General features: G+C 40.7%; 2 protein-coding genes across 2 annotated transcripts; one reads left to right on the forward strand and one right to left on the reverse strand.

The window, feature by feature from the left end:
• Positions 1–2,548: 2,548 nt before the first annotated feature.
• Positions 2,549–13,219, reverse strand: LOC114664377 (G-protein coupled receptor 39-like). Its single transcript, XM_028818460.2, has 2 exons — positions 11,681–13,219; positions 2,549–3,295 (listed from the first exon to the last, which is right to left on the reverse strand). Exons 1-2 carry the CDS (start codon positions 12,495–12,497, stop codon positions 2,934–2,936), a joined length of 1,179 nt encoding a protein of 392 aa, XP_028674293.1. The 5' UTR covers positions 12,498–13,219; the 3' UTR covers positions 2,549–2,933.
• Positions 13,220–30,900: 17,681 nt separating this feature from the next.
• On the forward strand, positions 30,901–51,139 carry mrpl45 (mitochondrial ribosomal protein L45). Its single transcript, XM_028819385.2, has 8 exons — positions 30,901–31,017; positions 33,033–33,234; positions 35,605–35,722; positions 35,922–36,020; positions 36,823–36,871; positions 37,879–38,028; positions 46,374–46,547; positions 50,410–51,139. The coding sequence occupies exons 1-8, from the start codon at positions 30,943–30,945 to the stop codon at positions 50,506–50,508; spliced, it is 966 nt and encodes a 321-aa protein (XP_028675218.1). The 5' UTR covers positions 30,901–30,942; the 3' UTR covers positions 50,509–51,139.
• The last annotated feature ends 4,746 nt before the right edge of the window (positions 51,140–55,885 follow it).

The following is a 55,885-nucleotide window of genomic DNA, read 5'->3' on the forward strand; positions in this document are numbered from 1 at the left end:
CTCTAGCGTTTGCAAAGCACACGTCAGCACCTCTTTGCTCGATCAGCTGCGGTCTTACTGCTGCTGCCACGTGATCTGCATGCGCTGCTCTTTCTTCTTTGCTTAGTCGTGGACGTGACATCTAGAAAGTATTTATAAGAGCTGAGAGCACAGGACGTGTGTCTGATAAAAGCCTTTACACGACTGAGAGGTTCGATGTCTGTGATCTTATTTGAAAATGGTTGTAAGTAGGGCGTGACTTGAAAGAATCTCATGTTAAAAGTCCCTGCGAGACTGTCGGGGGACAACAACAATCTCATCTTTTAATTCTCGCGGGACTTTAAAGTGTCTTTCCGAGAACATCACGTCTTCTCTCTCTATCTCCAAGATTTTTTTTTGTAATAGAGAGAAATATTCAGCCCTCGAAGGGTTAAGTCATTTTCCTGAAAGGTAACCCTGCTTTTACTCAGTTATGGCGTTTGGGTACTTAATAGAACACTGCTGGCTAGTAAACCCATGTAAGTGCAATTCAAGTTCAATCAGTATTATCTACAAGTAGCTTTAAAAATAACGTCCTTGGCTTGCCTAAGACCTTTGACAATATTTACAGTACCAATATATTTAATGTGCTTTCTTACCTCTCTATCTGTGCATTATCTTTCCTTATCGTATTGTATGAAGGCGACAATGAAAGGATTTTCAGGAAAACTCGAAAGCAGTAACACTGACGTCAAAGGAATACCTTTTTTGTACTCTGTAATCTGTGGATTAGTGAAAGCAGAAAATAAAACATGTTATTCCTCTCATCCTTTTCACACAAGCAATTTTCTTAATACTTTGCAAACAGGTTGTAATAGGAAATTAAAGACTGCATACAAATACCAGTGAAATGTGCTCAGATTTTCTTTTTTTGGTTAAGGGGGTTGCTGCTGCTTTTTTGAACTAGCTGCAGATGATTTATGTCTGTAGGGCTGAAATGACATTCCTAGATTTAAAGAACAATCTCACACTGTGTTTGTCACATTGGGGTGAATCTCTTCTTGGTTGCTGTACAGTTCCGTAAAAACTGTAACAGTAATGATGTTTAGAGACAAGAAAAGGCATTAAAAAATACTTTTTTAGGTCAATGACCTGCACATATTGCCACATGGAGATAATACCAGCATTTGCCATTAAAAAAGCCTAATTGGATCAAGAACTGAGCAGCTCATTCACTGTATAAAACAGAAGCTAAAGGGCACAGCGGAATCAGGATGTTTATCTGCTCAGGGTCATGGAGCCAAGGGTCTTAACCGAGAACTACGAGGCATTGCCTGACGTTTGTCATACTGTATATTTCAACTCTAGTTTGCAAAGAAGGCAGTTATCAGTACTCCTCAATAATATCCTGGGCTTCATAGAATGTTGAAAACCATGATCATTATTTGATACATATATATAGAAAAGTATATTAAGTGTATCTTTTTAAAATTGATGATTTACATATACTCAAAGAGAATCATAAAGTATGTATGAGAACAAGCATTACATGTCTTAATGCACATTAGTATAGCAAGGTGTCACACACCTGCGAATAGGAGACAACTAAAGGGCCTGAATAATTGTAATTCCACGTCTGACCAGAGGGCGGCGAGGTGCACTAATTGTCTCTCTCCATCCCTTACAGACCATTCTTGGGAAATCCCGCCTGGTTCCGGCACTATCGATGATGTCACTTCCGGTGCGGGCCCTGATGACATCACTTCCTCCACTGGCCTTTAAAGCCGCCATCTTAAGTCAACAAGTTCAGCTCAATTGTGGACTCTGATCTGTTAAGATCTGTTTATTATTTTCAAAACCATTTGCAGCCAGGATACCGTATACGGTATGCTGGTTGCTTCAAACCTTTATGATGTCTCAGAGTCATCCTTATCACAAAGGGTTAAAATATAAAAAGGCTTGCGCCTGTGTTTTTTATTATTTCCTAACAAGCTGGAAAACTACCACTATTTCATGAGTCGAGGTCAAGTGTGAAGAGAGGGGCTAATAAGCACCCCCACCTTCTGCAGGTGGTGAGGACAAAAGATATTGGTGGCAGGAACTGGATGGGTTCAAGGAGGGGAGAAGGCCTGCCAGGTGGCCATACTGGATAAGGTAAAGTGTTGTGCTCATTAGGCTAGGAAATATCGGAAGAACTAATTAGAGCTAGGACTAAGGACTAAGTCAGGTAGGAGTGTCAAATATACAGAGTGAGGTAATCTTTTTGATAACAACTGTAATAAAAATAAGTTTTGCCCACCACTGTGGGCTCAAGTCATGATTCTGTTGCCTATCCTGAGACTCCAAGTGCCTTCTTTGGGGCTGAGGATGCCCATACTACCTAATCTGCTTCGACAAATACCACAAAGATGGATGCTTTATCATACTGTACCTTCCACTCTTATGGTTATCAGTCATCATAATGCTTAAGTGAAATCAGACATAATCACACATTAAGGGGCTAAAAGGAGAACTGAGAGGATCATTTTTGATCTGACAGAATCTGTGAGATTAGCGGTGAGGCTGTTGAATTTCAGTTTGACATAAATCAATCGTTGCCATGTTGAAATTAGATTTGACAGGACTGACCACCAGAATGTTAAAATTAAACCAGACAAACTCACCAACTCAGGTGCCAAAGTGGGATCTGATGGGATCAGCTGAACAAGGCGCAAAAATGAGATCTAACTGGCTCCGACCTCCAGTTTGCATTCTGAAACACAACAGAATCAAAAGACAGGAGAAGATCAAATGCCACAACAACAAAATTAGATGTGAGAGGACTTGTTGGGACCCTGGAGGTAGAAAGGGACATTTACATAGACTGAAGTGAGGAGAGAGAAAAACACACAATGAGCAAAAGCAAAAGTACAGATTTATGTGAACCGTGTTTATTTGACTGAAAAAATACAAGATATTTCTCTGTCAAATGCTGTTCATTGTGAACCTTCACTATAGATGCTTTGACAATCTGGTTTTGCCGGTGCAGAGAAAGGACGATGCCTTGTTTTAAGAACCAGACTGCACTGAGAGCTTCTTCGGCTTGTATCAGTGGTCTCCCTGCAGGTGCTCCGCCATAACCACTGGGATAAGACTGCTCGGAACTGACTGGAGGTGACATTGTAGAGGAGAGGATTGATGCTGGAGCTGAGGTAGTAGAAGCCATTGCTGATTGGCTGAAGAGTGATATACAACAAGTAGTATTGCTCCGTCCACTGCTCTTTCCATCGGAGTGCTGTCATGAGGCGGCGGCACTGGAAGGGCAGCCAGCAGACTGCCAGCACTAAGACAATGCAACCTGCACAAGACAGAGAAGGGGAGAGAGTGCTTACAGAGAGTCTGCCAGCGGCTCTGTGTCTGCCGCATCTTCCGAGAGCCCAATTGCAACATAATTGTCACGTTTATTCCAACCCCCTCATTTGTACAGTTTAAATGAATGGTTCAGGAATAATCGCAGCTCAGTAACATGTAGTTTTCAGATTCTCTAATTCAAATGGTCATGGAGACGGCTGTCATTATTAACTGCTTTGAGCCGAACAAAGAGAGGCATATAAAAACTGCAGTGTTGGAATGAGGGTCCTTAACTGTGTCAGAAAGTGTAACACTACATTCTACCAGCTTATCTTGAGCACAGTCGGCCCCACAAATCTGAAAATATTCAAAACACACATGCCGTAAGACTATTCTGTTTAGAAATGCTGACTGCTCTATGATACTGAAGTCACCCAGGTGACAGAGCTGTCAATAGAAGACACTGTAGCTTATCGAATTATCCTTCAGTGCAATGCATGTTATGTTTTAACCTGGCTTAAGTGTATTTTCCTTTTTTTATGTCTTTATGTCTTTTATTTTTAAGATTGTTTCATGTGTTTACGTAGTTTTTGTTAAAGAATACGTTTGCTATTTTTGAAGTCAAGGTTACTTCTTTACAAACATGGTATGTATGCATTTGCCACACAAAATTGGTTTCTAAAGATAAATTAAAAAACATTACACAGTCGGTCCTGGCATTTTATAACATAACCTATGGGGCACGGAGTGGCCTGAAAAATAAAGGAAAATAAATAAAAGCCTATTGACGCCATTTTGTTTCCTGTAGGACTTGGTCAGTTTGTGAGTCCTGTCCTTAGGATGTGATTCCTGTTTGCAATGGGTGTGGCCTTAGGGGTCATGATTTGTGATGTCATTTGTACGACGTGTTAAAAAGGTCAGCTCTGGCAGCCACCTCATGTCCGAGGTTTGCAGATTGAAGCTACCTTTTCTAAGTGTCTTTTTATTTAGATGTTTCTCTGGTTACTGATATTTCACTCTGAAATTTTAACTATGATTTTTGTTTCATGCTTTAGTTCACAATGACAGCATCTTTATTATTTTCCTGGTTTTTTGACTAAGCTTAATCTTCTGGTGCAACTCCTTTCTAAACTGCTAACCCACTACCTCCAGCAGAGCAGTACTGGGGTCAGGATGTCTTTGTGTGACACCTTTTCTGGGCAGGTTAGTGAGGGCCCAAGCTTGTTTTATTTGTTTTTAAAAGCCACACACTATTTCCCTCTTTTGTGTGCTACTCATCATACCAGAAAAAAAAAACATTCAGTACCATACCATACTGTCTTCTAAACCTGCTAAACCTTGAACAGGGTCACGGGGAGTTGGAGCCAATCTCAGCAAGCACTGGGTGCAGGGGCAGGAAGAACCGCTGGACAGTCAAATAACGGGGCGAACACACACACAACAGGGCCAATTTAGGATACGCCAGTCCACCTAAGCTGCAAGTCTTTTGGACTGTGGGAGGAAACCAAAGTGCTTCAAAGAAACCCAACAAGACATGCAGGGAGAATCTGGGATGTGAACCCTGACTGCAAGGCTGAAGCTCTGCCATTGTGCAATGCCAGGTATTTTGTTCAAAACATATTCTTAAAAAGTGATATAAATTAAACCTAAATACACCCCATTCATCCATCCATTTTCCAACCCGCTGAATCCGAACACAGGGTCACAGGGGTCTGCTGGAGCCAATCCCAGCCAACACAGGGCAGGAACCAATCCCGGGCAGGGTGCCAACCCACCGCAGGACACACACAAACACACCCACACACACACCAAGCACACACTAGGGCCAATTTAGAATCACCAATCCACCTAACCTGCATGTCTTTGGACTGTGGGAGGAAACCCACGCAGACACAGGGAGAACATGCAAACTCCATGCAGGGAGGACCAGGGAAGCGAACCCAGGTCCCCAGGTCTCCCAACTGCGAGGCAGCAGCGCTACCCACTGCGCCACCGTGCCGCCCACCCCATTCATAAAAAAGATTATTACTGGTTTGGGTATTACCCAATATTTTGCATCATACTGGAGAAGGAACAGATGTTAGTTTTAATCTTATAATCTCATTTAATTAACATAAGCTTATTTTGAAAATGATCAAAATGTTTGAAAAACTGCATTACAATTTAGGGCAGCACATGGTGATGTCCTCTCCATGTTGGCATGGGTTACTGCCTCATGGCCGGCTGTGCCAGGAAAGGCTCTGTGTGACCCTTAAATTCGATTAATGGGTTTGGTTATGCATAGACAAAAAAATTCCTGAAATATATTAATAGGTAATATAAGTGGTCATTTTAGAGGCTTTGGATACAGTATATTTTTTGTGTTTTCGTGGGGTTCCGAAAATGAACAAATTGTGAGAATTGCCCACTGTAGAACGTTATGTAGAGTTGTCTGTGTGAAAAGCATGGATTTTCCAAATTGATGCCTTTAACTTGAAGTGATTGCCCTTCAGCCTTAGTAATTCACATAGCAAAATCCAAACGAATAGGAAATTCTAGGGTTTTGAAATCAAAGGGTAAATTATTCGGAATCACCGGAATTCTTGGTATGAAAACATCTTGACGTCATACGCAATGTTTGAGATGACCTTGAAATAGACTTTTTTGAACAGGAAATTGTAGACATTTGAAATCAAAGGGTAAATCATTCGGAATCAGTGGAATTCTTTTTATGTGTCACCTACAGTCATATCCTTAAAACCCACCCCATTTGGACAACTGTGTCTTTCAGGAAGTGTTCACCCATCAATACATAATTATGCGGTACGCCGCGGGTTGGCTAGTTTACATTAATTTATCAGGCATCTATCCGTGCATCTTTAAGCCACTTATCCTTACCTAAGTTGCTGTAATACTCTTAAGTGGTTTATAGCCCAGACTTGAGGCAGGTGATTGATAGTAATTTAAGCATCCTGCCTCAGACTCTGGATTGTATTCTCTTCAATGGTCTTAGATAAATGGATCAAGAAGAACTTGGATATGCAAAGCTACATGGGTGCAGGACAGCATACATCCATGCTCCCTTTACTGCAAATAAAGTCCCCAGTTTGTTGGACTGCTTTTCAATTACCATGTGCTAGTATTATTTTTAATGCCACTTCTGGGCTGATTTTGACAATATACAGAATCCACAGGGTGGCATGGTGGCGCAGTGGTATCGCTGCTGCCTTGCAGTAAGGAGACCCGGGTTCACTACCTGGGTCCTCCCTGCGTGGAGTTTGCATGTTCTCCCCGTGTCTGCGTGGGTTTCCTCCCACGGTCCAAAGACATGCAGGTTAGGTACATTGGCGATCCTAAATTGTCCCTAGTGTGTGATTGGTGTGTGTGTGTGTCCTGCGGTGGGCTGGCGCCATGCCCGGGATTTGTTCCTGCCTTGCGCCCTGGGATTGGCTCCAGCAGACCCCTGTGACCCTGTGTTGGGATATAGCGGGTTGGATAATGACTGACTGACTGACAAAATCCACTGATATCTAACTGTAAATGGTTCAAACTGTGCATAACTTTAATGTGTGTTATATTTCCAGCTTTTATAATGCATGTTAAGCACACTGACTAGTAACTGAACCTATGCATGCCAACCTCTTTCTAAACATCAGTGTCACGTTTCTTGTTGTTCACTCCTCACATGAAACAACCTGTAGACTCACTGCACCTCCTGTGGGAATTCAATGGATCTGCAGTGTTATGAGCAAAGAGACACAGGTGGGTTATTAAATATCTATTCATCCAGAACTAAGCTCAGACAACCAAACTTAGGATAACAAGGGAACAGGGTCAATTTACAATTATTTAACATAACAAGGGAGGAAAACCAGCACATCTGAAGAAAACTCCACAGGCACATTCAGGGAACATGCAAGCACCTCAGCCACCCACAACTGTAAAGCAGCAGCATTAGTCCATTGTTAGGCCAGTGGGAGCTGGGCGGTCTTTTGGTCTTGAAACCCCCACAAATTTCATTTTTTATTCACAGTTTATTTCTTTTCTGTCCTCCCCAACCATGTGACCATAGCATCTGACTTATCTTTAGAGACCTAAAATCAAATCTATATACAGTATACGGAGTCTACTTTATCTAAGACGATATCTGTGTTATGTAAGTGCATAATGATTTATTCTTCCTTACTAATTTTGGTATACCATTTATTCATTCCTTATCTTATCTATTTCTAATTTATTTTTCTTTTCTTATTTTTGTCTTTGATATTTTGCAAAACACTTATTCTTTGTATGAAAATGTGCAATAGAAATAAATGTTGTTGTTATTTCATCCCCCCGTTTATTTACACATACACACACACAATTTATTTCAAATGTGCTATTTTAGATAAAACCAATTTCCATAATCATGATCAAGACTGATCATTAATTAATATATCTTTTTAGCATATTGAAATAGATTTCCACCAGTAATGGCAGACTGCCCGATAACGTGCAGTGAATCCACTTGACCTGATCATTCCTAGTTTTCCTCCTCTTTCTCTGTACGTTTAGCATTCATTTGCTCAGAGGTTGATGCGCTTGCTGCTTCCTGAGCAGCTCTTTTCTCCACCCTAGCGGCCCGCTTCTTCTCTTCTTTCGTCAGCATCTTTTTGCGTTAAAACTCATTACGTCAGTATGTGTGTTGTGTTTTCTTTAATTTTATCAGTTAAGCTGGCACTTAAGTCTTCAATCTGCCTCAAGAATGATTTATGATATGAAAAGGTAGGGGAAGTGATGGCGAAGGTGGTAGGGATGAGAACAGCGCCCGGAGTTCTACAATAAAATAAAATAAAAAGAGGAATAACCTTGCAGGTCAATCATCACCTTAACAGTGGATAGTAGACGTCACGTAGTATATGTGTACCGAATTTCAGGTCAATAGGTCAAACGGTTTGTGAGCCACAGGTGATTCTGGACAAACTAGCATATTAATTCTGTTAGACCTCAGTGCAGCATTTGACACAGTCAGACATGACATCCTACTGTCCAGAATGGAGAACATGCTGGGTATCTCTGGCACTGCCCTCCAGTGGTTCAAGTCCTATCTGAGTGATAGGCAAGAGTTTGTTAGTCTTGGCAACAGCAGATCCAACTCCGTGCCAGTCACACAAGGAGTCCCTCAGGGCTCTGTCCTTGGTCCTCTGCTTTTCTGTATTTATATGCTTCCCCTTGGCCATATTATCCGTAGTTATGGATTGGGTTATCATTTTTATGCAGATGATACCCAGCTCTACTTCAATGTTAAAAGTGGAACTTCATCAGAGCTTTCTCAGCTCACAACCTGCCTTAGTGAAATTAAAACCTGGATGGAGCAGAACTCTTTAAAATTAAATTGCAATAAAACTGAACTCCTGCAAATTGGGACTAAAATGCAACTTAATAAAATGAGCTCCTTCCCAGTCCATCTTGGCAGTGATCTCATCAGACCTGCCTCTACTGTAAAAAATCTTGGTGTCATTTTTGATTCCTCCCTCACTTATTCCACCCACATAAATCACATTAAGAAACTTTCTTACTTTCACCTCCATAACATATCCCGTGTTCGCTCCTTCCTCTCCTTCTCTAATGCTGAGAAACTTGTCCATGCTTTTATCACATCCCGCATCGATTATTGTAATTCCCTACTGGCAGGTGCCCCTTCTAATCTTATATCACAGCTCCAGCTTATTCAAAACTCAGCTGCAAGAGTCCTTACTCGAACCAGCAGCAGCGAGCACATCACACCCATCCTGCTCCGTCTTCACTGGCTCCCTGTGTCCTACAGAATCGAATATAAAATCCTACTAATAACCTACAAAGCTTTAAATAACCTCGCACCAAACTACATCAGTGACCTCCTCCATCACTATGTGCCTGCCCGCCCACTAAGGTCCTCTGATTCTGGTAATCTTGTTGTGCCCCTCACTAATCTACACTCCATGGGTGACAGGGCCTTCAGCTGTATAGCGCCCAGACTCTGGAATGACCTACCAAAATTAATCAGGTCAGCTGGCTCCATGAATTCCTTTAAAAAACAACTCAAAACTCATCTGTTCAGGAAGGCTTTTAGCTCTACTTGACTTTATTACCTTTCTCTCAGTTTACATCTCTGTCAAGATGCCAATGTAACCTGTATGTGTGTGCTAGACCATCAATTATGTTGTCTGTTTTTTTTCAGAATTTACTGTCTTAATCTTCTTTATTTATTTATCTGGTTTGTACAATGCTATATACTGTATATTCTGCCGTTCTTTATTATATTCTGTAAGTGCCTTGAGCATGGGAAAGGCGCTATATAAATAAAATGTATTATTATTATTATTATTATTATTATTTAAAATCCTGGACAGACAAACGGACAGCCGCGGTAGCGTATTATATATAAAGGTTTGGACAGCTTGAGCTGGTGGGCAGTATTTGAAATCTTTTTTTTTTTTTTGCCATTCTGAAACAAAAATGGCTGGACTGGTCCCTGATACAGAGTGAATCTATATACTGTATATAAAAGCCAAATACCACTGACTCCCTTATCATGAAATCTCCTGAACCGTGAGGACTTGGGACTTGAAATTTGGAATGTAGGTTACCCTTGGCCCATAGGGGCTCGTTAAGAAATGGTTTTAAAAATTTCGTGGTCCAAGTGCGAAAATTCTTGTAGTTTTTTAGACGCATTTGTATATCTGTTTGCTTTTCACGAGAGAACTACTTAACGGATTTAGATCGTTTTTTTCTATAATTTGTTTGAACATTCTGTTGATTTTGCAACTTTCTCGTCATGCTAAGTATCATAGTTCACTTGCAGTACCAATTTATTAGCGCTAATCCAAGAGAGACTCATTGGGCTGCTGAGAGGGGGGCGGGGCGTAACATTAACTCCACTTAGCAAGCAAACGAGAGAACTACTTAACAGATTTAGTTCTTTTTTTTTCTTCTATAATTTGCTTGAACATTCCAGTTGATTTTGCGACTTCTCTCATTGTAACATGGACAGGATGGTTGGTGTTGAAGACTTTAAACCGGAAAAGAAGGAGCGAGAGGGAAACATCGTGTGGTGGAGCAAAGGGAAGCGATGAGGTAGCGCCAAGAAATACACCTGCTGGAAAAAGTTTTTTTTTGCTCACTCAGCGACACAAAGGAGACGCGTCTCTGAAGACAGAATTTTTTTTGGTTTCGCTGACAATTGTTTGGAACTGGTAGGACTGAAATTTTTTGTAATTGGCTCGGCGGCCGTATATTCCGGGAGGCTTTCACTTTGTCCAAGAACAGTAAATACAGTAAACCTATTTGGCAAACCGGTTTCTCTTAGGCGGCACGGTGGTAACGCTGCTGCCTCACAGTAAGGAGACCCGGGTTCGCTTCCCAGGTCCTCCCTGCGTGGAGTTTGCATGTTCTCCCTGTGTCTGCATGGGTTTCCTCCCACAGTCCAAAGACATGCAGGTTAGATGGATTGGCGATCCTAAATTGTCCCTAGTGTGTGCTTGGTGTGTGGGTGTGTGTGTGTGTCCTGCGGTGGGTTGGCGCCCTGCCCGGGACTGGTTCCTGCCTTGTGCCCTGTGTTGGTTGGGATTGGCTCCAGCAGACCCCCGTGACCCTGTAGTTAGGATTCAGCGGGTTGGAAAGTGGATGGATGGATGGTTTCTCTTAAACAAGAGCATTTCGGCCCTAAGCTGGGACAGGTGGTTTTGATGCTATGTTATGCACTAGTTTGTTTGTTTTCTGTCTATATGTAAAATATATATGTGTATATTTTTTCCCTCTTCTTTATTTGTGGTATTGCTTATAGTTTAATGCTGAGCTGGGACAAGTGGTGAGGGGTCAAATAAAAGGACGAGCGTTGGTCACGTTGCCCTGAAAGATTTTCGATATCAAACTGCTTTGCTCCCCTGGTTTTCTGATTGTGCGGCCACCCGGGATTTAGTTGTTCTCCCGGGGCAGCGGTACACTGTTTCACTAATACGCGGGCAAAGACGCAGGGGATGGCTAGTTAAACATAAAAGAAAAAAAATGTCCACCAAACTATACCAGATAATACAAAGGCAGTAGCGCCAAGAACTGCATAGGACACTGAAGGTTCACACACTTAAATGTTTTTATATGTTTAAATATTAAGACCCTCCGATTTTTCTTTAGTGCCGGTGCTCCAGTATAATACAGGCAAGCGCCTGCTTATAAAACACAATGACAGCAGAATGTCAGCCTGTTCAGCTGTGAGCAGCACTATCTACCATCAAATGCATTGTGTAAAGCATCAGCTAAAGTCTGTGTCAAGGAGAGTGTACTGGAAAATATTCAGTGAATTGTAGGAGTTAGGAGCAGGAGTTTAGTGAATGTTTAGGAGTTCCAGTCTGATTAGTTTTGATCCATTTGATGGAAATAGGAAAACATTACATACCCAGCATCATGGCGTTCTGTCTTCTTGCCCCAAGTCCCTCTGTATCCTTTATTTTGGACAACTGATGGATAGAACCATTGTGGCACTTGACAGTTACCGAACTAGAACAGCCTTGCAGAGCTTGGATGATCTGCCAGCAAGTGAAAGCTACACATAATAGGACCATGACGTAAAGAACAAATGAGGTACAGACAAGGGCCTGGAATGTGTTCTTCTGAGCGGAGATGTTGGTGCAAACGAGTACAGGTGGTCGAGAGTCCTCTTCAGTACCTCTGAAAGGGCTAATTCCATCTTCAAGGCCAACGGAGATTAGGGTTGGAATCCCAGAAAGCAGTGACAGTAACCATACTCCGAGAACCAGCTTTTTGGTGCGTGACCGGGACATGATTTTTGCCCTTAGAGGGTGGCAAGTGACTAAGTAGCGCTCTAAGCTAAAAGCGAGGATGTTAAAGATAGTGGCAAAGCTGCAGGTCTCCCACAGATAGTAGAAACCCTTACATCCCAGGCTACCTAAACGCCAAGGAAAAGGATACCAGATTACACTGTACAGCTCAGTAGGTATGCCAACCACCAGGATAAGAAGATCCGATAAAGCCAGGCTTAGCATGTGGTAACCAACACTCTTCTTAATACATGTCCTCTGCTTCAAAATCCACACTACCCTCACTGCAACCAGATTCCCCACCACCCCAAAGAGGAAAAGTGCAATATAAACTGAAGTGATTGCTACTCTGGCTCTGAAGCTCAGTCCAGCCGATTCGTAGATCACCTCGGTCATGGTCCACGAAGATGTGTCAGGTTTGACAATGTCTGTCATGTGGCTGTGAGACTCAAACCAAAATAAAGAGCAAAAGTGGTAGTAGCTTGCTGCTCTCAGGTTCCAGTCTTGTCGTGTTAAATATTCTTCATCTTACAGGTGTGCTGTCATCTTCATGTGCGCTTTCTTCTTATGTCCACCTTAAAAAATAAGTAAAAAAAAAAAAATAAATCAAATGGTCTTAACCCAGGCACACAAAAGACAAGAAGTCTCTGCAGGGGTCCGTTCACTTTAGTCCAGTGTTCAACTTCAGCTGAATGCTTTATTCAGATATACCGCTGAATAATCTCTGCTTCGTTCTTGACACTCTCTAGGCACGGCCAGAATTCCCATTGTCAGAGTCCTTCCTCTAAAGTTTGCTCTGCTGAAGAGTTCTAGGAAAAAAGGACAGCCCACCCTGGCTGCACTCCACGAGATCTGCCCTGCTCCAAGACAGAGAGAAACATTAGTTGGCGCCTCTTAACAGCCTGGGCCTTTCAGTCTCAACAGTTTTAATGGGCTGCACCATCAGGGGGGCAGCAGTACTTGACACTTTTAACAGGAGGGGGGGGGGGGCGAGGATAGCAAATGGCAAAGGACGACTTAATGAGTCATTAACATGCATCAGGAGGGTGTCTGTCTCCCTTGTTGCCAGGCATTTCACAAAAGAACTGTTTTTGTGACACAGAATTACTACAAATAAAATAAGATCACGGCTAAGCTGTTAAATCTGGAGCCAGCAAATTCTCTGAAACAAATGTCAACAGTCCAACAATGCAGTGGAACAGTAAGCACCAATTTTCTACCTATAAAACTCAAAGTACTGCACAAGTAAGACTCCTTGGGATAGCATTTACTCAGAAAAGCGCCATATAAAACAAAAACGAATGTCGTGTGCCCAATGAAATGCCCATCACTTAATGGAATGTACCATAAATATTCACATTATGCTGTGTTCAAAGTAGAGTTCAACACTTCTTCGTTTATTTTCAGTTTCACTTGTACTATTTTCAAGTTTAAAGTCATGCAGTCTTGGACTTTATATACAGTATGCTAAACACAAACGAGAGATCAGCACTTTGTGACATTTATCCTCCATTTTTGCTTATACTGTCTCCAGCGAACTATTCATCAGCACCTTCACTTTCATCTTAATAACAGCATGCTGATCGCCTCCTTTGCTTCACTGCTAATGCTCATTGCTGGTGCACTTAAGTCAGTGCTATTCACTTACAGTACTTGGCTGTATTGCCAGTCTTCTCTGATGGTGTGCCCATAACCCATTTAACTTCACCGCCAACACTCTATGAAGCTGTGCCCAAGGAGGACTCATCACCTAATTATTTTACTGATGTCGTTCCTCAAGGCTTCACAACTTTTTTCCTTTCTCCTATGCACAGTATTTCTAGCAGAATGGAAGTAGCATACATGAAAATAAAGTTCATCCTCTTTTAGTTACTGCTCCTCACTTCTCTTTGTAATATAACTAGCTGTCCCTGGCGGCTCTGCCCACGTAGTGGTGAAACAGGACAAACTTTAAAAACCAATTTAAAAAAATGGAATTCTGGCCAAGCGGAGGGTAGGTAAGCTGTAACATCAAACGTTGCCACTGTATCTGATCGAGTTCAAGTCTGATGGGAGAGCGTCCCCCGCGTGGAGAGAAGAGCACGTGGCCGTGATGTCTTTGGGAATCAGCAGCGACCCTCTAAAACACACGTAACTCTGATCTTTCTCTCAAAAACATCAAACGTTACTCCTTAACAGTCTGTAAATCAGGGGTCTCCAACACGTCGCTCCCGAGCAACCGGTAGCTCGCAACCCCTTTCCAAGTAGCTTGACAAAGGGTTAATGAATCCTACACAAATTTGAAAACTTGTTTAGTCAAATTAGGGGTGGGTGATCTTTCCAAAAAATCACATCACGATCCTTTTAACACAAAATCACGATCCACAATCTGAATTGCAATCTCTCTTTTCAATGTGGCATACACTTAAGAGAAAATCCGGACTCAAACTCATCAAGACCTAAGTAACACTTTATTTTAAATAACAAACAAAGTTGAATTCAATTGTTCTCTCGTTCGCTAGCTAAGCGAAGTTAAGGTAAACGCCAGGAAGCTGGTGAGTGAGTGAGGAAGAAGCCCCCCCCCCCCCCCCCTCGGCCCGCTGCATGTTTCTTGGATTTGCGCAAATAAATCACTTCTGCAGGCGAACTATGATACTTGGTGTGATGAGAGAAGTCGCAAAATCAACCGGAATGTTCAAGCAAATTATAGAAAAAAACCCGATCTAAATCCGTTAAGCAGTTCTCTCTTAAAAAGCGAACAGACAAACAGACATACAGACAGATGTTGGATTTTATATATATACTGGATATAGATATAGATGACAATATTTACAATTTCTAACAATGGTATTCATCCTGGGTACCAAGGTGGCACAGTAGCTATTGTGGCTGCTTCATGGTTCCAACATCCTGAGTTTTATCCCGTGCTCAGCAGTCATCTTGTGAAGTTTGCACATTCTCTGTGTGTGTGTGTGCATACCAGGTAAGTCTGTAGTCTGTCTCTGGGTATTTTGGTTTTATTCCACTATTTAAAAAACACATGTAAGTTAACTGATGATTCTAAACTGGCTGAGTGTGTGTGAGTGCGCTTTGTGTCGGGTCGGTGCCCTGTGTGGAGTCAGTCCCTGCCTTGTGCGTGATGCTGCCAGAATAGGCGCTGAACTTGAATAGGATTACGCTCGTTTGACAATATTATGGTTTGTCATTTTAGGCATTTCATCCCTGCCAGACGTTCTCTCATTACCTTAAAAGTCTGATTATCTAAATCCCCTAAAATATAATGGAGATAGCACTTAATGTAATTCCTAGTGCATTTTAAGTATAATCATACAGACCTGCCTGATGCAGCAAATGTACTAACAGTAAGAAATACAACGTATTAAACTGATACAGTCACTTCACTGTAACTAACTGTTCCACAAGTTAAACAAATGCTCTGTCAGAACTTACAATAAGATGGAAACAACAAAAGTAAAATCTTCATTGCCTATTGTCCAATTTGAAAGAGCACAAACAATCACAGTGGTATATTCTCACAGCTGAAGGTCATAGTGTGTGTACCTCCAGCTGCAAACACACAGCATTAGCATGAAATGCCACATTTTGGGGGTCCCCTATCACACTAGGCCAACAACCTGCTAAAGTAAAGAAACATTTGCCAAATTAGGACATAACTGTTGGGGTGGTGATATTGTGAAGCACTCGGCACAATATATAATATATAGCAACATATAAGAATTACATTAAAATTCAAGTCATAGACCCTCTGTACAATCTTCCTAACTTTGTAACAAAACATCCCCTTCAGTCCAAAATATGGTGTAGGCAAAAGACTACATACTGGCATTTGGATTAATTGCTGCTTTTCATGTTGTTTTTATTATTTGTTACTTTTAAGGAAAATAGCCTAAGAGAATTAGGAGTACCAAAACGCAATCTGATTTGGCATAATATTGCACTGAACCTCAACCCAAATTATAAAAATTAAATCAAACATGGTGTGGCAGACGCCCAGCCGGGAAACCTGGAGGATGAGAACACCGGGAGATAGGCAATACATCCCCTGGGACATGAGAGGCGCGCCCTGATTCTCTTCTGGCAGCACTTCCTGGTTTGGCAGAAGTACTGCAGTCCATGGCTCCGGAATCATCCAAGCGCCCTCTCGTGTCCCGGGGGTAGTATTGCCTCTCTCCTGGTCTTCTCATCCTCCAGGCATCCCGGCAGGGCAAGAGCCCCAGCTGTCTGCCACTATGGAGACCCAGCACTTTTCAATTGCTTTATCGATTTAATTCTTCCTGTATTAATTCTTTGGACTGAATTCTGTCATGCTGTATTCTAGTCTAGATCAGTGTTTCCCAGCCTCGGTCCTGGGGACCCCCTGTGACAACACCTGACAGCACTGATCTCTTTTAATTAGCTGCTATTATTTTTCTTTTATTCTCAATTCAGAAAAGCACAGCAACATGATTTTTACATTTATAAGACATTTAGAAATATTTCTGCTTTTTCTGTAGATTTAAATGCTTAACTCTCTTTTGTTGATTTCATTCTATTTTGCTCTTTCTCTGTGTAGTTTTTCCCTTTCGTTGTATCTCATTAATGACAATTAAAAACGAGCAGAGCAGACACGCTGGCAAACAACACGAAATAATCAAAGGCTGCAAGTACTTCAGCATCAGACTCACTAATTAGTAAATAACTAAACAATTAGAACACCTAGAAAAGTAGAATGAAAATCAAGATGAAAATATTGTTAAAAAGAAAAAAATACATTATTCCCACATAACTGCTTTGTACATTTTAATATATATTTATATATATATATTCTTATATAATACGCTACCGTAGCTGTTCATTTGTCTGTCCAGGATTTCAAATCACCTGTAGCTCGCAAACAATTTGACCTATTGACCTGAAATTTGATACACATATACTACATGACGTCTACTATCCACTTTCAGGGGGTGATGATTGACCTCCAAGATCAAAGGTCAACCCAGGAAGGTCAGGTTCAAAAATCAAATAACCTGTAGCCTGAAATTTGGTACACATATACTACACTGAAACTCTGCACTACAGCTTTATATTAAAAGCGAAGAGTTTTGGAATTATTCCTCTTTTTATTTTCATTTTATTTTATTGTAGAATCAACTCTAGGCAGTGGGAAGCAGGACAGCCGTGCATCCACACCACCTTCGCCATCACTTCCCCTACCTCTTAATATCTTAAATCATTCTTGAGGAAAATTAAGGAAAACATACTAAGCAATTGCAACACAAACATTGACTTAATCAGTTTTAACCTGTAAAGATGCAGACGAAAGAAGAGAAGAAGCGGGCCACTAGGGTGGAGAAGAGAAGAGCTGCTCAGGAAGCAGCAAGCGCATCTACCTCTGAGCAAGCGAGTGCTAAACATACAGAGAAAGAGGATGAAAACTAGGAATGATCAAGTCAAGTGGATTCACTACACGTTATCGTGCAGTGTGCCGTTACTGGTCTATATACTGTATATATATTTATATATATTTTTTCTTTTTTACCAAACTTAGTTTTCTAATTTCTATATTGTTCTCAAAACACAGAACTTGGGAAATAACACATCACTTAATTAGCTGAGGAGTGCAATTAAAAAACAGAAGCTGGTGGGAACAAAAACCTGCAGCCACAGGGGTTCCCCAGGGCTGAGGTTGGGAAACACTGATCTAGAGACTATTATAGTCTGTATTATAGTCTAGAGAGCTATGCCTGACTCACTGAAACCTGTGGTAAGTATTTATTCTTTACAGGCATATATAGTTATCTACTGAATATGACTTTTGTTCCCACTCATGGTTCTACAGTATGCATGGTCTGCTAATTTTAAGTATCTAAAAGCTTCCACTTTGCTGCTTTAATTACTAGATTATATATTTCTTTTCTGACACTTTTCTTTTGTTTCTCCATTTGGAGTACAGGCAGGTGAAGTAACTTGCTCATGATCAGCCACCGTTAATGATGGGATTTGAACCCTTAACCTCTGAGATTAAAGTCCCAAGCTTTAGCCACTATGCCACACTGTCTGCCTATTGCCAAATATTTTATTTTATACACAGAAAAGCTCATTCCTTGCCTTAATTATATCAGTTCTTGAATGGCTGTAAATGATCTTCCAGAGAGACCTCTTGCACATCTAAAGCAGCTTGAGTTTTCCTTAATGAATACGGCATTCTGCCAAATGACATCATTAACCATTACTGTTGTTGCTGTTCCACTTAAATCTCCTTTTCAGATGTGCAAGTAATCTATCATGCCCTCATCACCTGTCACCTAACTTATTAAAACTTATTAAAACAGTGATGGTTATCCATGTAGTATTCATATATTTCCCAATGTGAAGTCCAATCCACTAACCCAGTTTAGGGTAGAGAGCCAGTGCTCTTTCTGGTAGCACCGAGTGCAACATAGAAACCAACCTTGGTCTGGTGCCAGTTCATGTCATGAAAAATGTGCTATGCCATTGTGCACCAGCTGTAACATCTGCACTGTTGCAGTTGCTGCTTTTCTAAGAAGGTGGCTCGTTGTTTAACAGTATGCACTTTTTTTTAGCCAATGCGCTGCCCATGTCTTTCTTTCAATCTCACTAAACAACTCTTGAGCGCGAGCAAACAACCAAATGTTTGGCATTATAAACAGATCTGTTGTAACATTGAAACCAAAACAGTGCATCATAGTGGCCTTAGAAATGACTGACTTTATTAAGTGTTTTCATTAGTCTTCCTGTCATGCATATTAAGTAAATATCCCATAGCTGGCAGGGTCAGGCTATTTGCTGTTTTTTTTTGTATAATAAGTTAATTTCACTAGAATGTTATGGTATCTGGATAATGTATGATGCTTGTGCATATAATTGCTCACTTCCTTGAATTTTAAGTAAATACTCACTGACATGGGTGATTTATTTTATTTTACCCTTTTTAATTCTAGCTGAACTTTGCTCTTTGTAATCTCAAAATTGTCTAGCATTTCCTCATTCTCTTATCTATTAGCATGTTACTGGCACTTGCCAAAGCGAAAATGTCAGAAAAATATGAATTTCAAGTATCTGCTATTTCCTTTTCTGTATATTTCAATTCACCCTTGTTGGTATTAAAGAAACTTCACATTGTTGTGGACAGTTCTGTTACTGCTAAAATAGTGAAAGAAATGAATTGTTGTATTCTGCATTATCATTATCAGTGTTTTTTAAACTACTAGGGGGCTTTGCTCCCTGCTCGCTTTGCTTTCCCACCCCCAATCTCCCCCAAAGGGACACACTACGCGCCAGCCATTTCGCATCTCTGCCACTCGTGTTGTGAAGGGGGGGCTGAACGCAGGCTAAGCAGATGCGGTCTGATCAGCTGCTGTCTTGCTGCTGCTGCTGCCGAGCTGCGTGTTCTGCTTGTCGCGCTGCACGTCAATCAGTTAAAAGCCTGTGCAGCAGCTGTTCTTTTGTCTCACTGCCTTGTCTCGCAGGATGTTAAAGTGTCTCCGAGAAAATCACATATCGTCTCCTTCCAAGATTTTTTTTTTATAATAGAGAGACAAGGAGTGTTCAATTATAAACAGGAATTTTCATGCTCTGTTCTTATAAAGAGTGCAAGGTAAATGTGACTCATTGGACAAACACAAGCATATATGAACTTGTCGTTAGTAGTGCTAGCTGCTCTCCCATCAGTTGTAATCAACATGTCGGAGCAGGAGGTACACAGTAGTGTTGTGCAGTGCATTGTTATTCAATTTATTCAAGACTTAAAAAACAGTTTGGGGATCAGTGTCTCTCACTCTGTCTCTCAGTCTAGATCAGGGGTGTCGAACTCCGGGCCTGGAGGGCCGCAGTGGCTACAGGTTTTCATTCTAGCCCTTTTCCTAATCACTGACCAGTTTTCACTGCTAATTAACTCCTTTGCCCTTCATTTTAATAGCCCTGTTTTTAAGGATTCAGCCCTCTGAATTGATTTGTTTCTTCATAAAATGGCAGCCAAACAGAAATGAAATGTGAAACGAACCAACAGATGAGCAGCTAAACTGGGATTTCAAACTCCAACCAATTTCACTCCAAACAGTCTCTTAATGAGAAGCTGATGCTTGCTGTTAATTAAGCCCATTATTTAATTCAATGGCTTGTTGCTGCTCTCATTTCCAAATTTGTTGATTTTTCTGTTTTTTCTAAGAACACCGTCAAAATGTTTTGGTGACCTGAGAGATCAACCTTACTGAGACCTTCACCTTTCTTTATTTTCAGATATTGTGTGATGGGCACAGGTGAGCTGGTCATATGGTGGCTAGTTTGATGTCTCATTATTCTTTGGCTACTAATTAAGGAAAAAGAGACAATTAAGGGGTCTGAGTCAAGTTAATTAAAACTAAAGCAAAAGAAGTTAATTAGCAGTAAAAACAGCTCACTAATGAAGAAGATGGCTAGAATGAAAACATGCAGCCACTGCGGCCCTCGAGGACCAGAGTCTGACACCTGTGGTCTAGAGTGTATGATTGGTGCAAGTCATTCAGAGAGGGACGATCATCTCTTCGGTCCACTGTAAGGAATTTTTAGGAGGGAAGAAATTCAAGCCGAATGAGGAGGTTATTGACGCTGTGCAAGAATGGGTCAACATGCAGTCAAAAGACTTCTAGTCTTCGGGGATTAAGAGGCTTCCTGAGCGCTGAAACAAGTGGATTGCAGTGGCAGGAGACTATATAGAAAACTAGTGAGTAAGTCGTTTCATTGTATTCAATAAACAAAGCATAGCTCATAAATTCCTGTTTATATTTGAACGGCCCTCGTACATTTTGTCCTTTGCGTGTGTTTATAAGCTCCACAATTAAGGCTTGAGTTGTTTTTCTTTTTCTTTGTTGCTTACCAATTCTAGCTTAACATATTGTGAATTGACAGCAAACTTGTGGCATCTCTCTACGTCTGCAATAATATCAAAGAAGTCAATCGTATTCAAAATTGGTACATCAACTGTAAAGCACAGTGTGAAGGTAAAACAAAGGCACAGGAAAGGAAGACCAAGAACCTGGCTACTCCACTGGGCCTAATGTTCATAGGCCTTGAGATCTTCTCTACCAACTCTTGTCTACCATACTTACTGCTCCAGTCTTCAGCCGCTCTTTCATTACTGTGGCTTTTTCCTTCCACCATCACAATAATCTTCCCCCAAACTGTTAAGATTAAGCCAAGGATCTCTCATGTGGGTTTTCTTTTTATTTGATCTTTTTGTTGCTTGTCAAGAATTATTGTGTACATCCTCTGAATTTCCATCCATCCATCCATTTTCCAACCCGCTGAATCCGAACACAAGGTCACGGGGGTCTGCTGGAGCCAATCCCAGCCAACACAGGGCACAAGGAAGGAAACAATCCTGGGCAGGGTGCCAACCCACCGCAGGACACACACAAACACACCCACACACCAAGCACACACTAGGGCCAATTTAGAATCGCCAATCCACCTAACCTGCATGTCTTTGGACTGTGGGAGGAAACCGGAGCGCCCGGAGGAAACCCACGCAGACACGGGGAGACCATGCAAACTCCACGCAGGGAGGACCCGGGAATCGAACCCAGGTCCCCAGATCTCCCAACTGCGAGGCAGCAGCGCTACCCACTGCGCCACCATGCCGCCCTTTCCTCTGGATTTTATTTTCCTTTTTATGCTATATGTATTTAAGAATATTTTATTTATTAATTACCTAATATACTGTATATTTTACTTTTATTATTATTTATCATGTTTTCTGGCAGGGCCACCTGATGCTGCAGCTGGGGTTACCACCTCCCTTGGCGCTTTTGTATTTCAGCATTGAGGTTGCTCTGGCAAAAATCCCATCACCTCCTCCATGCGGCACCAGCTGGGCAACAAGAACCCTCAGGGACTTGGCTAATGGTGGGGGTCTCTGACATCAGATGGAGCAACGCATCTGTTGCAGTATTCGCATCACCCTGCAACATCAAATCAAAACTCAACTTGACATGCTAGAACGTTCCCTGTAAGCGACACATGTCGTTCTCGGTCAAACAACGTGAGCAAGGGCTCCCTGCCCAGGGATGGGGGTGGCTAAAGAAACTAGTCCAGAAACAAATCCGATTAGCCACACTCAACATCGGCACCCTGACTGGCCGAACCCGTGAAATGGCTGACGTCCTCAAGACCCATCGCATCAACATGATATATATCCAGGAAACCAAATGGGCTGGATCTACGGCCAAGGACATCGGTGAGGGCCACAAGATCTACTACCACGGCCTGAAAGCCACCTCCTGCAGTGTCACAGTGGGTAGGGCTATGGCAACTGCAGTTATGATGGCTGCTGCATCATCGACTGCGCCAAGGCACATGACCTTGTCATCGACATCACCCTCTTCAGGAAATGGCCAGCACAACTGATCACCTACAATAGCAGTGGACGGACGTCCCAAGTCAACTACTAGCTGCTCCGATGAAACGATCTCAAGCTGATGATAGACACCAAAGTCATCAAGTTGGACAACATTCCCCTCCCCCAACACTGCCTCCTCATCCTCAACTTCCAGCTTGATCTCGGATGGCAAGGGAAACCCTGCACATCTGAACTCAGACGCATCAAGTGGTGGAAACTTCCTGAGCACAAGAGAGAGCTGGCAGCTGCACTCAACATGCTCTCCATCGACCCTAGCCAACCAGCAGAGGCCCTCTGGGACAACAACATGGACCACATCCACACTGCCAAAGCTGAAACTGTTGGAAAGACCAAGCCCGGAAGGCAATTCATCAATAAACAAGTCTGGTGGTGGAACAAAGCTGTGCATCCCACGATTAAGGAGAAGAAGCTGGCCTACAAAATCTGGCAGGCCATGTGCCTTGACGCCAACAATCAGCAGTAAAAGACCTTCAAGTCAGCAGCAAAGCGAGCCGTCTCAACAGCCAAGGCCTCAGCACTATGCGGTATGTATGAGCAGATGGACCTGCCAGAAGGAGCGAACAAGATTTTTCGCCACGCCTGCTCCCGCCAACCCTCGACCCAGGACACCGGCCACGTTATGAACATCAAGGACGAGCACCACCAAGTCCTCTGAGTCCCAGCCGCCATCTTGAAACAGTGGAACAGCTACTTCTCCAAGATTAGCAACAAGGAGTTCCTCCACCTGCTGATACAAACCTTTAAATGCATCCTTGGACCCATCCCAGCAATGTCGACAGCAGTAGTCCAACAGGCGATTCACAAGATGAAGAATGGGACGGCGCTAGGATGGTGTAGAGCCGAACATCTGGCAGCCCTGTTCAACCGGATTGTGGAAGAAAATGCGGTGCCCCAAACCTGGATCACAAGCATAACGGTGCCCATTTGGTAAGGGCTCTACTCACAGGGTTTCTTCCTAAAACAGCTGACCACAAATCCTCCAGTCTCTGCACTTTAAACCACAGGGGTTTCAGGGTCAAAGTAAAAGAAACTGAACAAAAGACCTGACACTGTGAGAAGAGAAAAATGCTAAAACTGTGGTAATCCATTCAGGAGCACAAGGTAACTGAAACGTATTGATTAATTTGTACATTGTAATGAGTGTGGCAACAGAGGAGATGAACAGACTGACACACACACACGTGGACCTCTGCAGTTTCATGCGTTTGAGAAGTACTTCTGTCTGCTATGATATCTGTCATTTTGTCAAATTTTCCTCTGGTGACAAATTAAGTTCTATACAGGTGCTGGTCATAAAATTAGAATATCATGACAAAGTTGATTTATTTCAGTAATTCCATTCAAAAAGTGAAACTTGTATAATAGATTCATTCATTACACACAGACTGATGTATTTCAAATGTTTATTTCTTTTAATGTTGATGATTATAACTGACAACTAATGAAAGTCCCAAATTCAGTATCTCGGAAAATTAGAATATCAATTAAGACCAATGCAAAAAAAGGATTTTTAGAAATGTTGGCCAACTGAAAGGTATGAACATGAAAAGTATGAGCATGTACAGCACTCAATATTTAGTTGGGGCTCCTTTGGCCTGGATTACTGAAGCAATGCAGCATGGCATGGAGTCGATCAGTCTGTGGCACTGCTCAGGTGTTATGAGAGCCCATGTTGCTCTGCTAGTGGCCTTCAGTTCTTCTGAATTGTTGGGTCTGGCATATTGCATCTTCCTCTTCACAATACCCCATAGATTTTCTATGGGGTTAAGGTCAGGCGAGTGTGCTGGCCAATCAAGAACAGGGATACCATGGTCCTTAAACCAGGTACTGGTAGCTTTGGCACTGTGTGCAGGTGCCAGGTCCTCTTGGAAAATGAAATCTGCATCTCCATAAAGTTCGTCAGCAGCAGGAAGCATGAAGTGCTCTAAAACTTCCTGGTAGACGGCTGTGTTGACCTTGGACCTCAGAAAACACAATGAACGAACACCAGCAGATGACATGGCACCCCAAACCATCACTGACTGTGGAAACTTTACACTGGACCTCACGTAACGTGGATTCTGTGCCTCTCCTCTCTTCCTCCAGACTCTGGGACCTTGATTTCCAAAGGAAATGCAAAATTTACTTTCATTAGAAAGCAGCAGTCCAGTCCTTTTTGTCTTTAGCCCAGGCGAGACGCTTCTGACGCTGTCTCTTGTTCAAGAGTGGCTTGACACAAGGAATGCGACAGCTGAAACCCATGTCTTGCATACGTCTGGGCGTGGTGGTTCTTGAAGCACTGACTCCAGCTGCAGTCCACTCTTTGTGAATCTCCCCCACATTTTTGAATGGGTTTTGTTTCACAATCCTCTCCAGGGTGCGGCTATCCCTATTGCTTGTACACTTTTTTCTACCACATCTTGTCCTTCCCTTTGCCTCTCTATTAATGTGCTTGGACACAGAGCTTTGTGAACAGCCAGCCTCTTTAGCAATGACCTTTTGTGTCTTGCCCTCCTTGTGCAAGGTGTCAATGGTCGTCTTTTGGACAACTGTCAAGTCAGCAGTCTTCCCCATGATTGTGTAGCCTACAGAACTCGACTGAGAGACCATTTAAAGGCTTTTGCAGGTGTTTTGAGTTAATTAGCTGATTAGAGTGTGGCATCAGATGTCTTCAATATTGAACCTTTTCACAATATTCTAATTTTCCGAGGTACTGAATTTGGGACTTTCATTAGTTGTCAGTTATGATCATCAACATTAAAAGAAATAAACATTTGAAATACATCAGTCTGTGTGTAATGAATGAATCTAATATACAAGTTTCACTTTTTGAATGGAATTACTGAAATAAATCAACTTTGTCATGATATTCTAATTTTATGACCAGCACCTGTATATCTGTCTATCTATTTTAACTATTACATCACTATATGACATAACAACATCAAACAGACTTTAGATAGGCATTGTGGTCTTTGTATATATTACCTGTTAAAAGACTATATTCTAATATGGCATGCTTGCATTTCCAATTAGACAGTAATGTTAACTTACTTAGTTATTTGTTTAGACATGCCAGCAGAAGAGGGATGTTGTGCAACCTCATCTGTGCTTTTACTGGAGTCGTTAAGACAGATTTGTTGATTTGGATGTTTTGAGTGCTCTGTAACTCCTGTAGCTCTTTGTTATCCGCTCTCTTAATGGCAGTCCTTTTGACAGTGTGTGACAAATCATTTACTTTGAATGCATATTTTGCAATTCATATTTTCTTAAACAAAGCTACCTCATATCAACTGCTACACTATAGTTGTAATTGTTAGCAACAGAAAGTGCATACAGCATCTGCCACAACATATCATTCACTTCTACCACTAGTCCATTGAGGTCGTCAAATGCCAATGTATAATCTGATGTTATAAAAAGGTTTTTCCCTTGCAGCAAGTTAGAGTAGGTTTACTTCTAACACATGCAATGTGCTCCTCTGCATAAGTGACACACATTTATATGTTTAATAGGGATCTTTCTAGGAGAATGTTTGGCCGTAGACAGTTTATTGTAATCAGAAGCTTTCTCTCTGATAGATCAAGTTAACGAGAGCACCTATATGCTTTGCAGTTCAAAATCACCGCTTCTACTTTGAGCACCACCTACATGAGGCATGGGATTGGTTCCCACCCACTTTTAAGCAAAATTCGCTCATGGTTGTCTCCAGACATATATATTACACATCTACCTCATTGAGACTAGGTTCTGAGTTACAGCAAATTCACTTCCAACCAAACCTTGAATTCACTTCCACAGTCACAGAGACTACAGGCTAACACTCACACTAGTAGTGTTATGATTGAGACACAAGTAGACTGGGAAACCATCGAAAGACCTAGGCCTAAAAACCAAACTGTCTTCTTCTTCTTCTTCCTTTGGCTGCTCCCGTTAGGGGTCGCCACAGCGGATCATCTTCTTCCATATCTTTCTGTCCTCTGCATCTTGTTCTGTCACACCCATCACCTGCATGTCCTCTCTCACCACATCCACAAACCTTCTTTTTGGCCTTCCTCTGTTGAAAAACCAAACTATCAATTATTTAATTTAAAGATTTTTAAATCATCAACCTTTTCAGTGTTTAGGTATGATTAATTTATTACAGGTGAACTAATTACTCAGAATTTCACTAGACTCTCTTGACACTCACTTGTCACTTCCTCACCGCATTTTTAATTTGACATTTGCAGCTTCATAACTAAGTAGTCTGACTTGAAGTAACATCTATGAGACCTGCTGCTGTGCAGATGGGGAAACAACACTTCTGAAAGGACACAAAACTACAAAGTGTGAATGCACCATTAGGTGCAACCTGAAACCAAGATTTAGCATCAAATAATACTGATATCATGTTTATCACCAGCTTACTCAGGGGCCAGCATGTAACTCACTCTCTGTCCAAAATCATACTACATATTGCATTGTGAGCTCCTAATTGCTTTTTGTGAATAACAATATTCATAAATGTACAATCGGTTCAGCTTGGTTTTGAAATAAATTTTCATCAGCTGAGAGAAAAATTCAATAGTCAATTATCTTGTCTGGATGGTTAAGTGTTATGTCAGCAATAAAAATGTAACCATCATAAATATAATCAAATTCTGTTGTTTAGACCTTCATAGCAGTTCATCCATCTTACTAGTAAACCTAATTACACATCTATCATTGCTGTGCTGTCAATATGAAGAAATCTTGCTTCCCAACTGTACCATTTTGTGATTTTGTGTTATGCCAAAAACACAGCTTATGAAAAATCACACGTATTATTCCATCCAGGGTGGCATCCATCCAAGCAAGCATCGTGCACAAGGCAGGAACAATCCCTGGACAGGGCACCACACACACATACCCTAGTAGTGTCAATTTAGCATCACCATATCCTGCATGACTTTGGAAGGAAACCGAATCATGCCAAAGACACCCACCAGGAAAACATACAAACTCCAGGCAGGATACACCCAGAACCTGACCCCTTTAATGCAAAGCTGCAGAGCTACTGCTGCTCCCCCATGTTCCCACAAGTTTAATACATACTTCAATGCATTTCATCATGAAAATGATATCAAGTGTACATCTTAGTATTCTAAATTGTTCAGAGAGCTGTAATATCATGAATGTAATATATTCTGTGTGGCAATCACTGCCTTTGCACCCCCGTCGGCGTAACACAAAGCCCATTTAAGAAGCAAGCAGTGATTAACGACTGAGTCAGGAAACACTTAGAACACAAAGCATTTAACTTGTTTCTTTAGCTGCGATGGGGTTTTAGAAACTCTACTACATTAAACATCAATTTTAAGATGAAGCTTTCAACATTTGAATTTAATGACAAAATAAATGAAGATATTAAAGTCTAAATTTTGAAATTAAAGTCGACATTTTTACTTTAATCTCGTGTGGGATATGGCCGGCCATTCATCCCGGCCAATACCCCCAGGCCGCTAGGTGGAGCCCTCCCTGTAGTGTGGAAGTGCCCCGAATGCCAGCAGGGAATTATGGACAGTGGACTTTTAATTCACAGCCCTGCTGGATACAATGGGGGCCACCAGTGGACACTACAGGGAGGAGTAAGGACTATTTTCCCTACACCCCGGAAGTATGTCCCAGTCACATGGGCAGAAGAAATGACGTGCTTCCGGGATGAAAAAGAAGAGTTTTGATCTGACCCAGAAGTGCTAAGAAGTCACATGGACTGAGGGTTCAGAAGCACTTCCGGGTCACAGACTATAAAAGGACTTTGGGAGATCCCAGATGTTGAGCTGAGTTGAAAGGCAGGGTGGCTAAGCGTCTGGGAGTAGAGGATTGTTTATTTGATTATTGGTTATTGTTATTGAGTATAGTGGAGTGGTGGTGCTTTGTGCACTTTATTATTATAATAAATATTCATCTTTGGACTTTTACCTAGTGTCTGACGTGTGGTCTGAGGGTTCAAGGGAGCGAGAGCGCCCTTATCTTTCACACTCGACATAGTCCTTTTTCTCTTCTCTGTGGCCCTAATACACTTCCGTATGAAACTCATATAGTCGCCTTTTCACATTATCTTTGATATCTGACCACTTCTTTTTTATTTCGGGCACTGTGTAACTTTCTGAGGTTCAACTTTTGAGTGCCTCCGCCACACTGTGCTTCTCCATCAATTTCCTTTTGTTGCTTACTCCACTGCTTAAGCCACTAAATTGTACATTTTGCTTTGCGTCCACTGCACTGAGCAGGACCTTCATTTCGCTTTCACCAAAATTCTTCTTTTTAACACTTGCTTTTGCCATTGTCTTTTAACAAAACACTGAATGGAAGGGGCTATTTATATTGATTTGTATATTGAAATAGGCATAATTATGGGAGGAGTTGGGGTGGCTGTAGGCACGTGTATGTGCATTAAAATGCATTAGAATTCACATTGATTGGGGTTTATAAAGGAAAAGTGCACAGAACTTTGCTTAGGCATAGTTTTATGCATCTGAATTTGTTTGTGCATGGGGCATGTTTTAGTGTGTGTGTACACACAGTGTTATACATGAAGCCCCTGCTCTTTTCTGTTAACTAATATGGTGTTTTTATTTCACCTTGTACTTGATTTTAATTTTTTTACTTGACAAGTACTGCACTGCATTGTGACCTTATTTGCGTAGAAATCAAATTATAGCTGTACATGTCATTAATGGCACTATGAGTTCTAAGACAAAATTTGACTGACTTAACTGTTGACTTGCATAGAGGCTACAAGCCTATAAAGTTGTTGGCTAGCCATTAAAATAAAAGTAAAAAAGACTGTTATTATATGGCTTTAGTATGTGGGAATATGCTAAAACCTAAAAATGTGCAATTGGCATAAAACTAAATACATTAGAATTAAATAAATAATTATTATTAATTACACTTATTCAGAACTTTTCTAAATACTCAAAGTGCTTTACACAGTGAGGAGCCACTTCAGCCATCACCAATGTGTGGCATCCACCTGGTAGCCATTAATGTGCCTGTATGCTCACCACACATTAGGTGGTGAAGGGTTAAGGTAGATAGTTAGCCGATAAGGCACAAGGTATGATTAAGAATGGAGGAGGCCATGATGGGCACTTTAGACAGGACATCAGGGGATACCCTGCACTTTTTAAAAGATGCCCAGGAATCTTTTACCACAGAGAGTCAAGATCTCAGTTTTATTTTTACATCTCATCCAAATGATTGCAGCAGTTTTTTTTCAGCAGAGTGTCCCAGTCACTGCACAGGGACGCTTGGATCCACACACAGACCACAGGGTCAGTGCCCCCTGCTGGTCTCACCAACACATCTTACATTCCTGTTTGGTTACTCATCCAAGTACTGGCCTGGCCCAAACATGTATAAAAGCTCAGACCAACACACACTTCAAAATCAATAGCTGAACCCTGAAAAGAATCCACTGATACAAGAATCAGGTAAAATGGGTGCATGAATCACTTTTTAAACATACACATGGATTGGAAAAGTTTTATTTTTAAATGGCTGGACATAACAATACTAAATTTTAAAAAAATGTGTAGAATTTCAATTTGAGATATCTATATTTGTTACCTGCTGTAGGCTGGCGCCCTGCCCGGGGTTTGTTTCCTGCCTTGCGCCCTGTGTTGGCTGGGATTGGCTCCAGCAGACCCCCGTGACCCTGTAATTAGGATATAGCGGGTTGGATAATGGATGGATGGATATATATTTTACCTGCCATTTGGTTTGAATAGTCAAAACTGATTGACTTCCATCACTGATCCCTTATGCAGGCTTTAATTAAAGAAATAATATATTTATATTTTCAGTCCCACTTAATGTGTCTCAGTAGATAACAATAAGGCCAGTTGTAATACAAAAAATGGAATTAAATGTGTTTACACACCAAGAAAGAAACGCAATTCTAAAACCATTATGTGTGACATCTTTAGTGTAACGGACCTTTAGTAACTGGGAGGGCTGCCTGAAATCCATGAGTTTCAGTTTAATTTTGATTAGCAAAACTACAATTACAGATATCTTCGAAAAGAAGTGTCACGAACTATGAAACGTTTCACAAAAGGCTTTACATTCTTTCCTATAGTGCCCTATCCGCGTCAGAGGGCATTTGCCAAGGTACGCCGTGTCAAGCGCCCCTCGTTAGGTTTACCCGAGTCACATGCCGGATGCTCCTGACGTTTCTCAGAAAACGAACTTGACTGCTGTCAGCGAGGAGTGTGCTCTCAACTGCAACTGCGTTAAAAAACATGACAAACAAAACCATTCAGAGTTGCGTCGATGACTTTAGTGGCTAAAAACCTGAGTCCACTAAGACTAAACGGTGACTACTGCTTAACTCAGCAGAGCCGCCCACTCGCATTCTCCTCACTAACGTTAACATACCAATATTCCGGGTCGCGAAGCCCCGCCCTCCCTTTTAGTTCCCGCCCCTACTCTTCCGCCCTCCCTTGATCTTTCCCAGAGTGCTGCGCGACGGTAAACATGGCGGTCTCCTTGAGCCAAGTGATGGGTCCGGGCTGGTGCTCGTTACTCGGATTTTTAACGTCAGATCTGCAGGTTCGTTCACTGGAATTAAGGTTGGCCAATGACGTTTAAAGCAGAACGAGATTACCGTCGCCTCTTAGCAAAAGGGGTTAAAAAATACCTTCAGACACACAGTAACTTTCAATTCGAAGTCGTGCTCTTCGGTTTAATACATTACTTTTATTTTATGCGACACCGTTATGTTCCAACTCCACCTGCAGGTGAAGTACTTAAGGAGGGGAGCCGGGGGCTTATGATTTACTTTAAAGAAGACTATTACCTGTCTGAGCTGTTCAGTTTTATTTCTGTTTCCCATGGCCCGATCGTCTGTCTGATTCTTAATGTTTATGATTTATCAGGCGGTTCTTCTCACGCAGTCTGCCGAACAGTGGAGCACAGCATGAGTGAGGTCTGAATCGGATTTGTAGTCTTACATTTAACGCGATCTTTCTGTGTAGAGTCCTCCTCAGTCCACCTGTACGCTGACAGGCTTTAACCAAATTCTGCTGTGCTCGTTTTTCCAATCTGTCATTTAATGTGTCTGTTATTTACTAGTTTGGCGTGATATGTTAAGCCAACCTGCACTTAAACATACTGGTTTTTGTATCTTAATAATAATAGTACATTTTGTTTATATAGCGTCTTTCCCATGCTCAAAGCACTTCACAAAAATTCGAAGATGACAGCAGACTGTAAAGATAATATTGAATGGACGACCTGCAGGTTAATGATGCATTCACTAAAGTGAAGGAGGAATTTAATATGAGGCTGCATAGCCATGTAATGAAGATATTAGGATCCACACAATACCCAGGGTACTGCAAGTGTAAAATCATAATAAATGTGTTTATTTGAGGCATAATCTGCAGGTCATAATAGAAAGATTCATACATAGTAATATACTTGTCCCAGTGGGGATATTCCCCAGACCTTTCTTACGTTTTCAGAAGTTGCAGATGTAAAGTGACCTTCAGATCCTCTTCATTCTCCCAGCACCTGGGTTTGCAATAACAGCAGCAGATCATCTGTAAATGTAACATGTGTTTACACTTTTTGTGGTTGCTACTTTCAGATCACATCAAATATTAATCAAAACTAATAACTAGTAAAATAAGTTGAAAGATGATTTCTTGATTCTGGTGTGTTGTAAATGTAAACATTAGGAGTCTAGATGTTTGTAAGAAAGTAGACAATCTATGCTACTTCTGTGACTTTTATTACGTGAGTCGGGGAATACAAAGCATTTAACGTACTACATTAGTTACGATGGAGTTTGAGAAATTCTAGTAAATCAAACATCAATTTTTACGACATTCTACTTTAATTACAAAATAAACGACGATTATTAAAGTCTAAATTTCGAGGTGAAAGTCGACATTTTGACTTAAATCTCAATATAGACCATTTTTTTCTCTCTGTGGTCCCAATATGCTTCTGTATGACACTCAAACACTCGCCTTTTCATGTCGTCCTTGATATCTGACCACTTCTTTTTTATTTTGGGCACTGTGTAACTTTCTGAGGTTCAACTTTTGAATGCCTCCGTCACATTGTGCCACTCTATCGATTTTCTTTTGTCGCTTCTTCCACTGCTTAAGCCACCAAATAGTACGTTTTGTTTTGCATCCACTGCACTGAGCAGGACCTCCATTTTGCTTTCACTGAAATTCTTCTGTTTTACACATTCTTTTGCCATTGTCTTTTAACAAAACACTGAACAAAAGGGGCTAATTATATTGATTTGAATATTCAAATAGGGATAATTCTGGGAAGATACAGGTGGAAGTTAAAGCTCGGCTTTGGCAGTTTTGATGAGATTGTGGCCATTGACGTAATTCAGGGCTTTGTTCCCTTATTCTAACTTGCATTGAGACTATGGACTTTTAAACATTTCAGATTATGCTAAACGTACTTAATCTGAGTACACACACACAAATTGACAGTGTTTTGACTTTGCTTATAATTATGTTTTTAGTTTACTCATCTTCCTTATATTTTTAAATCCTTCATTAATTTTGCTGTCTTAATATTATTTTGAACGTTGTCAGTGTGCACGGACTCTACTTAATCCCAAGAAGATGTTGACACCCCAGTCCCTGATCCCAGTAAGGACGAAGAAGCGTCATTTCATCCCTCCGTCTGTGTCAGCCAAGCACAAGAGTTTTTCAGAGCAGGAGTCCATGGCCAAAGCTGCAGGAGTCGTCGTCAGGCAGCAGTACTTGGAGAGAGCTATCAACATCACCTGCACAGGTAGCACCATACAAAGCACTACTATAAGAAGGTCATGGTTTTAGGTAAAACAGTCTTGTGCCATTACCGTGTAATTGTTATCTGAAGAGCGCACAGTGTATGTACAGTCGTGGGGAGAAAAAGAAAATTCATCCTCCTTCAACTAGGGTCCAAATCACAATTGTGTTGTCATCACTAACTTTAATAAACAGAGAGATCTCACCTTAGTTGGCAAATAAAACATAAGTGTCACAATCACTCCTAAGCCATCTGTGTTTGGTGGATTCCTAGATGGCCTTAAAGTGGTGAAGGGCAAACAAACTGTAATTTCCTTTACTTCAGTATTTGCACGTAGACTTATCTTGCTCAACTGGAAGAATCTCACCCCACCACTCTTAAGTCAGTGGGTAACCGATGGCCTATACCACTTGGAAATTGGAAAAAATCAAATTCTCACTTATAGGATCTGGTCAGAACTTTTTAAAAATATAGCAGGATCTAATCCTTAACATTTTAGAGTAAGCTTCCATTTTGGATGAGGTCTGGACTTTGATTTGTACACTCCGACACCTTCGTTTTTTTTCATTTTCAGCCATTCTGATGTTGATTTGCTGGTGTGCTTGGGATTATTGTCCAGTTGCATGATCCAGTTTGTCCCAGCTTAACATTCAGATAGATGGCCTCACATTTGTCATAAAGATATTTTGGAATAAAATGGAGTTCATAGTTTTCTCTGTGGTACTGTGCATGATGATGAAAAATCTCCGCTTTGGTCCAAAGGGTATTGTTGCAGATTTTTTGGGGTTTGTTCAGATGCAGTTTGGCCATGCTGCCATGTTCTTTTTGAAGAGAAGGTGCTTTTACCTGTTCAGTCTGTTTCTAATTGTACAGTCATAAACATGAACACGTAACATGTTCACCAAGGTCTGTAGGTCATGTGATGTAGTCTAACCTTGGCCTGAATTTGCTGGAACATCCACTCCTGGGGAGACTGGTGACTGTCGTTAAAGCTTTCCTTTTGAAAACAGTCCTCACTGCAGAATGGTGAATTTCACTTTGTTTGGAAATGGCCTTATAGTCCTCCCCAGATTGACGAGCAGCAACACTTGCTTCCCCGAGGTCAGAGCTGATGTCCTTCCTTCTTGGCATGATGTTAGCACCACCCAGAATGCTCCAGAACACCAAACGTGCCAGATATTTTGCTTTTTATGTAGGTAGTCACATTTCCTGGTATTTAACTAATCTTGTGCATTTGATTTGTAACATGGTGGAAGTTGGAGGAGTGGACTTATTTTTTCCCCAACAGGTTTTCTGAATGATTGCTTACTTCTTGGAAAAAAATGGCAACATCTTGAAACCTGTTATGTTTAAATTTCTCTGTTTATAGAATTTAGTGATGACAACACAATTGTAATTTAGACCTGATTAATAAAATCAAAAAATTTAAGGAGTCTTTCTTTCTTTCTTTCTTTCTTGTATATACAGTACTGTATCTATATTTATATACAGGGGTGCGCAAAGGTAGGTTTAAAGTTGCGAGTATGTGAAACATTAATATTTTGTAGGTAATTTGATTTCTTATGAGACTTTACCTAAGAGCACTGTGCCATTGTTACATTCTTTTGAGTTAATGAAGCTAATAATCATAACCTGCATGTCTTTTTCCATACAAACAACTGTAAACCTACTTTTCACACCCCTGTATATGTCACATTTAAATATTGTTTATTGAAAAATTTATTTAAATATATTTTTTGAAGCAATGCAGGATTTTAGGGTTGTCGTTCTGATAGTCACAGCATAAGACATGGGAATTTCAGTTTAAAAAATTTGTGATTCAAAGTCCCAAGTTGTGGCTCAGACAGCAGACTTTATACCACAAGGCTGCTACTTCAGTTCGTACCAACAACTGGTTGTGTTACTTAACTTGACTGCGCGCCAATTAAAAGTGTCGGTAAACAGCTGTAATGTAATCTTCTTGAATAAAATCAAATGTATAATAGTATGTATGTATATATATATATATATATATATATATATATATATATATAATATACACATTTAAATGTTTGACTATTACACCTAGATTAAAAAGTGTTCTAATTACAAACAGTAACACGTAAGTCATAGATTTGAAGGTTAATATAAAGGTGTTATCCTTCACTTATTTTTACCTGTGTAACAGAATTTCACAGCAAGACAATTTCATTCAAATTCATTGGCTGTTTTTACTCACCTGGTTGCATTTAGTTAGGTAGGCTGTGTGGATCCCAGGCTAAGAGGCTTGACGTTAACCCCAAATTTCCAGATGTGGGTATCAAAAGATGTGAATGTAGCATACCAAAGACAGGTGCTTGATATTTATTTTGATTGTAAACGTTTGTTCCACAGCTGGAATTTTAGACCCCTATGTTCCTCCTGAAGGAGATTCCCGCTTGTCCTCCCTCTCCAAGGATGGTCTGAAACAGAGAGCTGAGCAGTTAAAACAGAGTGCTGCCTCCCAGCTCGCGTGAGTCTCTCCTTCAGTCATTTTCTAGTAAATGATAACAGAGAAGCTGCAATACTGTGGGGAGGCCTGAGAAGTAAGATTGTGGTAAAATTTGTTTAAATAATAACTATGTAATGGCCTTTGCATTAAGATGGCACCTTTCCCAAACAGGATTGTGTTTGTTTTTTTTCTTTTACTTACTTTTTTTTTTCCATTTCAGTCTCAGGAAGGTTAAGGAACATGATAAAGAATTCAGTACTAAAGATTTTCCTGCAAAGGCCCAAGAAATCTTCATCCAGGCACATCACAATCTCACAAAGTATGTTGCTGGTGTTTTTTCTTTTTTCCCTCAAAGGTGCATCTTCATGTAGCACATTCAACCTTCCAACTACTTGACAGATTTTCTTTGGCATAGTACCCATGTCTGTATAAGTATAAAGCATCAAGTATGTGGCAGATTTCTTGATGGAAACTGCAGAGCTACAAGTGCAGACACCGCTGCTTCTGTAACTCGCATTGTAATCTGAGCATGTCATGGAAGCCTGCCTGCCTGTCTGCCTCTGCTTTTAGTAATAAATGCTGAACATCTGCCTCTTCTGCGGCTACAGATTCTCTGAGCAATGCTGTTCTGGTTCCCCTTATTACATATTTATAAGTTATTTATTTAGCAATTATTATAAGTTTTTCATTTTATAGATTTAGTGCTTTCTGTATCCTGTCATGGAGTCATCCTACCTTTGATATGATGGTGTCTTCAAAGTTTGACATTTCAGGTAACAGTATGAGATGCATTTGATGTACAAAATAACATTCTCAGACGCACTTATTCAACTTCACGGACGACAGCTGCAGCCAAGCCTGGACGGGCCAGGAGGCTCATTCATACTCCCCACACTCCCATAGGGTTCAGTTATGAATTGTCACTCGGCCTAACCTGCAAGTTCTGGGGATGTGGTATGAGAGGAGCTCGGGGGAAAAAATCCATGCAGACACCAGAACACCATGCACAGACAATGACTGGACATGCATGTGTTTTCAAGAATTCACACAATCTTCATTTTTAATAATTGGATAATTAGAAATGCTGACTCCACATTCTATGTTTTGTTTTTTTTTTCCAGCTTCAACAAGGAAAACCTTCATACATTGGTTACTGAGAGGTGCTACCCTGTGAGTAGCTCCTTATATTTAATTGTTTTTGTTATTATGGTTAATCCGTAATTTTTACTGTTACAAATGTACTTGTTATAACATTCTGAGCCTACTTTCACTGAAAAGCGCAATACAAAAATAAACTGAATTGAATTTATGTTATTGTGTTAAAGGCAGCATGGTGGCGCAGGTGTTAGTATAACAGCCTCATGGATACAACATTTTGGATTCAAGTGCTGTTGCCGGAGTTGAATTCTCTATGGGTTCACAGATTTTTCTTCCTTCTAATTGGCCCTGACATGTGCGTGTGTGTGTATATATGTGTATGTATGTGTGTGTTGGGGTTCAGAGGGTAATGCGGTGCAGTGGACATGTCATACCTTATTCTCTTAAAATATTTTATTTTGCCATTTAATACTTGCCTTGTGTCTTTTTAGCTTCAAGGCAGACCTAATTTGCTGTTGATTGTTGGTATTAAGATTTTGATATAGCTCATTTTCAAATTGAACAGATCAGGATCAATAAAATACATCCATATAATGAAGATGTTCATTTAGCTTTAGATTCAGAAGAACATGGAGGATAATTATCACATACAGTAAACATGATACAACACATCTGAATTGAAAAAACTACTTTGGGAGATCATTGGAGTATAAATGTGTAAGGGTGGGTCAGCTAGTCTTCTGTTATCTTATCAACAGGCTTACAGTAGTTAATTTCAAAATGGCATGGCTCAGATCACTGCGCATCCCAATCCCATTGCTCATTGTGTACTTTATAATAGCTATTTTATTCATTTAGACAGGAGTGATTTGAGAATTCCTTTATCTCCATCCTGTCTGGCATACATACACAAGCACAACACAATAAGCTATAAAGTAAATAACCATAGTAGCTCAATTGTACAAAAAGTGAGAATGAAGACCGCCGCATTCTATTCCCTGTACTTAAAGTGAGATGAACAGCGTGATTTAATGCTACAGTGTGTCAACAAAACAGTCATTTTCTTTGCTCCCCTGCAGGAAATGGTGCGAGGTAATCGCTTCAAAACTCTGCAATGGCAGTTTCTTGAATCCTTGGAGCCTCCACGTGTCGTTCACGTGCGCTGTCCAGAAATGATAAATAAAGGCAATGTGTATGGGCAAATCACGGTGCGCATGCACTCTAAACAGGTGAGCATCTTACAGTTATTATTATTTTATTTTTAAGTTATCCTAGTGATTTGTAATGGGCTTAGTTTTGGATGATCATTCAGTTATTTCTCACTTTTGTTCCTTTGTGAGCCAAGTAGTTAAGTCATTCACATTTTTTAAAGTCCTAAACTCAGAGACAGAATGGTTAATGTATTGGCACCATCCTGGTTCAGGTTGAGGCCTTCCTCACATCAAATTACTGTAGAAAAGGCAGCTGTGTGATGCGTTTATGATTTATAACATACAGTATGGCTTTTGAACATAACAGAAAAACAGTTAAAAAAAGCAGCTTGAGGCAAATATTATTACCAATACCAGAGATGACCCAACGTTGTGCTTTAAATATTACAGTAGTAAGAGAATGGCTAAGCAGTAGGTGATGCACATTAAGAACAACTGTCCATCCATGTGACTGTCATAGAATCTGGATTCATGATTCAGTTCCCACCTCTGGCTCTCTGGATGACCTTGAGTAAGCCATCGGTCGTATTGTTCTGTAGTGTAAGCTTGTATGTTGCCTTGGAAAAGTCCTAAGCCAAAGTTTTAAAAATAATCACTTTTTTGACACTCCTTACTCCACTTTATGGTTGCACAGACCATTGGGTGTCCAGCAGGAACTGACCATTGAGTGACTGCAAATTTATTACAGGACATGCCCATTCCTACGATACCCCAACAGTCACTTGTACAGGACCACTTTTGAGTTGCTTTGTACATCTTTGGGGTGTGAAGAAAACTAACAGAACTCCAGGCAAGACTGTGTTTGGGCAGAGATACTCCAGCAACAGCAGTAGGAGTAAACTCGGTGCCAATGTGCCATCCTTGATCGAGGTTAGTAAGGGAAAAATAAGTACAGAAAAAGAAACCGCGGATACTGTTACCTTTTATTTTTCTGAGATTGTTTTCACCTTTGAGGACAGTGAAATAGCAGTAGCTACAGGTGGTAAAATGAAAATTCCACCCATCCATTTTGAAAAATGCTTATGCAGTTCAGGCCAACAATTTTTGAGATCGTAGAGAATTCAGTATCACTAGGAGTAAAAGGTTAATAACAAAAACATCATACAGACTAGACAACGTTTACTTAGGAATGCAAAGGTAGCTTGGGACAGACAGCATTTTTAAATCCTTACCAGGAGCATTTCTCACAAATCACTAAATACAGGGGTGTGCAAAAGTAGGTTTACAGTAGGTTGCCCAGAGGTGGCTGGGCGGTCTCATGGTCTGGAACTCCTACAGATTTTATTTTTTTCTCTCCAGCTGTCTGGAGTTTTTTTTTTGTTTTGTTTTTTCTGTTCCCCCTGGCCATCAGACCTTATTTCTACTCTGTTAATTAATGTTGTCTTATTTTAATTCTTTCTTTGTCTTTTATTTTTCTTTTCTTCATTATGTAAAGCACTTTGAGCTGCATTATTTTTATGAAAATGTCCTATATAAATAAATGTTGTTGTTGTACAGTTCACATTGAAACAAGACATGCAGGTTATGATTATTACAAAAGCTTTATTAACTCAAAAGAATGTCACAATGGCACAGTGCACTTAGGTGCAGTCCCATAAGTAATCAAATTGCTAGCCTTCATTATTTACACATTCATCTGGTCTATTTGGTAATAACACTAATAATAATAATAAGAAGAAGAAGACAAATGATACAAATAAATAATAGAACAAACTCCGTGGTTCATGTACTCACAACTGTAAACCTACTGTAGCCCTACCCCTGTGTCAAGAAGCTAGAGTCTGATAATCAGTCAAAATGTTCTTTGCAGGTGTAGCTGATTAGAAAACTGTTTTAAAGACTTCTATCCTGTTTCACGTGAACAAAGAGACTCTTTAAGCCAATGTAAAACTTATTTATTTTTAAAAATCTTACTTTTTTGCTGGTTTTAAATATGACCATTAAAACTATTTTGGTGCCAATGAGGTATGTATGATGAGTTTGTTTAGTGATGCTAGGCTTGAATCAAAGTGAGAACACAAATCAACATCCAAGCCCAACTCTTAGTAAACCCCTGTAGAAAACATTTAAGTACTTTTTACTGATTTTATTCCTGTTTACTACTTTATTTTTAAAGATCACTGGAAAAACCACAGCAGTGTAGACACTTTTGAAGAATGTGCCATTTAACTGCGCACTACAGCACACTTAATTATGTGCCGAAAAATGACTCGGGAGAATGCGGGGCAGAGAAACATGTTTAATCCAATTCGGGGTCATGGACAATCCAGTCACCCACATTCACACTTACAGGGGGCAAATTTAGAATCCCCACTTACTCTAGCCTGCATCTTTGGGGATTGTGGCAGTGGAAAAACACGCATGGAAATAAATTCACACTGGCAGAGAGAAGACGTGCAGACTCCACACAGGATTGAAAACCTGGGACACTTTAGCCTGTAGAGATTTATCACCATGATGTCTGCCGTGAAGCAGTTATTTTAAATATTTTTATGTTAGCTTGTAAAAATGTTAACTAATTTGTTGCTAACAGAAATAAAGAATGTTTTTTCACATTTGGATTCCTTAGAATGTAGTAATCAGTGGAAGCTAAAGGAATATGAAGTTTTCTCGTCCTCCAAACCTGACACACTATATTTTAATTTTATTTCCTTGTCAGTAGTTTTTGGCTACATGAGTTATTTGCTGGACACTAGTATTTGTGATTTTACTTGCTTATGGCCTGTGATATGACTATTGACTGACAAGGGCACACCACACTCACTCTGTGGCAACATTTAGGTCACCATCAACTGGCACCTCGGTGTGAATACCCTCAGCTGTTTTACTGCCTGCTGCCCATGTGTGCGGACCACGTTACAGTCCTTCTGAACTTAGATGTTATGGCAGACTACAAACGGGAGGGTTTACGGAAGAGTCGCCCCTTACATTTCACCCCCAACAATTCGCCTCCCACACTTAGCCCCTCACATTTCACCCATACCACATTTCGCCTTCCACAATTTGCCACAATTAGATAATGAGTAGGGTACAGAAATGTAAAAAATGCACCTCATTTTTTTATATCTTCTAATTTATTTTGGTGTAATAAATGCACATGTTAAAGTTGGCAAACAATTTACAAAATACGTGAAATAAAATTAAACTTAAAAATATACCTGGAATTTTAAGATTAACAAAAAGCATATGAAATATATTTAAGCAGTACTCATTAAGATGATTTTTATGTCATATAATGTTTTGAATAATATATCAGAGTTTCAGTAAAAATTACAGTCCCATTTTCGATTTAGTCTCCAGGGTAATTGCACCAGCTCTATGTTAGTTACTGTTATCTCCATAGTCAAAACTGATTTTTAAAATAAAATAAAATCTACCAAAACACACAAACACGTAAATGTGGTTGTCATCATCTACCAATTTCCTTTTGCCTTTTATTGACAGAACTCCTTTTGCCTTTGTGAATTTCTATAATATTATACGGCGCGGTGCGTGACAGCATATATATTGATATTGCACTGTCTGCAACGCGCTGCTTGCTCTTCAGCACCGCCAATAGTCGGGCAGCAGAAACAGCAAACGCGCGCTGCATAATGGCCGTAGTGTGTTCAGACATATGTAATCAGAATACAAGTTTAATGTCACTGTGCTCTGTACAAAATTTATTTTATAAATCCACTCACATGTACAGGCCAGGCCAAAGTTAGCACACAGGGGCTCTCAGCATTTAGAATTGCTGGGCCAAGCATAGGACAAGGTAGATAAAGACAGCTGGAGGAATGTATAGTTAGCCTAAAGACAGGTGTATACTATTTTGTCCTCTGTTAAAAGTCAGCACAAAAATCTTCTTTCCTTGTTTGGAAATGGACTATTTGCCGATGTAGGGGCCTGCACGTGGAGGAACCAGTATAAAAGGCCTGGACAGCAGCCAAATACTTTGAAGCCGACGGACGGATGGGTGATATCGTCATCCATCCTGAAAAGCCTTCCAGCGCAAGTACGAAAAATGGCAGACTGTATAGATCAAGATCCCGCCTTGGTAATGTCTTCCTATGGCTTCCCGTCTGTAAAGCCGCGTAAATCGTCATTAAAGATTGTTTTCTCTTATGTGATTTCTTACCACCATATCACTATGGCAGGGATATCGCCTATTAATATCATATCTATATAGTTTTTGGTTACTTAAAACGCCGCAATTACAAAAGAACTTATTCCAACTAGGGAGCTATCGCCCCTTAAAGGAACAGCATATTAAACTGAGTAATGGTGCTGACGAAAAAAACACGCAAAATCCAGTAACTCTGCTTTTATGGAACGCTATTTTGATATTTAAAATCAATATTAAAAAAAACAATAAAAATACAGGAAATCCATCCATTTTCCAACCCGCTGAATCCGAATACAGGGTCACGGGGGTCTGCTGGAGCCAGTCCCAGCCAACACAGGGCACAAGGCGGGAACCAATCCCGGGCAGGGTGCCAACCCACCGCAGAATACAGGAAATAATAATTAAAAAAAAAAGTTTAAATGATCCAGGTAGGTGATAGAAAGTATGAGGAGCAAAATGGGGAGGGGGGTGAAACTGTATCGTGGGTGAAATGTGGGGGGCAACTTTTCCGGATCCCAAACAGTCATCCATGCTTTTTCAGTGATTTTGACCCCTTCACTTGTTGTACACCTCACTGTGCTGTAGATTTCATTTTAAATGGATACATTTGCCATTTTTGCTCATTAGTCTACACCCAATCACCCATAATGACAAAGTGAAGACATGTTTTCAGAAAGGTTTGCGAACTTATTAAAAATCGAAACCTGAAATCTCTCATTCAAAGAAGACCCTTTGCTTTGGCACTCCAGATTGTGTTCAGGCCCGTCCTACTTATTTTAATTCTCCTTGAAATGTGTTTAGAACTTGATTAGAGTCCTCCTGTGGCAACCTGAATTGATTGGACATCATTTAGAAAGGCACAAGTGTACCTGTGTGTGGAAGGTCCCACAATTCACACTTCATATCAGGACAAAAATTAGACCATGACATCTAAGAAATTCTCTGCAGATCTCTGCAATACAATTGTGGTAAGTTGTAGATGAGGGCAAGGGGATCAAACCATTTCTAAAGCTCTGAGTATTCCCAGGAGCACGGTGGCCTAAAAAAAAATATTGTGAAACTGAAGCAGTTTGGAACCACCAATACTCTTCCGAGCAAGAAGGGCCTTGGTAAGGGAGGTGACCAGAAACTCTATGGTCACTCTAACAGAGCTTCAGAAGTCCTCTGCTGTGATGAGAGAACATCTCTGAAGGATAACCATCTCAGCAGCCTTCCGCTAATCAAGCATTTATGTTAAAGTGGCCAGATGGAAGTCACTCCCGAGTAAAAGAATATGAGAACCAGGTTGGAGTTCGCCAAAAAGTACTTAAACTACTCTTGAGGGCTCTAAGGTAAAAGATGCTCTGGTCTAATGAGACAAAAATTGATATCTTTTGGGCAGAACTCTGGCTCTGGCTAATCACCTGGCTAATACTATCCATATGTTAAAGAATGGTGGGAATAGCATCATGCTACGTGGTGACTGGTCACAATTAATGGAAAGGATGAATGCAGCCAAATACAGAGAGAGGTCCTGCTCCAGGGTGCAGGCAACCTCAGACTGGGACGACGATTTACTTTTCAGCACAACGAAGACGTAAATTATGTAGCCAAGAAAACGCTGGAGTGTCTTTGGGATTAGTCTGTGACTGTCCATGAGTGACCCAGCCAGAGCTCCGAATGAAACCTCATAGAACATCTGTGGAGAGTCCAGAAGATGGCAGTTTACAGACACCTCCCATCCAGTCTAACAGAGCTTGAGTGGAACTGCCAAGAGGAGTGAGACAAACTACCCAAATCCAGTTGTGCATCGCTTGTAGAGACTAACCCAAGAAGACAAAGGGGCTTCTATAAAGTGCTGAATTAAGGGTCTCTGCTTATATGAGGTAGAGATTCTAGTTTTGCAAACCTTTCTGAAAACATTTTTTCACTTTGTTATTATGGGTTATAAAATGTACATTGCTGGGCTATTTATTTCATTTAAAATGAAATTTACAACACAATAATGTGTGCAGGAAGCGAAGAGATCTGAATACTTTCTGAATCCACTGTACAGTCTTGTGTGAGTTCATTTTAGAGTGATGTCACATATGTGATGCCCCATGACAGACTATCACTGGTTAAGTAAAGCACAACATATTAACCCTTTACTTCTCATGCTTAATTATAGAAACATTTAACGTGAGTGGTGGTGGGTGAACAACTGGATACTCACCCTGTGTTTTCTCGTTACCCGTTCATAATTCTCTCCTCCTGTGAAGTTTTCTGTTTTGCTGAACAGCTGAAGAATGCAGGAAACTTCAAAATCCGCTGCTGCTGAATGGCGCTAGTTGTGTCGTAGTTTGGCATGTCCAGCTATGGCTCCTCACAGCCATCTGTGCTCATTATTCCCTTAAGCTCAGCTGCCAGTATTGTGATTAGAAGGCCATTATAGAGGGGGGGGGTGGGGAAACAAACTGGAGTGACAAGGGTGGGTCAAGGATGTGATTACCCACCCTGATCACGTCTTTGGCTCTGCACAGCATTTATAGGAAATCAGGCCTGACGTTGAAAGGCTCAGCTTGGCAGCACCACATGTGCTCTGTTAAGACACGGTGCCAAAAGGCAGACATCAAGAAAGTGTCATGATTGGCACCGCTCATAACCCGTGCAGCAATTACTCGCTGCCAAGTTGTGCCACTGGGAAGCAATCTGGTACTTTTGGGACTCCAAATATATTCTCTTTGCAGCATTACAAGCACATCTCGGGTTTCTAAATATGATTAGTAGTGTTTTGGATACTGGGAATGAACCTGTAGGAGTTGATTTGTTGATTAGTAAAATGATAAAGTGATGGTCAGCATTCTCAAGAAATTTTGCACTACATTGGGAGGTTTTGCTGATTGGCATGAAAGCAAAGAAAGGCAAGTGCTTACGTAATTTATAGATAGATACTTTATTAATCCCAAGGGGAAATTCACATTTATTTATATTTAGAATTTATGACAAAAAGCACATAATAAAGATGATATGTTTGAAATATACATTTTCGTGTCCATTAAATTAAATTTCTGCACTTTTCTCTACAGCAGCTATCTTGTATGGAGAAAGGAACGTGATAGCTACACCGCTGGGAAGATAGTTTTGTATGCGTCCTGGCAAGCATGAATTGTGAATAACTGGCAGGGAGGGGCAGGTGACACCTTGATCAATCGGGCATTTGTCATCTTGCCCTTTAGAACCCACGTTTTGGTCACGCCATCCTTGTAAAGAGTGCAGAATTAACATCACATGTAAGCAGCTACTGGCACTAAAGACATAAGAACTTGGTCACTTTACTATATTGTAAAACTAATTTAGAGGTGGCAAAGAGATGGAGTAGAGCTGTGTGGGCATACACCTGCAATTTAAACTCTGTTTTTCAATGATGATTAATATTTACATAATTTAGTTAACTTTAACACCCACTCCTGCCACGGAACGGCAGTCCATCAAGGGTTGAATCCTCTCTTGGTTCTGAAAATTCTTGGAAAAGCTCCAATCCTCCACACATCTGAATTGGATTAACTGGAACGTGAAGAACATCCACAAGTTTCTAGATATCAGATATCAAACACATGATTTATAATATTTGTTGCATAACAGGCATTAGATTGTTCTCTTTTTTGAACCTTTGCACACGTGATCTGATTGTGATGCTACCTTAGCATTAACTTTTAAATTAACCCTGCAGTCCGTTCTCCTACGTTAAATCCATTCTTCCCAGTAACCTGTAATCCTTAATCTAAGTTTTTGCCATATCTGCTCTTGCACTTTGCTGATCTTGTGGCATTTTGGGCACTGCCCGTAATCTACTCCTGTCTGCTAGCCTGTCGGTGCACCCATGTGATGATCCTGCTTAATCCGGTTTCAGGGTGGCAGAGAACCAGAGCCTGATCTGAGCTCTATACATGTAGTTTTTTTTTAAACCACCTATGGTCATTAATGTTGTTTGCTATACGTAAAATAAAAAAAGGTGATAAATAAAATTAGTTGAATTCAGAAAATACAAAACCCTGATGTGCAGGTCCCATAGCTGGGTGCCATAATATGTTTATTTGTAAGTAAATTAATTTGAATATGAAACTATGGAACTTTAATCCTGTTTACAATGGATTCCTGCCTGCAGCCCTGACCAGAATGTGACAATTGTAAAAAGCGGTGAATGTTTAAAATGATTCTGAACTGACTTGTAAATCTGGACATTTGATGGACTACTGACTTATTCAGTCTGTTTTCTCGTTCATGGTTCTTTTAGACATTGGCAATCTATGATCGATTTGGGAGGCTGATGTATGGCAGTGAAGATCTGCCCAAAGATGTGCTGGAATATGTGGTGTTTGAGCGCCATTTAGTAAGTCCCTACAGCCGATGGAGGATGCATGGCAAGATTGTGCCAGCTTGGGCTCCACCGAAGGACCCGATCATTAAGGTAAGTGGGAATGAAACGAGTGAAGCGAGACAGAATGAAGAGTACGACAGGCTGATCTAGCCGTGTCACAGACGTGAATGGATGGTGCACTTTCCATTTGACATTTTAAAAGAATTCTAACTCTTGTAACGATATTACTCAGACCAGCACTCTGATCCAGGAAGTAGCTTGACAAGTGCAAATTATAAAATGGAACCAACAACATGCATTGATTTCCCTTTGTGAAATCTGATTGCTAACATTAGGGAAGCAACATTTTTTCCAGACCCCTAATTGATATCTGCCTTATCTTCACGGGAGTTTGGGGCACAGGACCTCCACAAATGTGAAAATCTCCAAATATGTTTTGGGTCCCCCCACCTCACCTCCTAATACTGTACTGCTGACCACAAGCCTTACCAATAATATATGGTCGATTTATTTAAGGAATTACAGACAGTACAGTGCAATGATATACATAACATCAAAAAAAGTAAAACAATCATTAATTACTGTACAGTGTGATAGAACCACTAGGGAGTGTGCCAGCCACCCAACCCAACACAGACAGACACAGGAGGCACACTTATAAAACACACAAATTTTATTTCTTTTCTTCGCCTGTTGGCGACGCCTTCCCCATTCCACAAAGGCACAACACAGTACCACACAATTCTTCTCTTTCTCTTTTACTCCTCCACTCCACCTTGGCAAGCTTTGTCTCCCGACTCTGGCTCACTGAGTAACGTCCACTGGCCCCTAATATAAGGCACCCGGAAGTGCTTCAGGTGCTCGTTGCCCCCACTTCCAGCAGCACTTCTGCATGTGGCGGAAGAACCACCCACACGGGCTCAGGAACAGCTGCAGTGCCCCCAGATCCCAACAGGGCTGTGTCCAACTTCATCTCTCATGAAGCCCTGCGGTGGAGGCCGAGGCAGGCTGCCACCTAGCGTTCCAGGGGAGGTAGCGCTGTGTCCACATTTGTTCCCCCAGGCCTTCCAAGGCAGAGGCGTCCCAACAGGGAAAGGGCCCCGGCCATCCACAACAACAGCAATAGTGACATACAGAGTTTTCATGCCCAGTGGTGTAGCTGTAGTGATGGCTTCATGGATTTCTTGCTCTGTTTTCTTGATACACCTTACTGTTGACTCATTAAAGGAATACTTCACCCATAAACAATATTTTACTTAAATGTTACTTACCCCATATAGTTTGTAGTGGTGGGCAAAAAATTTTTAAAGTACTTCTTCAATATTCAAGCTCAGTGGTGCCCGGCGGTGACAGCAAACAATGTGAAAAACATCCATGGGGAAAAAAAAAATTTCACATAACTTGTGTTGCGTAATCCACGTGTCTGATATTCTTGACCATTCGTATGGTTAAAACGTGCAAAATGTGTTCATCTTTTGCTAAAATTTTATTACGATACTTTCTGAAAGGTGGCATTCACAGTAAACAAGAAAAGTGTCATTCCCACAGTGCTGTGTGTTTGACTTCAAGATCTGCCTTTCACCCTCGTTCATTGGTTGAGAGTCCCATCTTTAATTCTTATGCACAGAATTATGGGAATGACATCTTTCATGTTTACTGCTCACAAAACTTGCAAAATAATTCCCTTTTAATTATTGATGACAATCCCGAGAATATGTGAATCCGCAAATCATAAACCTGCAAGGGCCGACTCCATGATATATACCATACCCTCCATAATTATTGAGACAGAGACTTTTTATTGTATCCACAAGTAGTTCTGATATAAGGTTAAAGATTAGCAAGTGTTAATTTCATTCATCTTCCCCTTTCCTAATCCTCACAAGTCGGTTCAGGGTTACAGGAGGTTAACGTTATCCTGGCAACATTTAATGGAGGACCACTCTATCACAGGGTTCATCATTCAAGCACACGTGGTCACTCCCCTGGGCTGAGTTAATTCATCTCACATTGCAGATCTTAGCTAGGAAGACTGTCCCAGGCACAGCAAGTACATGCAAACTCCCAGTAGTCTGTACCTTTGGTGTTTTTCAGACCGTGGATGTTGAATCTGAAGAAGTCTTTAACTTTGTATTTGGCTGTGAATCATTTGCATACAAAACTGCATCAATACTCTGGCATCACTAAACTCTTGGTTTGTTTTCTAAGATGTTTTACCACTGCTCCGCTGCAGATATTTTCATTTACATCAGCAATAACATTACAAAATCCGGTGTCACACTACATGACTCCGAGTTGGAGAACGTGCCATACTTTATAACTTGGGCTGAAGACGTAAGATTGCACAACTAAGAACTGCAAGGGAGAATGAATTATGGGTTTTAAGTCGTGATTGGTAAATGTGCAGGGCAACATGGAGTGTCATCCCCAAGCTGTTGTGATTTGACAGAGACGAGGCTTCAGACAGACGTTTGAATTTGCTCCAAAGGTTATGGTATGTGGTTGATAAGACCTGTTTACCGTTGCTGTTGTCTGTTGCAAAAGCACTTTGAGCTACTTTTTGTATGAAAATGTGCTATATAAATAAATGTTGTTGTTGTTGCTCTTTTTCTTGTAGATTTGTTTGGGCTCTTCTGTTTGTGGGTGTTTTACTTGTAGCCGAGTGCTCATTGGTTGTCAGCTCTCGCGCACACAGGAGCCCACCTCTACGACTTACAACAAAACGAACCTGTTCAGTTTGTCATGGTTAGTTGCAGAAAGCAGTGACTGTGTTAGCCAGGCAAATAATCGGGATGGAATGAATGGTCTTTTTAGTGAATCTTATCATTACGGACCTTTTGTTTGCAACAGCGTCAAATGTGATGAAATACCATTTATAAATATGAATGGGGAAAAAGTGTAAGTTGTATTCAGAACTGTATAATAGTAATAGATGGCACTGTATTTCTTTTCTTTATCTAATAATAATAATAATAATTCTTTACATTTATATTGTGCTTTTCTCCCTACTCAAAGTGCTTCAGTGAGTGGGGGGTGGGGGTTTTGGGGGCCCACTTCAAGCACCACTAATGTGCAGCAGCTACCTGGATGATGCGACGGCAGCCATTTTTGCATCAGTACACTCACCACACATTAGCCGTTCATTGGTGAAGGGTTGAGAGAGATAGATAGTTAGAGACGGGAGGATTAGGGGGCAGAAATGACCAGGCTATGGTGGGCAGTTTAGCCAGGACATCTTATTTAACCCTACTCTTTTCGGAAGATGCATTTTATGACCACAGAGAGTCAGGACCTCGGTTTTACGTCTCATCCGAAGGCTGATGGCGATTTTAACAGCACAGTGTCCCCTGTCACTGTACTGGTGGAGGCACACACAAACCACAGGGTAAGGGCCCCTTACGGGCCTCACCAATAAACAGACAGTGTGCCCCATGTAGGCACCATCTGCTGTGAAAAAGACAAAAGCAAGGACTTTAGTATGAGAAGAGATTAGACAATGGGCGATCTCTGTGGTCCATGAAAAATGCTTGAAACACTGTGAGCATCTTCTTAAAAACGAGGTTCTTAGTCTTGTTCAGTTTATTCTTCTGAAGTGCACCTGCATGTATTTGCAGTTAAAAGCACTTCATCCTGCAGTTACTTTACAGCCTCTTCTCACGAAGGTAAAATAAAATACAGAGTGGCATGTCATACACAGTAGTCCTCTGACTGACAGCTGCACTTCTGCCAACCATTCCGATAGCCACTGTTGTCTTTTTTTGCTGTGCAGGAGGTAAACTTTGAAATTTCAGTTTATTTTCTATTTTACCTCACCTCTGTGTGTGTTTGTATATAATATGATTAACACATGTAAAATGAAGGAAACTGTTTTAAATTGAAGAAATTGGCAATTTGCTTTGGGACAGGCAGCAGATGTAAATGAAAATGTAATTGTTTGTCTTTCTTTTTTCAGACCATCATGATTCCCAGTCCTGTGGTGAAGCCCTGGGAAGAATTTGAGGAGATGAATTTAAGTAAAGAGAAACCTCAGCAAGTGCAGTGGAACAAATAAGAGCAGGAAGCCTGCACAGACTCGAGAGGTTCTGCCGTATGTGAATATGGACATCTGCAGTCTGTTCTTGTTTAATTTATCATGCCAAAATAAAAAAAATATATATATATGTGAACATTCTTTGAGTGACTTAGAGTTTGAAAAGGGATTGCTTTCAGTTGTGTTTGGTATGTAAAGATGAAAAACTAAAAAATAATATCTTTTTGGTAGACAGTGATACAGTTTAAGAAATTAAACTTTGTGGAGCATTTGCAGCTTTACAGGATTGTGTAACTGTCACTCTGCAGTTTTGAAGGCTGTGAGTTCTTTACGTGTTAACTTGTCTCCTTAGACCTCTGCCCCGTGATTTATCTTCACATGAATTCTTGTAATTACCATTCGTTAGATTTTACTTTGGACATTTTCAGGCACACACACTCAGTGGGTCAATTTAGACTTGCTGAACATGTGGACAGCAGGCCAGCTTCACAGAGCTGAGACGCAGCAGCACTAAGCACTGTGCCACACTTTCTATGACAATATTCTTAGATCTGAGCACCAACTTGGTAAAATAAAAGCACATTCCTAACTGCAGAAGGGAATAAAAACCTTTTTAAAAACTTTCAATAAATGATCACCTGATTTATGTTAATCCTGTTAAATGTTTTCTTGAGCAAAAATGGGTAGAAAATTTAAGATGAGTTGACCTTACAACAGTGCCTATCACAAAATATTCACCCCTTAGAAGTTTTCACATTTTCTTGTTGTACAACATTGAATCACGTTGAAATTCATTTGGCTTATTTTGACACTGACGAGCTGAAAAAGACTCTTTGGAAGTCTCTTTCTGCTGATCATTGTCAAAAAAGCTTACTGTATATACTCACGTATAAGTTGGGTCATGAAACCCGAAAAATCGATCAAAAAATCAGACCCCGACTTATACGCCCGTTCAAAAATGTGACACTTAATTTTTATTTATTTTTTTTACATCTTCTTGCTTCCTCCAATCTCTCATCAGTTTCTCAGACGCATTGAATTTTGTTGCAGCAGCACAGTCACTAATTTCTTTCACTACTTCAACGACATTTAATTTAAAACCAGCTTTATATTTCCTTCTGATCGAACTCGCCATCGTAGATAAGGGATGCTCTTACAATAAAGGTGTATGATGGTGTGAGATACAAAAAACACAAAACAGTGCAACCGTAGCTTCGGAATAGTGCGGGTATTACCGTGTGGTCATGTAGGAACAATACATAGGAAAAAAAAAAGGCCATGTGCTCTGTGGTTACTCTCTCAGGTGGGCATTAGCATATCATAATCTCTTGGACCAATAGTGTGAGTTTTCTGCATTCCACTTATACAACCGACATTATAAAAATACCAGAAACTATATGGTAAAATCAAGTTCAGAGAGAGAGAGAGGTTAGGAGCACACGCTGATACAGCGCATGGCCACACCCACATAGAAAAAAAGGCAATGTGCTCCGTGGTGACTTTCACAGGTGGGTGTTAGCATATCATAATCTCTTGGACCAACAGCGTGAGTTTTCCAGATTCGACTTATATAAGCGACATTGTAAAATACCAGTAATGGCACACTGCACAATACCGTGCTATGAATACACTTGACTTGAGTATTCCTAGTTTTCATCCTCTTTCTCTTTACGTTTAGCATTTGTTTGCTCAGAGGTTGATGTGCTTGGTGCTTCCTCAGCAGCTCTTCTTTTCTCCACTCTAGTGGCCCGCTTCTTCTCTTCTTTCGTCAGCATCTTTTTGCGTTAAAACTGATTAAGTCAGTGTTTGTGTTACAATTACAGGTAAAATTCCATTACAACGAAGTATGTTTATGGTCCCAACAGCTTCCCCATATGACACGAGTCTATAGAAATCTCGTTACTACGAAGTACATTCAGCAGGTACTTTCATTACAACGAAGTGCACAACAGACCTTGAAATGCCCAAATGAATCATCCGCAGAGCAGTTAGTTCTGTGGTCGCAGCTCAGTTGTGCACAACGATCCCCAAACAGAAACATTGTAATTTATTTTTCTTTCTTCGAACTTTCCTCGTACTGTTTTTTTTTTTTTTTTGCTGTTTTTGTTTTCTGTGGTTTTCAGTGATATATTTTGCTTATTGCTTGTTAACATTTGAAAAACACCCATTGGAATTTAACTCATTGTCACCCTCCGATAGAAACGGCAGACATAAAAAAATGATAACAGTTCATATTTGTTGTGATGTGAGATTTTACATATAACTTGATGAATATTTTGTATGTCTTTATTTGTAATTTAGGTAAAGCAATGTAATTTAGTGTTTATCCCCTCCCCCTTAGGAATGGGTCTGTTTGAATTTTAGGACAGGATTTGGGGGATGTGTCATAAACCAGTTTGCCGAGTGTTTCTTTGCTAAAGTCATTTCTCATCCCCCCCCGCCACCCCCGCAAGTAGGCCCTCATTAGTCTGAGGTATGGCTCTTTGGAATTGGCTTGTCTGAGAGGCCTGTGTGAGTACCATGATGTCCTATTGGCTCTAGGGGTTGGACAGAAAATCTATATATTTACTTGTTTAACCTCACACTCTTTCTCTTACTAACCAACATCTGAAAAGGCTACATATTAATAATACAATAGGGGAAAGTAGAGCAATATATTACTCTACCAAAACAAAACAATATTAGAAAAAAAAACTTTCTCGATTGCGACAAAAAGAAAAAAGACGTTGCCAGTGAATTTGGAACTTTGCCATCGACACTGTCAACCTTCTTGAAAGACTGAGCAAAAAAATGAAGAAAATTTTCGGGTTGCAAACGTATGTGTACTGCTGCATTTGAAGACGTCAAAAAAGCCGTTTCTATGTGGTTCAGTGATGCGCGTTCAGGAAAATATGAGGTTTGTAAACTCTCTTGGGACCTCCCCCAACTAGACAGCCAGCCGAAGAACGTCCCAAAGTGCGATCTCCTCGTTTGTAAGGCAATAGCAGGCTCATAGACATGCTGCGTCTCTCCGCCAGAGTAAACAGAAAAGATCTCGATGGCTGATGCAAGGTTAGGAGCACGTAAATTGTAAATGCAGATACTGTAACAGGATTACTTGATCACTGACCTGCATGACTGCTGTGTCTGTGTATAGCAGAGTAGCAGATCCCGCTACAATAAATAACTGTAGTTCCCGTTTTCAAGCTGAATAAAGCTGGTTTTGCTACAGTACTGAGACTCGGCCTCATGTTTTGGGGTGCAAGACAGAGACTTATAGCGCAACCCCAATCTTTTATGATTTGTTTCTGTGGCGCATCACTGCAGCGCTGTGAGCCTCCTATAGCCCTGCCCCAGCAAAGGAAAAAACAATCGTCCACAGAATTGTCCTGAATCGCGCTTCAGGACGCACTTCAGCATGTTGTTCCCGTTTGGGGGGGGGGGGGGAGGTCTCAAAGAGTTCAGAAACCTCAAAATATGAAGAAGAAGAAAGGATGATTCGGCTCCTGATTGATAACTGTGCTGCCCACAACATGCTTCCACATTTAGATAATGTTTGCGAGTACTCCCACCAAATTGCATGGCAGCACTTCAGCCATTGGGTTTGGGGATCATTCACACCCTGAAAGTGTATTATCACAAGGAAATGCTGAGAAAAATTCATGTCAGCATAACTTGTAGGCAGGAGGAGATTAAAATTAACGCGAAAGAAGCTATTGAAATGATTGCAAACACCTGGACTCAAGTTAAAGAAAGCACTAAAGTGACAGAATCTCATTACAACAAAATTTTCGTTATAACGAAATATTTTTTAGTTCCCTGGGAGTTCGTTGTAATGGAATTTTACCTGTATTTCATTTTTCACTTAAGCTGGCACTTAAGTCTTCAATCTGCCTCAAGAATGATTTAAGATATGAAGAGGTAGGGGAAGTGACAGTGAAGGAGATAGGGTTGAGAACGGCGCCCATACGCATGAGCCACATGGCCGTTCTGCTGCGCACTGCCGAGAGTCGATTCTACAATAAAATAAAATAAAAAGAAGAATAACCTTGGAGGTCAATCATCACCCCGAAAATGGATAGTAGACATCACGTAGTATATATGTACCAAATTTCAGGTCAATAAGTCAAAAGGATTTGCGAGCTACAGGTCATTTAAAATCCTGGACAGACAAACGGACAGCCACGGTAACGTATTATATATAAAGACCAGAAATTATACGGTAAAATCAAGTCCTGACTTCTCTGTGGGTGAACTTATCTGCGAGTATATACGGTAATTAAGTCCAATGTGATTCAATGTTGTACAACAAGAAAATGTGAAAACTTGTAAGGGGCTGAATACTTGGTTATAAGCACTATGGTAAATACTATTCTGAATTTCCCCTTGGGATTAATAAAGTTTATAATAATAATAATAATTTTTTGCATTTATATAGCGCTTTTCTCACTACTCAAAGCGCTTAGCAATTGCAGGTTAAGGGCCTTGCTTAAGGGCCCAACAGAGCAGAGTCCCTTTTTGGCATTTACGGGATTCGAACCGGCAACCTTCCGATTGCCAGTGCAGATCCCTAGCCTCAGAGCCACCACTCCGCCTTTATGTAATCGGTGCACATTTTGATGAATTTTTGTTGTATTGGTTTTCCTTCAGGCAGTGTACCAGAGCATTACAAGAACCAAACTGGAGCATTTACACCTTCACAATGCACAAGAACATTAGCGTAGAATAAAGCAGTACACCCAAAGCTCATATGCATGTCACGTGCCGTTGATCCCCTGATTTCCCAGGTTTTTATTCCTCCTTTCAGAGGCCTTGTGTAACGTCGATCAAATTTAGAGCACTGCCTTGCACAACAAACTGCATGAGAACTCTGGGAGGTGGAAAAAAAAAAAAGAAAGTTTTCTCAGGTCTTGTCATTTATTTGGATTTGGATGCATTACTGGTCACAGAGTTTTGCATGGTGATTGTTTTATTATGGCATTTTACATTTTTTAATGTTAAACAAACCAGTGATAATCAAAATGAAAAAAAAAAAAGGAACCGCGAAGTTGAATGGTGGCATAGGCTCTTCAATGTGCTAATGACATCTAGGCTTTGTTAATAAGGTCACAAATGCATATATTACAGTGATTATCATTATAATGATAAACAGAATTCACACAAAATGCTGTGCCTTTGCCGCAGTAATCATTTTTTTTCTCTCTCTCAAGAGGATATTAACATTCAGTAAAGGCTGAACTGCGGGGAAGGCCGCGGCTCAATGGAATGCTTGCGATTCTTACAGTAAACAGAACTGTGACTCACTGGACTCTGTTGTGTACAGTGGCCACCACGTAAAATGATTTTCATAGCTCTTGTATACCAATCTGCCCTTGGACGATAAAAGCTCATTAGTCATTAAAAGGATCTTTGCTGTGGG

This window comes from Erpetoichthys calabaricus, chromosome 14 (genome assembly GCF_900747795.2).
Source record: "Erpetoichthys calabaricus chromosome 14, fErpCal1.3, whole genome shotgun sequence".
In the NCBI taxonomy this organism is placed as follows: Eukaryota; Metazoa; Chordata; class Cladistia; order Polypteriformes; family Polypteridae; genus Erpetoichthys; species Erpetoichthys calabaricus.

Excerpts from the sequence above, each read along its gene's own strand:
- mrpl45 (XM_028819385.2), top strand. The coding sequence starts at position 30,943 with ATGGCGGTCTCCTTGAGCCAAGTGATGGGTCCGGGCTGGTGCTCGTTA. Across the intron at positions 36,021-36,822 it reads GCACATCACAATCTCACAAA|CTTCAACAAGGAAAACCTTC; the intron begins GTATGTTGCTGG and ends TTTTTTTTCCAG. Across the intron at positions 38,029-46,373 it reads TGCGCATGCACTCTAAACAG|ACATTGGCAATCTATGATCG; the intron begins GTGAGCATCTTA and ends TGGTTCTTTTAG.
- LOC114664377 (XM_028818460.2), bottom strand. The coding sequence starts at position 12,497 with ATGACAGACATTGTCAAACCTGACACATCTTCGTGGACCATGACCGAG. Across the intron at positions 3,296-11,680 it reads ACAGAACGCCATGATGCTGG|GTTGCATTGTCTTAGTGCTG; the intron begins GTATGTAATGTT and ends TGTCTTGTGCAG.